The 57,314-nt window shown below is 33.9% G+C and overlaps 1 protein-coding gene across 1 annotated transcript; it reads right to left on the reverse strand.

Moving 5' to 3' along the window:
* Window positions 1–14,568: 14,568 nt before the first annotated feature.
* Window positions 14,569–23,771, reverse strand: CSN3 (casein kappa). Its single transcript, XM_082391617.1, has 2 exons — window positions 23,548–23,771; window positions 14,569–19,426 (listed from the first exon to the last, which is right to left on the reverse strand). Exons 1-2 carry the CDS (start codon window positions 23,602–23,604, stop codon window positions 18,896–18,898), a joined length of 588 nt encoding a protein of 195 aa, XP_082247743.1. The 5' UTR covers window positions 23,605–23,771; the 3' UTR covers window positions 14,569–18,895.
* Between the last annotated feature and the right edge of the window lie 33,543 nt (window positions 23,772–57,314).

A 57,314-nucleotide genomic window follows, 5' to 3' on the forward strand; every position in this document is an offset into this window, starting at 1 on the left:
ATAATAATTACCTTCAGATCAAAAGCACGTGTCATGGGTTGAATGATTATAATCATCACTTCAGTAGCTTGGCAATACCATTCCCATGATATTAAATATTGCTCTTTGAGTTAAAGTAATTGTTGGAAAGCTAGTACAATAATACATACTTAAGGATGAAATGTTCATTCAGTTAGAGATTATATTTACAGGTCTTTTCATTTCAGGCCTAGATTTAACTCCTAGCTCTGTCATTTTATTACTACTTGACCTTGGTAAACTTATTTGTAAATGCCATTTTCTCATCTATAAGATGAGAATCATCCCTGTTTTATTTATCTTAATCAGTGGATGTTAGAATTAAATTAGAATATTCATTTACTTTGTGAACTCTATAGCACTATGTGACAATATTTTTTACAATTTAACTTATTTGTGAATTGAAATTTTTTCATAACATTAACTATAGATATATTTAATATAACTTTAAATCTCATCATTACTGAGTATGAAATGACAATTTTGATTTAATTATTCATTCAACATATATTTATTGGACAGTCACTCTTACTGGATGCAACAAGAGAAGGACGGACCCAGTTCCTGTCTTAAAGAGCTAAGGATTTATTGGAAAGAGTTATAACACAAATAGAAAAAAGTGGCTTTGTTCCACTGATATCCAGTTAACAGAGCAAGTGTGACTCCACTTAGCCATTTCTTTTGGACAAACTTTCTCCATTCACCTTTTTGTCCAAAAACCTCATGAAGATCAGAAGTCAGGGTTTGGCTGTACTTGAATGACTGGGAGCCTGAGTGATAATCAATATCTTAATAAAGGTTGTGCAATAACAATACACAATATTGTCTTTTCCAAGACTTGAAATAATCACTTTAAATTTAATAAAAATATATATACACTGATTTGACTCATAATAGGGTTTGCCTCCTTTCTCTTTTACGTTTGTCGTTACTTTGGAACACTAATCAAAACACTCTTCTTTATAAGATCAGTATTATTTTAGGTGTTCCATTTATGGTTTTCATTTTTACTGAATATTGGAATATAGTAGAAAGGACTTTGGAGGCTAATGACTTTGGTCTGCCTATTCCCTATATTTGAGTTTATATCTAATTTTGTAAGGGAAGTCCTTATATAGAAATTTTTATTATATAACATTATAAACTCTATGTTTATGTACAAATTATTCATGCTGTCTCCAGTGAGAACTGAAGGATATTCAGGAAGTTTTAGAAAAGTAGACCAAGCTCTTTGTGATTATCAGTAAGATGCATTACACAATTATTAACACGTTATTGATATAGAGGAAAGAGATTACTAATCATTTAACATTTAAACACTAGTCAAGATTAAATAAAATAATAAATACCTGGACATATTCCTATCAAATTATTGGGTATTAACATGACCTTAGACATATTTCTATCAGATTGTTTTGAAAAAAGTGGGAGAATAATTGCTGATGTGTGTCTTTCTTATCCAATAATTAGAGAAGGGAGTTTCATACCTACTTGGGCTTCTGTCCTAAAATGTAATATTTAGAAAGGCAAGGCAATGTAAAATGATTGCTTGGTAGAAGATCTGAAAGGAAAATAAATACATCATATATTTTTGAAGGAAGGATAAGAGTGGTTGTATAAGTAGAAATTGGTAGTCTTAGGTTAACTCCAAGCAGTGGGTTAGCAATTCAGAAATAGGTGAGAATTTGTAGTTATAGTGTCATTTGAGGAATAATGAAATGTGTTAAGTAGACATATCTTCATTCTGATATATATGTGCATATACAAATTATAGAAAAATATAATTTTATTTCAATTAATTTCCACGTAAAATTTTTTTTTAATCGTTTGCATTTGTAATTCTCTTCTGTTTTCTTTGCTCAGACATCATCATTCAACTCAACATTATCACCATGATCAAACTCAAAATTATGGTCTGTTCAAGAATTGATCAAACTTAATTTCCCCCAATAGTTTGTAAGTTATGCTAGTAAATGTTTGTTGAATAAATAAATAAATCAAAATTCAAAAATGTATAATTTAACTCTCAATAATTTTCTGCAGTACTGAAACACTGTATTTCTAGTCATATATTTTTGGAAACATTTGTGCTTTTAATTCAACAGTATTGAAGTAAATTTACTTAAGGTAAAATTTACTTGTAGTAAAATTTAAAAATTCATTATTTTGCTAAAATCTCTATGATGTTATAATGTGGCCAGTGATGAGAATAGTATATATGGATCTCTTTAAGACCTCCTGAGCTGTCTGTCAAGAGAAATATAACTTCCATTGGTTCTATATTAATATGTTTTTTCAACTAGTAGACTTTTCTTACCCTGCCCTTTATACCTAGGTATTCAACGAATCATCCAATCTTATTTCATCCTGAAAGTGGTGAGATAATCAGGGAGTGAGTTTCTCCTTTCATTCCATACTAGTGCTCACTAGTTAGCTGAATCAACATGAAATATGAAGGCAAGGAACACAGTGAGACGCTTCACACAGGTGAGCCTCCTGGGGCAGAGAACAGATGGGAAAAGCTGGACAGTGGATCTGGAGGACAAGAAGAGATTAGGCACAGTGATTAAGCCAGATATGGGCTTTGCAATTTCCAGGTCATTTTGATGTACATTCAATTCCATGACACAGAATAATTATTTTCCTACTTTTATTTGAATAAAGATAAGTTTACCAAGAACTAAAATGCCTGTGGGCCCTTTGTGGTTGAGGGGAACCAGTGCCCTTGCTCCCAACACTAGTCTGGAGAACCCAGACAAGAAATTGCTACTCAGAACATCCAGCAATCAGCCAATCTATAGCTTGGACAGACAGGAGAACACTGCAGATTTTAAAGTAAGAGGAGCCCAACAACAAACTAGGCTTTGGAGATCACTGGAAAAATGTAGTCTTGTTGTTCCCTAAAATAGACCCAGGCAAATTTTGTAAAGAGTAATAATCTTTATAAGGAGTGCCATTTTCTAGAGATGCTACTTTTTACAGTACTTAAGAGGAGGGATAGTTAACTAAAATTTCACAATTATCTAGGAAGATCTCTCTATCCTCTCCTAGGCCTTATAAACTGGGTTTCTTATCCACCCATCTCACTGGGACTAATAAGTTAAAATTTAACTGCTAACAGTAATTGCTGTTTAAGGCAGTTGCTCCAATCCATTCTCCATTTACACCTGAACAATTGTTTTGAAGACAGAACGGGAGTTCAGTTCAAGCTGGTGGTGTTTGCTGACATAATTCTCTCAAAAGTTTTATGAGTCTCTTGTGAATCTCATTGAGATTCACTCTTCACTCATAGCTTTAAGATTACCCCCAACCTTCTTGGATTTCTTGCTGAGATGACCAAGGGACAGCACCCTTAATCTTTCTAGAGACCTTACTATTTGATTGAGAAGATCTGTGAGGCATACACTTAATCTTTTACAGGGCTCTCTGTATGACTGAATAGTACGTTGCAGTACTTTTGTGCTTTCTGAGGTCTTAACAAAAAGTTATACCCTTGGCTTTTAATCTAGACCATATTTTTTGACAGTGCCTTGGATTTGAACTGTTTGGAAGCCGTTTCATCAGTTTAGCTTATCTTGCTGTCTGGAGAGGCTGAGAGGTTGCAAAACAATTAAATCCTTTTAACAATCTATCCATCACTTTATAATTTAGTTCTGTTCTCTTGCATATTATTCTAAGCAGTGAGAGAAAAACAGGCATACCTTCAGCAATTTTTGGGGAAATCTTAGCCAGAGCATCCAGTTCACTAGGCACATTTTCTGATTTCCCAATAACTTCAGGAGCCAAAGATAGCTCTCTCTATTTTCCAGTAATTTGCTCCTCACTTCCTTCTGTCTCGTCACCAGCAGTGTCCTTTAAGTGTTTATTTCTACTAAGAGTCTGTTCAAGTAATTTAGGATTTTTTCTAACATGTTCCTTAATATCCTTCCAGCCTCTGTTCATGGCCCAGTTCCAAAGCTACTACCACATTTTTAGGTATTTGCTGTAGCAACACCTCACTCTCAGTTACCAAAATCTATATTATTTATCTATTGTTGCATAGCAATAGATGTCCCATCACTATTTCTACACAGTATGATACAGGAGGTCCTTGCCAGAGCAGTAAAGAATCAAAAAACAATAAAAAAGACTGGAGAGAAAGTAACATAACCCACACCACTTGCAGACAACTTGTTTGTGCAGGTGAAAAATTCAGACAAATGTACAGGAAAATGATCAGAATTAACTAAGTAAATATAGCAATGTCACTATATAAAAAGTTAATGTACAAAATCAATTGTATTTCTATATATCTGCAACAAAGAGGATATAAAATTTAAAAATAGTTGTCACTCTCAATATAAAAAAACAAAATACTTATTAAATATAATGAAATATGTTCAAGCTTGACTCTGAAAACTATAAAACTTTATTGTATTAGCTTTTCATTCTGCCATAACAAATTATCATAAATTTAGTGGCTTAAAAATACAAATTTATTATGTTACACTTAAAAAAATCTGGTGGGTCTCACCAGACTAATACAAAGGTGTCAGTTGGCTGCCTTCTTTTTTGAAGGCTCTCGGGAAAAATCTGTTTCCAGCTCACTTGGGTTGTTGACAGAATTCAGTTCCTTGTGGTTGTAGGGCTGAGGGACCCATTTTCATTTGACTGTAAACTGAGAGTTGTTGGCTAGCTTTTAGAGATTACTACATTACTTGGCTCACGGCCCCGTCCCTCCATCTTCAAAGCCATACAGTCCTTTTGGTGTCATCTCTCTCTGACTCAGTCTTCTGCCTTTCTCTTCTACTTTTAAGAATTTATGTGGTTAAATCAGGCTCACCTGGATAATCTATGATAATCTCAACATTTTAAGGTCCTGAATTTTAATCACATATGCAAAGTCCCTTTTGCCATAGAGAATAACATATTCACAGCTTCCAGGGATTAGGGCACAGACATCTTTGGGGGGACATTATTCTGCCTATCACAATTATTAAGCAGAATTAAAAATGACCTAATAAAACAGAGGGCTCTACCATGTTCATTAATAGAAAACAATAGTATAAAAATGTGAATTTATTTTAATTGTAAGTTAAAGCCTTGTGTGAGGCCCAAATGTTGTAAAAATAATTCTCTAAGGAATGAAGGAAAAAGAAGAGAAGAAAACTTAGAAAAGTGGAATTGTTTAAGTGAACTTGCACACATGGTCAAAGGGGAATTGAATCTATAGAAACTGTGAAAACCGTGTCATCTTACACAAAATTTTATGAACTAGTGAATAATGTATAAATAAGCTGGAAAAACATAAGAAAATTATTTCATGAGCCTTTGAATAGATATTAAAGGAAAAACCGTGTGTTTAAAATTAAAAGGCCCAGTCTCAGAAAAACAAATATATATCAATATGGTCATATAATCTAAGTTTCTGAATAGTCCAGTTTGTGAAACAACTGTGCACTTGATGTTTGAGTGGGAAAAGTGTTTATTGCTCATGTTTTTTTAAAGGCAGAATCATTGGCTCAGTTAGCTGAGAGCCAATAAGTTTGAGATGTAAACCCTCATGTAGATCTCATTACACACCACCACCCAAACAGCATTCAAGATGGGAGGATACGGAAATAGGAGGGAAGCACAGGCTTGTTAATTTCTCTCACAAATTTAATTCCTTCTAACTTGCTTAGAGAACTTCTCAAATGTTCTCAATGTTTTCTGTCGGGCTTTCCTTTGAATCCTTTGTTACTTACCCTTGATTCTTATTTTCAACCTCCTCTTTGTTTTATTTTTCTTTTCTAATCCAACGAGATAGTAAGTAGCGATATTCTTATGGCTGTTGAAAGAAGAAAATAATTATTACTTTTTCTTCATTTCTACCTGTTTTTTTTTTCTACCAGGTCATTGCTGAAGGATATAACATTTTAATGAACTGTCCATTTTTAAAATCATAGCTGCTCAAACCCACTATGCCCTCAATTAACATCTTAACTTTTCCATGCCTCTTTTCCTCCCTTGAGGAATTGATAGAGAAATTAACGAAGAGATCCGAAGCAGGAATGTCCTAGGGCTAGGTTATTCAACTGGATTCCTTGGTAGGGGTGATTTCCCTGGGTCCTGGTGAAGTCTTGTTCCTTTCTGAACCTGAAAAGTTTCTTCTACTTTTCTGGGGTAGGGGGATGGTAGTGTTGAGGGTAGAGGAAAACATTTCATGTAGATGACATTGCTCCAGGTTAAGTTGAAACAACATCAACCAAACAAATAGATATTTCTGGCAAAGGAGGATCTTCTCTTTAAGACCATAAGAATCTTTACATTTGTTCAGTACAAAATGTGATAATTAATGGTTATTCTGTGATTTAGAATAAATAGATCACAATAAATAAATAAATAAATCCCAATAGCCTGTGATTTCTAGGCTATCGTTCTCTTATGAAAAATTTTATCAAATAAAACTATTATCCAGTAATTTAGTATTAATTATAGAGTAATTGTCTTATATTCCTACAATTTTACAATTTTAATCAACTCTATTTTTTGCATAATCTAATCCCATGGCTTTATGGTAGAAATGAAATAATCAATGCATGAAAGTATTCAAGGAGAAAATGTAAATCAAAATTCTTCCAAATGCTTAAAATGTGTGGAAATATTTTCTTAAATAATTTTATCAGAAAAATATAAGGAATATCTTTCTCATTAACTTGTTTGAAAGTGAATATCAGAGCCATTTTATTTGAAATTACTTTAGAACTTTCTGAGTATATTCTTAATTATATAAAGTTTGTTTTGCCTGGATATTTGTTATTTTATTCTTAACTATTTACCATTTTTCACATGTAAATACCCATTAAATCACAAGCCAGGGCAGGTAGTAAAAACATCTGTTGCTGAGGAAATGCAGGTGTGAGAATTAGTGTATTTGAAAATTCATTGAAATAATTATGATAGCTCTTGTATGGTAAATGGAGTTGTCCTTGGAATTAGATCTATGTTTAAATCCTAGCTGTCACTTAACAATTTGTCTGTAGGGAGATCATTTAACCTCACCTGTAGAAAAAAGACAATATTTTCCTAATACACATTGTAAGATCTTCTTAGATTTAAATGAGAGAGTTTATCAATGCATAAAATACAGTGTGGAGTTGTTTGTAGATCTGGTTATAACAAATTAAAACCTAACCATTAGTATATTGAATTGACTTAACAGCTTCTTACCTTACTTGATTTGTATGTAAAAATATTGATTATAATTTTTAATCTCATATTTACAGCATTTGTTATAATAAATCCCACTTATTCATTCATTCAAAAATATTGAACAACTATATTTTTTAGGCTCTGTAGTTGGTACTGAGAATACATCAATTAATAATAATAATAATAATAATAATAATAATAATAATAATGAAAGAGCAAATGGAAAAGAATGGCTTTCTTTTTCAAAGAACCACTTCAAGTAGATCCAACATATTTCAATTGGGCAATTCCTCTACTATGAGAGGAATATGTCTTCTAATTCACCTTTCCTTCAAAGAGTCTCTTGAGTTGAATGCCTGCTGGATAATCAACAATATAATAAAAGTGCCAATAGCAGAACAATACATAATGCTGTCTTTTCATGAGATGTGGGGTCATCAATTTCAAACCAGAAAGACCACATACACTTAAGAGTGTTACACTGATTTGACTCATAACACGATTTACTTTCTTTCACATATAAGTTTTCCATTTGCTTCAGAACACTAATCACTATATATGCCTCCATGAAGTTTAAAATTACAGTTTTGTTAATCAGATATTGGTACATCACCAAGAGGGTTTTGGGTGGAGATTCTTCTCCTCAGATAACAGAAACTATAAGTTGTTTTATTTAACAACTTTCTAAGAAAACTATCTTGATCTTTGCTTTAGCAGTTCCCTCTGTGCTAATGCATTCCTTAACCTGCAGTCTGCTTGGCTAATAATGTTTGTGGGAGTGGGTGGGATATTTCATATTAACATTATATGTTTATTTTGTTTAAAATTTTAAAATATCTTTCCTAATGTTAACATAAGGAGATTCAGAAATTTAATCAAAGAGAACATATTCAATTTTGTTATTAATAAAAATAAGTAAAATGATAACTTATGACTTTATTTAGAAGCCACTCAATGTTGAGGTGCCACAGGTCTTGGTGTTTGACCCTATTCTCTTTTCTATTTACAATCACTTCTTTGGTGATCTCATCTGGCCTCCATTTTAAGTGCCACCTCTATGGCATTTACTCTTAAAATCTTGCTGATCCTGACCTCTCTCCTATATTTCAACTTCAATATCCAACTGTTTACTTGCTATTGCTAATTAGATCACTAATAAACATTTCAAATTTGATGTTTTCAGATTGAAACTCCTAATATTCCTTACAGTACAACCAGCTGCTATACTTTTATAGCCTTCATTATTGTTTCAGTTTTTCAGACCAAAAACTCTGGAATCATTGCTACTCTCTCTTTCACCCCTTACATCTCATCCATCAGAAAGTCTTTAAAGAATATCTAGGATCCTACCTCTTTTCACCTCCCTCATCCATGCCACTATCATATCATATCTGGCTCTCATCTATTTTAACAGTCATCTACCTGATCTCTGCCACACGAAGGCATTATAGCAAGGATGTGATGGTTTTAGGTCACACCATTTTACTGCTTATACCTTTTTATGACTTTCCAAAAATAAGCAATTGGAATAGAAAATGTTTTGTAAAATATCTCTGGACAAGTGTCCATGTGTGTAATGTTCTGCCTCCAGTTGTTCTATGTCTAGGGATTTATTTCATAGAAATAATTGTAGATCCCAGCATGTGTATCACAGAGTTTTCTGTAAAAGAAAAAAAAATGAAGAAAATATATCTGCCCCCAAAACAAGAAATGGTTACATAAACTATGATTTAATAATAACATAAAAACTGGACAGCTACATGTAAAAGAATGAAATTAGAACACTTCCTAACACCATACACAAAAATAAACTCAAAATGGATTAAAGACCTAAATGTAAGCCCAAACACTATAAAACTCTTAGAGGAAAATATAGGAAGAACACTCTTTGACATAAATCACAGCAAGATCCTTTTTGACCCACCTCCTAGAGAAATGGAAATAAAAGCAAAAATAAACAAATGGGACCTAATGAAACTTAAAAGCTTTTGCACAGCAAAGAAAACCATAAACAAGATGAAAAGACAATCCTCAGAATGGGAGAAAATATTTGCAAATGAAGCAACTGACAAAGATTAATCTCCAAAATATACAAGCAGCTCATACAGCTCAATATCAAAAAAACAAACAACCCAATCCAAAAATGGGCAGAAGATCTAAATAGGCATTTCTCCAAAGAATATATACAGATTGCCAACAAACACATGAAAGGATGTTCAATATCACTAATCATTAGAGAAATTCAAATCAAAACTACAATGAGGTATCACCTCACATGGGTCAGAATGGCCATCATCAAAATATCTACAAACTATAAATGCTGGATAGGGTGTGGAGAAAAGGGAACCCTCTTGCAGTGTCGGTGGGAATGTAAATTGATACAGCCACTATGGAGAACAGGTGGAGGTTCCTTAAAAAACTAAACATAGAACTACCATATGACCCAGCAATCCCACTACTGGGCATATACCCTGAGAAAACCATAATTCAAAAAGAAGCATGTACCACAATGTTCATTGCAGCACTATTTACAATAGCCAGGATATGGAAGCAAGTTAAGTGTCCATTGACAGATGAATGTATAAAGAAGATGTGGCACATATATACAATGGAATATTACTCAGCACACTTTCTTCTCAAGTGCACACTGAACATTCTCCAGGATAGATCACATCTTGGGTCACAAATCAAGCCTCAGTAAACTTAAGAAAATTGAAATCATATCAAGCATCTTTTCTGACCACAGTGCTATGAGATTAGAAATCAATTACAAGTAAAAAAATGTAAAATACAAACACATGGAGGCTAAACAATATGTTACTAAATAACCAAGAGATCACTGAAGAAATCAAAGAGGAAATCAAAAAATACCTAAAGACAAATGACAATGAAAACACGATGATCCAAAACCTATGGGATGCAGCAAAAGCAGTTCTAAGAGGGAAGTTTATAGCAATATAATCATACCTCAAGAAACAACAAACATCTCAAATAAACAATCTAACCTTACACCTAAAGGAATTAGAGAAAGAAGAACAAACAAAAGCCAAAGTTAGCAGAAGGAAAGAAATCATAAAGATCAGAGCAGAAATAAATGAAATAGAAACAAAGAAAACAATTGCAAAGATCAATAAAATTAAAAGCTAGTTCTTTGAGAAGGTAAACAAAATTGATAAACCATTAGCCAGACTCATGAAGAAAAAGAGGGAGAGGACTCAAATCAATATAATTAGAAATGAAAAAGGAGAAGTTACAACAGACACCACAGAAATACAAAGCATCCTGAGACTACTACAAGCAACTCTATGCCATATAAAATGGACAACCTGGAAGAAATGGACAAATTCTTAGAAAGGTTTAACCTTCCAAGACTGAACCAGGAAGAAATAGAAAAATGAACAGACCAATCACAAGTAATGAAATTGAAACTGTGATTAAAAATCTTCCAACAAACAAAATTCCAGGACCAGATGGTTTCACAGGTGAATTCTATCAAACATTTAGAGAAGAGCTAACACCCATCCTTCTCAAACTCTTCCAAAAAATTGCAGAGGAAGAAACACTCCCAAACTCATTCTATGAGGCCACCATCACCCTAATACCAAAACCAGACAAAGATACTACAAAAAAAGAAAATTAGAGACCAATATCACTGATGAATATAGATGCAAAAATCCTCAACAAAATACTAGCAAACAGAATCCAACAACACATTAAAAGGATCATACACTGTGATCAAGTGGGATTTATCCCAGAGATGCAAGGATTCTTCAATATATGCAAATCAATCAATGTGATACACCATATCACATTGAAGAAGAAAAATTGAAGAAGAAAAACCATACGATCATCTCAACAGGTGCTGAAAAAGATTTTGACAAAATTCAACACCCATTTATGATAAAAACTATCCAGAAAGTGGGCATAGAGGGAACGTACTTCAACATAGTAAAGGCCATATATGACAAACCCACAGCAAACATCATTCTCAATGGTGAAAACCTGAAAGCATTTCCTCTAAGATCAGGAGCAAGACAAGGATGTCCACTCTCACCTCTATTATTCAACATAGTTTTGGAAGTCCTAGCCACGGCAATCAGGGAAGAAAAAGAAATAAAAGGAATACAAATTGGAAAAGAAGAAGTAAAACTGTCACTGTTTGCAAATGACATGATACTATACATAGGGAATCCTAAAGATGCCACCAGAAAACTACAAGAGCTAATCAATGGATTTGGTAAAGTTGCAGGATACAAAATTAATGCACAGAAATCTCTTGCATTTCTTTACACTAATGATGAAAAATCTGAAAGAGAAATTAAGGAAACACTCCCATTTACCATTGCAACAAAAAGAATAACATACCTAGGAATAAACCTACCTAAGGAGACAAAAGACCTGTATGCAGAAAACTATAAGACACCGATGAACGAAATTAAAGATGATACAAACAGATGGAGAGATATACCATGTTCTTGGATTGGAAGAATCAATATTCTGAAAATGACTATACTACCCAAAGCAATCTACAGGTTCAATGCAATCCCTATCAAGTCACCAATGGCATTTTTTACAGAACTAGAACAAAAAATCTTAAAATTTGTATGGAGACACAAAAGACCCCGAATAGCCAAAGCAGTCTTGAGGGAAAAAAAACCGAGCTGGAGGAATCAGACTCCTTGACTTCAGACTATACTACAAACCTACAGTAATCAAGACAATATGGTACTGCCACAAAAACAGAAATATAGATCAATGGAACAGGACAGAAAGCCCGGAGATAAACCCAGGCACCTAAGGTCAACTAATCTATGACAAAGGAGGTAAGGATATACGATGGAGAAAAGACAGTCTCTTCAATAAGTGGTGCTGGGAAAACTGGACAGCTACATGTAAAAGAATGAAATTAGAACACTCCCTAACACCATACACAAAAATAAACTCAATATGGATTAAAGACCTAAATGTAAGACTGAACACTATAAAACTCTTAGAGGAAAACATAGGAAGAACACTCTTTGACACAAATCACGGCAAGATCTTTTTGATCCATCTCCTAGAATAATGGAAATAAAAAATAAAAATAAACAAACGGGACCTAATGAAACTTAAAAACGTTTGCACAGCAAAGGAAACTACAAACAAGATGAAAAGACAACCCTCAGAATGTGAGAAAATATTTGCAAATGAAGCAACTGACAGAGGATTAATCTCCAAAATGTACAAGCAGCACATGGAGCTCAATATTAAAAAAACAAACAACCCAATCCAAAAATGGGCAGAAGACCTAAATAGACATTTCTCCAAAGAAGATATACAGATTGCCAACAAACACATGAAAGAATGCTCAACATCATTAATTATTAGAGAAATGCAAATCAAAACTACAGTGAGATATCATCTCACACTGGTCAGAATGGCCATCCTCCAAAAATCCACAAAGAATAAATGCTGGAGAGAGTGTGGAGAAAAGGGAACCCTCTTGCACTGTTGGTGGGAATGTAAATTGGTACAGGCACTATGGAGAACAGTATGAAGGTTCCTTAAAAAACTAAAAATAGAACTACCATATGATCTAGCAGTTCCACTACTGGGCATATACCCTGAGGAAACCATAATTCGAAAAGAGTCATGTACCACAATGTTCATTGTAGCTCTATTTACAATAGCCAAGACATGGAAGCAACGTAAGTGTCCATAGATAGATGAATGTATAAAGAAGATGTGGCACATATATACAATGGAATATTACTCAGCCATAAAAAGAAACAAAACTGAGTTATTTGTAGTGAGGTGGATGGACCTAGAGTGTGTCATTCAGAGTGTAGTAAGTCAAAAATAGAAAAACAAATACCGTATGCTAACACATATATATAGAATCTAAAAAAGAAAAGAAAAAAATGGTTCTGAAGAACATAGGGGCAGGACAGGAAAAAAGACCCAGACGTAGAGAATGGACTTGAGGACACGGGGAGGGGGAAATGTAAACTGGGACGAAGTGAGAGAGTGGCATGTACTTATATGTACTACCAAATGTAAAATAGATAGCTAGTGGGAAGCAGCCACGGAGCACAGGGAGATCAACTCGGTGCTTTGTGACCACCTAGGTGGGATAGGGAGGATGGGAGGGAGACGCAAGAGGGAGGAGATATGGGGATATATGTATATGCATAGCTGATTCACTTTGTTGTAAAGCAGAAACTAACACAGCATTGTAACGCAATTATACTCCAATAAACATGTTTAAAAAAAGAAAAAAAGAATACACTCGATCTTTCAGGCCCGTTTTTGTTCATCTGTCTCGATTATTACGTTTATAGCCTTTATTCTAATAGTATAGGCATCTGGCCATTACTCCATTTATCACATTAGGAAGATTAGGAAGAGGAAAGGCTATCATTTCCTTTTTCTAAATAGTGTGGTAGAGTTAAGATAACACAATATTGATACAGCAATTTGGTTATCACTCTGTTGGCATTCAGCTTTCCTTCCTTGAAAACTGAGATTAAGTTATAAAAAGCATTCTATCTTTATATTGCTGTGATTGGTATTATGATTTGCAGTAATTTTCTTGAGTTTTAAATTGGCCTTTGGTAATTTGGTTTATGATCAGTAATAAACTGCTAAGGTAAACATTTTTTTCCCCTGGATTTTGGTAAGGAAAATCTAGATTATTTAATCCTATTAAATGGGTATTTCAGTTTCAATCATTAACAACCCTTTTATTCCTTTACTTACTCATTTGTTTAGCAAACATTTATTTAGCTCTTGTATTGGGCCTTACCTTGGAGAGACAGTGGTGAGAGATCATAGTTCCTGGGCTCATAGGGCTTACATCCCAGCAGGAGAGGTGGACAGGGAGGTATAACAAATGGGAAAGGAACAGGTAGGGGGAAGGAAGCTGTGGTAGCACATGAGTTGAGCACTTGATCTTGGAAGTTAAGGAAAGTTTTTCTTAAAGATGTGATATCTAAGCCAAGGAGTCAAATTTTGATTACGTGATAGGAATTACCCAAAGGGTTTGAGCAGCTTCAGAAAAGTGCTGGTGTTAATATTAATACAGCTAGGGTCATCTGGGGAGTTTCTGAGTCACTGGGGTGAATGGTATGAGGATCTAATGGGGAGAGATGAAGTAGGAAGGTAGTATTAGTAAGATCATGAAAATTGGCCTTGTCTTGCGGACAGTGAATGTTCTTTATGGATAAGGAAATAAAAATTTATTGACTGTCCAGTGAAAGTAGGGTACTATAATGAATGTCTTAGGCTAAAAGTTGTTTGTCCAAGTAGTAAGATAACAAAGGCTGGTGTACTGAATTGCTAGAGTTCAAAACAAAACTCTACCATTTAGTGGCTTTTTAAAATTTAATTTTATTTAAAAATTTTTTTTTCATTTTATTTTATTTATTTATTTTTAACATCTTTATTGGAGTATAATTGCTTTACAATGGTGTGTTAGTTTCTGCTTTATAACAAAGTGAATCAGCTATACATATACATACATCCCCATATCTCCTCCCTCTCCCTCTTGTGTCTCCCTCCCACCCTCTCTATCCCACCCCTCTAGGTGGTCACAAAGCACCAAGCTGATCTCCCTGTGCTATGTGGCTGCTTCCCACTAGCTATCTATTTTACATCTGGTAGTATATATATGTAGTGGCTTTTTGTTCTTGGGCAAATTAATCTCTCTGAGCCTCTGTTTCCTTGTTAATATATGAACATAATAATAGTGCCTCTCTAAGGGAGTACTATGTGAAATAAAGTAAAACCTGTAAAATACTTGATACAGAGCCTAACACGTATATCAATAAATCAAAAAATGTTGTTTTCCACTTTATTTGTTACCCAGGGTCACACAGTTAAGCAATTTTGAGCTAAAACTTTAATTCAGTTCTATCTAAATCTAAGGCCTATACATTTTCACTGTCTTATGTTTAACTACTTTAAAGTTGTGTTCACATATACAAAATGAAGATTAATAAGAAATTATTTTAAGAGGTTACTGGTGAAGATTAAGAGGTTTATATGTGTGAAATCTCTTTATACATTTTAAAGTGCTAAATAAATGTTTATTATATAACTTATCACTGCATTTGTGGAAGACCTGAGAACTTTCAGATAAGGTTGTGCTACGAGACTGAATAATAAGATGTTTTTCTAATCTCATTAGTCTGTGAGGTCCTAGAGGTGGAGAGGAAACATGCTGTATTCACATAGTGGGCATTTGGCAAATAATTGAAAAATGAATGACTATGTGTAAATCTCCAGATCCCATTTCTTTTCTGTGCTAAAGATATAATTTCTCATATAAACTACCTTCATGTGAATGGACCCTTGTATCTGAAAGTAATTTATCCAAATCCAAAATAACCAACTCACCAATGTATTTTCTTAACATGTAAATAGTAGTTGAGGGATTTACTATGCCATATTACTTACATAGTATACTCTAACTGGTTAATCCAATTGTTACAAAAGATCAGATAATGTCATATCAGGGAGGTAAGTGTTTTATTTAAAATCCTACTTTTAACAACTCTTTTTATTAATGTTATTTTAGTTAGACATATTATTGTATTAATATGAGCCAATATTAATACTTAAGAATATTTTTCCTGTTTCAAGGTATTTTGTTTCATATTTTATTTCACCACCCAGTGTGGAAATGCTTTTATAGTAGTGTTCACAAGATTAAAATATGGATTTTAAAGCAAAATTATCTGGGTTCAATTCCAGTTCCACTTGGGGAAAATTACTTCAATTTTCTTTCATAATAATAATAGTAACAACAATAGTAATATGTAGCCCATGAGTACATATTAAAAGATTAAATATATATGAGCAAAGAGAAAATTGGCCTATGGTCTATAATATATAACTGTTGATTGCTTATTATTATTATTGTTGTTTTGTATCCCATAATAATTCTTATAGTACTTTGAGATAAATGTTTTATTAATTAATGAAATAAATTCTATTTCTTCCATCCTTTAACTTCATTTTTCTAGAAATTAGTAATATTATTAATGGTCATAGCAAATGAAGCCCAGCCATGCCATGTTCCTGACCAGGTCTCTCTTCCAGACTCTAGCATTTGAGTGAGAGAGAAGGTAAAGTTTTGTAAACCACTCCTAACAATAGAACATCTATTGAGGGTTTCGGCAAAAGAGTGGCAGTAAGCCCTTTGTACGGGTTGAGTGATTTGTATTTTTCCTGGCATGATATGTTAAATATGGAGCAAGCACATACATGACCCACTCATTTTCCTTGCAATATTTCATTAAGGGAAAAACTCATATTTTTGGACTTTGAGTATTCACCAATTTTTGTAGACTGGAAGACCTCAATTCCTTAAGCTTCCTGGTGTGTGTGTGTGTGTGTGTGTGTGTGTGTGTGTGTGTGTGTGTGTGTGTGTGTTTGTATGAATGTGAGTTTGACAGGTGTGAGACTATAGCTTCAAGTCTGGAGGAAACTGGTTCATGCAGGTCAAGAGTCAACTCCTGTTTATTTTGCCATATATCTATCCGTGTTTGTAGTTGTGGTCATCTGTAACCTGTCTGTATCTGGAATTTGCTCTTGGGAATGATCTAGACTAAAATTAGCATTATTTGGACACCTAAATTTAATGCTAACTCTAGAGTTCTCATGGCTCCCAAGAGTCACTTTGTGGTCTTCTGGAGTTGAACGCTATAGCTTAGTTCTTCTCTGGTCCCAATGACTTAGCCATAAATTTAGATGTTCCAGTGTCATCCTGCAGAAGATGTTCTTAATCAGTGTTAAACCATGGACCACTTTGAAAATCAGACGAAATTATGAACTTTGCCTCCAATTAAATGTGTGTACTCAAACTCACACTAAATTTATCTTGGAATTTCAAAGTTTCAAATATCCCTGAGGTGTATTCACAGACTATTTCAAATTAAGAGATCCATTGCATTCAATTGGCTTTATTATGCAGGAATCAAAAAATTAATTGTGGCATGGATGTAAAATGTAAGGGGAGAAGAGAAAGGAGCCGAATCTGTGAAAATCATATTTTCTCTTCATTGAAGGCAGACAGCTGGCTAAAGGAGAGTGTGAAGTAGTCATTTGGTTTCAGAAAGACCTATAAAAATGACAGTTTAGGAATTTAGTTCATAATGTGCTAACAGTTCTCACGATATGTAGACTTTTATTTAGCTTCCATAATTTGCCTAATGTCTGTATCAAGGAGTCTATCAAATTAAATATCTAAATTTAAACATTTAAATTCAACATATAGCGAACTGAAATAATTGTCTTCACCTGTTATTTATAGAAAGACACAGTCCTATACATTCTTTTTTATAAGTGATATTATACAGTGGTTTTAACTTAGAAATCTAGGTTCATGAGTTTTGAACAAATGTAACTACTGAGATAATGATTATCCTATTAAAAACAATCATGTAATAATGTATTTTAGATCAATAGAATGGACAATTGCATACTCAATTACTTGTTTTCATGTTGTCTCCATTAATTTTCTCCTTTTGTTTTCAAAATTTTAATGAGTCAAAGATTTATTAACTTAAGTTTTTTTTTTTTTTTTACCAGAGGTCCTATTAAACATAACTCAATAATAAAATTTACATATGCTGCTCTTGGGAAATTATAGTTTGTTTTCTGTTTTGTTTTTTGTTTTTTGTTTTTTTTGCAAATTAGCCCATATGGAGATAGGTGACATACTAATTAAGCCTTACTATCTGAAATCAAGCAGGTTTGATTTGGTTCCCAGTTTTGAACTTTCTAGCTGTAGTAACTTGCATCTATAGGCTTATTTTTTTTTCTTCATTTGTGAATTCAGGATGGTAATATAATCCATTCCACATGGCTGCTACAGGAATAAACTGAGATAGTTATGTAGTTTTGATAATTTAGTAAGGACTTGAGATGTTAGTTGAAAATAAATTTTAGTATTTACTAATTTTACTTTATCTTTTCTAAAGCATTACATTTCATGGATTGATCACTTTTTACAACTCATTCACAATATGCTTTCTCACTTGAATCTCATAGCAACCAAAATTATGAGAAAATGAAAGTTCATTGAGAGTAATGACTTGCCTAAGATCACACAATGGAAGAAGCAGCCTTCTCTGATTTAATGCTGTTACCACTATGTCACACTGAGTTGTATTTTAAATCAAAAAGCTACATGGGAAGCCTATCATTTCCTTTCACTCTATTCATACCAAAATTAGAGTGCAAGAACACTGTTGAATGCAAGAACACTGTTATACAATTAAAATGTATTTAAACTCATAGCCTATGTAAATTGTTCTAAGAAGTTGTATTTTTGAGATAAGAAAAATCATGAGTTTAACATTGTCTTTTACTCCACTGTCTTTGTCTGTGAATAGGAATAAAATAAAACAAATAGGTTCTAGGAGTGTTACAGTTGTTGAAAAAAGTTTGATAAAAAAGTTCCCAATTTTTCTTCATTTTGTAAAATACGATTATTTTTCATTTCTTGTTGGAAAAAAATCTAGTGTATCAATGCTAAGGCAACACCAAATTAAAGTTATAATTAGCCCATTTTGCCTGCTTCCGTAACAGATTTAATTTATCCATCTATACTATTTTAGATTTTGTGATTGTTGTGATAAATCCATGAATCTTGTCTATTATTCATTTTGTCTTTTTCTCATTTACCTGTGTTGTCTTCTTTGATGTTTCCTTAGAGTTTTTAGACCACAGGTGAAGTAACTTGGACTGTGGTGGTCTCAGGTGTACTCGTGATGAATTCTGAGGAAGCTTCTGGAGTAACTACAGTGTTCACTATTGGTTCAGTGGTAGGTATAAGTGTAGGCTCAGCAGTAGCAATGGTATTGATGATAGGGATGACTGTTTTATCCTGAGTTTTCTTTGGTGGAATGGCAATAAATGATGGACGTGGGTGTGGGTGATGTGCTGCAGTAGGTGGGTGGATATTTGGCAGGAATTGCCATTGAGGAATTTGGACATGTGGCCTAACTGCAACTGGCTTTGCATAATATGGGTAAGGCATAAATTGGTTATTGATTAGTGCAGCTAGTCTGTGCTGGTAGTAATTGAGTCCATAACTAGGATACCTACTCAGCACATAACGAATTGGAATATATTTTATTGTTTTTTCATTGAACAATCTTTCACCATTCTCACAGCGCTGCAAAAAGAATAAATTATGCAGAATAGTATTATTGTAGGCTAGAATGAAAAGATGTCTTAAATCAGAATTTTTTGAAATACAATGTTACAGTATTTGATGTTAAGTAAGTACAACACTGGACATAGTGAACCCAGCAACCATATTATTTTACGAGATATGGATTTGTACGCTTCCCTTCCCCTTCTTGATTTTCGACAAACGTTAAAAATAATATTAGTTTCAAAAAAATTAGATGAGCTAATCCATAATGTGAATCACATTGACCAGAGCTTGGCATACACAAAAAGTGCTCAGTAAATGCTGTGCATTATAAGTACCACAGCTAGACCAGTCTCATAGAGTGCTTTGGCATATAGTATACAAACATACTACACACAGAAAAAACTATGTATATATTTTTCCTTATATGTGTATATATACATTCTCACCACATGTTTGTAATTGTTTTTTATTTTATTTACCTAGGGATTAGGCTGAGGGCACATTTTTTTCTAAACTAATATATCAGAATAGTAAAATAATGTGATGTGGATTTCTGGATTTATACTTTGGATCTTTTTCAGCCTAGTTTTATCCATTAAAGATCAGTTAGGAAATTTTCTATTTTTATTTGCTTCAGTTCTACTAATTATGTGCAGTTATAAAAATACATCGTTAGATCTTTCCATATAAATAGAAACAAATCAACAAAATTACACTGCAAAGCAAGACCTTCTCGTGAAAGGAGACCTATTCATTCAAACAGATTGGGGAAACAAAAGGTAGAAGTAAATACAAGTGTATGAGAGGTATTCAAAGAAGGGTCAGAGAGGGATCTTTCCCCAAGTCTTTAAAAGTAGGCAGGAGAAATATTAAACTTTGCTTTTGTTTTCATTTTTACCCACTACTAAATTCTGAGAGGGTTTTCTCATGTTGCTAAATACACATGAAAATCAAAAGACATGACTTGGCCTACAAAATGATACTGAGATTTTCAGATAAACATTGAGGTTGATTCATATGATTGGTTGTTGAAGTGATTTTTTTACAAGGATTATTAGATTATTTCATGGAGTTTAAATATTTACTTAGCGTTTAGACAGATGCATTTTAATATCATTAAACTTTGCATAATATTATACTTTGGAGTTCATATCTCTACTGGAAACATTTAAACTTACTGTTGATTGTTCCTGGTTTTGCGCCTCTGCACTCTGGTGAGATTCAGAGAAAGAATAAGAAATAAGAAGTTAAAAAAAAGCAAGACACAATCTAGATTATTTTGTGGTTTTAAAAATATCTTTTATATCAAAGACAAAACATTTTTTTTGTTTTTATTTTAGTATTGTAAAATATTATAAAGCACTTTCCATGGTTATCTAACCATAGTCTGTGAACCACTCAAGAAGTGACAGAAATATACTAACTAAAATAGTAATAGTGAGTTCCATGGTTAAGCTGTCTTTAAAAATCACTGTTTAGGGAGAAAAATTCAATGTTGAAAAGAATATGATCATTTGACCCCAACAAATATAATGCATGATATTTGCTTAAATGAAGAACATGAACAACCTATATTCAGTTTGTATTGAATATACATTGTTAAAAATAAGAGGAGCATTGAGCATATTTTTCTGGTTTTGTTCTCCTACTAAGATGATTTATGAGATTTTCTTGATTAAAAAAATCTAGCAAAACGTCAGTATATAAGTGTTGTATAAATAACACCATTTAAAAAAATCAATTTTTGTGTATTTATAGTGTTTTTCTTAATTCTGGATTACAACATTCATAGGAAACAGGAGTTAGCAATTTTATGAAGCTTTAAAACTCACAAAAGTTTTATAAACTTTTGAGTGAGTTCATAATGGTAAATATTTTAAAAATGACAGTTCTAGTTTAAGACTTTTCACACATATCACTTGGATATAAAAGACTCTACAAACCTTTTGGAAGTTGTAGGTATAGAAAATCAGAGATTAGAAAAAAAAATACTGGTGTGTAATAAGAGACAGAGACTTATTTTTCTCTAAATTTATTAAATCACTAGTTTAAAATTTAGAAAGTTATATAAATATTGAAAGTTTACCTACACTCAAAAATCCTGATAATCTAGATATTTAAATATAATACCAATCTATATGTATTATGTATTCCTGGTATATGTTCATTTTAGTGTCTTGTATCTTACTTCTTTTAAAAGGAGTATGATCTCTCATATCATTTTTCCATTATATCATAGTTTTCATGCTTACATATTCATAGTTGAAATATAAATAATCAAAATATTATGTCATGAAATGTTTGTTCTTTATTGTTAACCATTAAAGCTTTTTCCAAAAAATATTTTATTATAAATAGAGAGATGAATAACATCTGGATATCAGTGGCCTTTTAAATAGTTTTAATTGATTTCTTAAGACAGTTTTTCAAAAATGTGATTTTGGGGGGGAAATTCTTCGATAGAAATTATTAAACTGCTGTACAGAAAATTTATGCCAACTTATAATGCCACCAGTAGGCTATAAGATTGTGCAGTTCATCTCATAATTGCTAGTAATAAATTGTATCTTAACTATTTTTATTTTGGAGAGAAGGAATAAATTTAGCACATAAAAGATGCTATCACATTGCTGTTTTAATTTCTATAATTTTGATTGCTCATAAGATTGGATGGTAAAATCTATAAACTTTCATTCTTCTTTTGAATTATTTGTTCATGTCTGTGGGGCTTGTAGCTTTGTGAAAACCAGAAGGAGTATTTGGGGGCTAGAGCAGGCTCAAGTAGCTCAAGAAGAGGTTGCTATAGGTCAGGCAGTTGTGGATCACTTTCTGATTTAAACTTTAATCCTTTTCACTCAAAGAGAAAACTCAAGTTCTAAATATGCAGGTGGCGACAATAAAATCAAATTTCAGAGAATAAATGAAAGAAAATAAATGTGAAAGTCATAGTAATTCAAATATTTAAAAAGTTTGACTCCAAGAATTTACCTAATAGAGTTATTTAAGAGATATTAACTTAAAAGCAAATCTAAATTTAATAATAAATGAATTATGAAACAAGGACTAGCGCCCTCCCATATTTTACAATCTAAGAGAAGGTCATAAAACATGAGACATTTGCCTTCCTGTACTAGCTATTGGCAAATAAGTGCCTGGGATCCCCAAATGAACATGAAAATAAAACAGAGCAATAGCCAAAACAATAAGGAAAACAAGTCGAAAAAATTAAAAGAAAAAAAAATTCCAAACATTTTTCTTGTTCCAATAGCCTTAATACACAGCATGTAATTCAAGAAAATGCCTGAAAATCATAGAGTTGTTTATGGATATAAGCCCTGAGTAGGAGTCTCAATTGACATAATGGGAAGATTATAACAAAAGTTACAATATGTTTGAATGTTAAAAGTACATGTCAACTTATTTGAAATTGGTAAAAAAGCTTAAACGAGCTCCTAATTTTTTTTTTTTTTTTAATAAATTTACTTATTTATTTTTGGCTGTGTTGGGTCTTCGTTTCTGTGCAAGGGCTTTCTCCAGTTGCGGAGAGCGGGGGCCACTCTTCATCGCGGTGCACGTGCCTCTCACTGTCGTGGCCCCTCCCGCTGCGGAGCACAGGCTCCAGACGCGCAGACTCAGTAGTTGTGGCTCACGGGCCTAGCCGCTCCGCGGCATGTGGGATCTTCCCAGACCAGGGCTCGAACCCGTGTCCCCTGCATTGGCAGGCGGACTCCCAACCACTGCACCACCAGGGAAGCCCAGCTCCTAATCTTTAAAGAATTTAGTCCCTTAAGAGATTGGAGTCTGCAGGAGATAGGAATTTAATTAAAACCATTTCTGATCCTGGTCTATGATTTCTGTATTTATTTTTTGTGAATTTTTAGAGCACATTATAATTTAAAAATATTTTCAGTACTGTTTTTTCCCCCAAAATGTATTTTCTCTATCATATGAAAATTTTAAAGGTTTTCTATACATGATAAATTATGACTTCTTGATTCCTGGAAACCAGAAGTATATTCAGAAGAACATGACTTTAATTTTATAAGAGAAATAAATGTAAAAATAAATTACTGTTAGGAAAATATAGTTAGTATGCAGCTGTTTTGTTCCATAAAATATAACTGTATTTAGAAATTTACATAATTAGAGACCTTAAATAAATTTTTTAAAAAGTTTTGATACAAATTGATCAGATGAAATTAACTCACCAAAAAAGGCAGGGTTAATGCCATGATAGTCACAAGTAGGAAAAAACTCTTCATCATTGCACCTAAAAATAAAAATTAAAAACATTACATTAAAAGGATCTGTTGCTAATAATTTAAGAGTGATTTGGAACAATGTCCTCTTTGGTTTAAGGGGGAAAAAAAAGTCAGATTTAGGGGTAGATTTAACCAATGTGGAAAATCTATATCTATTTTATTAAAAGCTTTAGAAAGAAAGTAGAAAATGTCACAAAAGTGGTTTTCTACAGATAGAAGTTTTCAGTTAAGAAATCAACAAATTATTTCTGTAGGAGATAGCATTATAGGTGGGACTTGCCCATGCAGAGATTAATAGAGAGAAACTTCAAGTAGAGGAGAAAGCCTTGGGACTATCCATGGGCATTTGAATGGAGAGAAGGGAAATACAAAATTGGAAAGAAAGTTGAGGGAAGAAAAAGCAGAGGTCTTAAATGCCAGGATGAAGAATTAGACATGCCTTTCTAAACAACAGAAAGCAGTTGAGTGGTTTCAGATTAGAGACTGAGGTGACTACACATTCCTTTGGAGAACTGAGTTCTATCTCAGGCTCTATCTCTACTTGTGTAATTTTGGCCAAGTAATTTCCTTTATCTGGGCCTTACTACTGTTACCTATAAACAAAAGTTAGAACTGAAATTTCTGAAATTCTATAATTCCACAATTAATCTAACAGGAACATGTAAAATGGAGGAGATGGGGGGTATACTGAAACTGCATTTTTCATAATCTGCTTCTCCAGTAATCATAAATGATGTGATTAACTTGATCATTTTAATGAAAAAATATAAGATATGACAATTACAGGTCTCTGGCTGAAATATTTGAAGAAATAAATTAGCCTTACCTTTGTAAAGGAGTATAGGGTAGTTACGCATATTTATTTGATTTTTTAAAAAAATAAATTGCCTTTTTAAAAAGATACATATAACACTTCAAACTTTTAATATTTAAATACATATTGTATTTATGAAGTAAATACTAACTACGTCTTGTTGCAGCTATTGTTATTGCTATACTTGTATAGACTTGAAACCTACAAACTGAGTTTTACAAAAGAGGGTCACAGAGTTAAAGTTCAGGCTTGGTAAAGAGAGCACACACCAGACTCCATTCACCTTTGATTTTCAGCCAAGAATGATTAGAAAAGCTGTCTACTAAACTGACTTCAGAACCTCTGATGGGATATCATTGGATGGAAAAGAACTCATGTGTGATCAAATTTGAACAACCTACAGCATAGGTTGTTTCCTCTCAAGTTTCACTGAGAAGAATGGAGTTCCTTATTAATTCTTCACTTGCTAGTTAACTTTTTCTTAATTGAAATAGATTTGACATAAACATTGTGTAAATTTAAGGTGTACAACATGTAGATTTGATGTATTTGTATAATTGTAATATGATTGCCATTATAGTGATAATTAACACCTCTGTCATGTCACATAATTATCATTTCTTTTTTGTGGTTGGAATAATTACGATCTAGTCCCTTAGCAAGCTTGATGATTATAATACAGTATAGTGAATATAGAAAACAATATTGTACAATAATCACTGTTTAACTTTTAAGACTGTAGACTGAACAATAATATTTCCATGGTGAATCACAGACTTCTTTACAATTCATGCAAAATTATAACACAAACATACACAAAAACAATCTGTAAAATGATAGTAGTTCCTCCCTTTTTATTGTAAACAGAAATCACAGAGATAAAAACCATACTTTACTTGTTGGTTACTTAAACCAATGAGTACTTGAATTTGCCTTCATCACTTGGTAAGAAAGAAAAATTTGTGAAACAGAAGAACTATTCAGCTTTCATTAGGATATGTAAGTCATGTTTTTTTTATTAAAACTATATTATAACAAATAAAATTATAACCTTTAGATATAAATAAAATTTTGAAATTAATTAAGGGATCAATCTGGATTATTATGCACTTTCATCTTCCTAAGTTAGCCCTCCACATTTGTCTGTAGGAGTAGGTTCATTGTCTTGAACAATGAACCTTTTTTTTAGAATTTACATTGTCTTCAGTAGTTTATCCAGTATCAAACCTTGACTTTAACCCAAAGTGAAGTTAAAAATAAATTTGATGATAACATTATACAGAATCTAAGGTTTAGGTTAGAAACTAATATCAAAATGATGCCAAGGCATATTCAAGCTTAACAATAAAGTTAAAAGGAAGAAAATGTGCCTCTAAAATAACATTGGTGGCGTTACTATTAACTACTGTGAAAAAGAATCATTCTCTCTGGACGTTTTAATATGATTACCTTTCCTTGTGCCCGTCAGGTCTTGCTTGGCAGTAGGTTGAGTTGGCCTCTCAACTGTAGGGAAGACCCAAGGTAAATAACTGGAGACTAATTAAAGGGTGTTAGTGCCTTGCGTCATGCGATTTATCTTCCTTCTACATTGCACCCAATAGGAAGATGACAGAAAGGAAAGATTTGACAATAGCAGGACCATCTTTGCGTCTATTTCGGTTAATGAAATGCAGAGGGGGAAATAGAGTTGTCATTCATAAGGTTTGAAAAGAGATTATTCACACTTTTTAAAGAATGAATTTTTATGTTTTATGAAAAGATATGGAGAAGTTCTAAAAATATTAACTGCATTCTTAATCAACTAACTATACCTATTTGAATTTAAAGCTATTATTAAAATGAAAAATAGCTAACCACAGCACTTTTACATTTCAAATGTTTCTTTTTAATTTAAGATCTTGGATATCAAGTGACCCTATATATATTATGGGCTGTGGTTGGTCGTATTCTTCCAGAATTACAACCATCAATACTTAAAAACTAGAAAACTGACCATCTCTTTTATACTCAAGAACAACTTCTTACAAGTTATTTCCAAATATAAAATAGTTTAATCAATATAAAGTAGGGATCCGTTTGCATTTTATTCTTCAGTAAGTTCATGGTATAAGCATGCAATAAGCACCTGTTGATTGATTAACCTCTTATGAATCAAAGTTGCACTTAGATTCTTAAATTTCAATAATATAGGTGAACCATTCTGGATGTATAAAATTAAATTATTGAATTCAGAATAGTTGTTCTGTTTCAAAGACAGCTCATTCTGACTTACAAAATATATATCATAAAACCACCAATATGGGGAATATTTTGGTAAAATACAGCTAACCAAATAATTTGCCTAGATAATTCAGGGAAGAATATTTTCTTTTGCTTACATTTCTCTGGAAAAAACATTAACTGTGACTTCACTTTAGCTGTGAAGTCCTGGCCAGATTGAGGTATTTACAGGAATCAATGTAGGACTGCCAGAATACAAACAAGAAATAATAACAGCATTGTGTTGTATTCCTCTTTTTCTTAGAAGTATTTCATGTCTGAGAAAGTTAGGAATGATGTTCACAGCCCTGAAATGCTTATTCAGTTTGTATAGAGTCAGTTGAGATTTTCTATTTTTCAAAATAGTTGATTTCTGCAGTTCAGAGAAAGATGGCAGAGTTTCAAAACTGCTAAAACATGCTGCTAAAGTAGTAAGACCAGCCAATCTATTTGGACTGTTCAGTTACATCATTTTCCTTTGGTCATCTGGGTCAAGTGATGGTTGGAAGATTATGTTCTGGTCAGTCCTCAAATTATGAAAGTATTCTGTTCCACATGGTAATTTCTTTGCCATTGACGTAGAGCCATAAAATGATACTGATTTTCAGTTGAGAGTTTATTTATTTAATTCACAAGTACCAGAGACTCAGAGTACCTTCAATGACATTGTTTTGTCAGGATAATTTATTTCACCTGGGAATGCTAGGAATCCTTCTCCCTACTAAAAGAAAAACATTTCTACATTTCTTCTGGGCCCCTTGGGAACTTTGCAAAACTAAATATTATTCTTTTAGCACTTAAATTATTTCAGGTACTGTTCCAGGCATTAAGGATAAATTAGTAGCCAAAGCAGGCAAAGATTGTTGCCCTTGTGGAGCTGATAGTCTAACATTTACTTGAATACTAGTGACACTGAACATTCCCCATATCATATATATCCACCTCAGGCAATCTAAGAGAGCTAAAGAGTTTTGAGTGATTGTTGTAGACAAACTAGGTGAATTCTATTCTGGAGCTATTCAGATACCCTAGTGTTTTCCAAAGAAAAGCTCTTAAAAGAAGAATCAGATCTCCTACAAAATGAAATCTCCCAGGGTGTCAGGATGATGCTGAACAGTCTTCAAACTTACTGTGTTTGTGATCTAGAACTGATTCACCAGCCTTGATCTAGTCACGTATTCATCTGAGGCACCATGACGGACTCCTGAAACATCCCTGGAATATGGGAGGAGCACCAGCAGGGCTTCTCAGTCAAGCTACAGCTTCCTTGTGTTTAGATCCTGGTAAGCAGTGTCCATTTATATAACTCTGACACACTGGAGCTATTGCATTTTTAAGAATTTCATATTTCCAGCACTATGAAATAAACATTTTGTGATAAGTGGAAAGATGATTATCGACTCGTATGCATTCTTTTACCCATAGCAGCTTCCTCTTATTCTGTTAGTGTTTCTTACATCTGTTATGTACTTTATTTCTATTTTCTCTTCTTTTGGTGGTATTAACTTGCATGTGGTTTCGTTATTATTTTTTCTGTCTTATTTTATTTTTTAGCAACTTCATTAGTACCAGGCTGATCTCAATACCATGTGCTTGAAGTACAACAATGTTTGTGATAGTAGTCACAATGTAAATAACTAACATAACTTTCTATATTATTAATTCTTAAGACATCAGAAAAGTAACATTTTAGTGTAGAAATTTGTATGCTTCAGAAACCATTGCCGTTGTGTAAAAATCATGGGAACATAGCATAAAATGCTCTTAAAATTGTTTTAACACTAACAAAGTGGAATATCACAATTTTGCTCTCCTGTAGATCATTCAGTTAAATAAAAAATGCACAGACATATACAGTTCTTATTAAAAAATAAGGCACTTTGGGAATAGAGTAGATAGTCATGATCTCTACTTGCAGGGAACATCTAAAGAGAACATGTTTTCAGCTGGACATTGGTAGGAAGATGGTGAGGAGACATTGGATGTCATCTGGAGCCCAGAATGGGGTGTCATTCTGACATTAGCATTAGTGCACACATAAATTCATGCTTTAGTGACTTTCCAGGGTTTCTGGGTCCCATTTAAAGACACAGATTACAAAATACAAGGGGTAATCAAGAAAACTTTTCATTTCTGTAAAGTGTTAATTAGCCAATGTGGTCTTAGGACTCTCAGTAATTCTGTCCTACATTTACTCCCATAGGTCTTTTATTCCTTTTTGGCCATTCAAAACAGATAGGTCAACTCTGACCGCCATGTGGCCAAATCCATTGCTAACATTTAGATCCTCTGCTTAGTCAATCTCAGCAGCCTTTGGAATGGTGATTGGTCTTTCTGACTTGCAAGATTTCTTTTTCTGTTTTTTTCCTCTCTAATCACTGCCTGCTCTTACTTTCTCTCTTGGTTCCTTTTATTTTCTTCAAACTATAAAGTTGGGAAAACTTTCAAAGTTTCTTCCTGAGTTCACCACTCCTCTACCTTTCCCCCTAGTCTCTATCTTTAATATCATTCTAGTTGACCTACTCCATTCCTATAGCCTTAAATATCATCTACATGCAGTTGACTTCATTGAACTACAGATTTAAGTATCTAAGAGTTTTGTAACACCTCTGTTTGTATTTGAATTAGACACCCCAAATTTACCATGAACAAAACCTAATATTGGATCTGCAAACATATCCCTGTCTCAAATAAGTCCTCCACTAGTCTTTTCCTTTTTAATAAATGGTGCTATGATACCCAGTGGCTCAAGAGAAAATCCTATGTGTCATCTTTTGTCCCACCTCCCTTACGATCCATAGAAGAATGATAAGCCCTGTCTTAATAATATATGCTGAATCTGTCACCACTTTCTAGTCTTACCTAGTGAGGCCCAGCTACTGACATTGCACACCTGACTATCCCAACAGTTCCCTGTCTGATCTCACTACTTTCACTCTTGTCATCTTACAATCATTCTTTACATAGCCATAAAAATGTTATTTTTGGACATATATCTAATATGATTATTCTCCTGCTTAAAATCTTTCAATGGCTTCCTATAGCACTTAGAATAAGTTCCAAACCTTTTATCAGAGGCTACTAGTCTCTCTTTATTCCTCTTATCTTATCTTCTACCAATCTTTCTCTCAGTACATGCCAGCTTCAACAACCTTTCTGTTCCTAGAAAATACCAAACTCTGGGATTTCTGGGAAAATCAGGAACTTTTCACTTGTGTTCATAGTCTCAGAAATGTTCTTACCCCAGTTTTTCTCACTACTGTCTCCCATATATTATTCAGGTTTCAGCTTGAATATCTTCTTCTCAGAGATGCTTTCCTTGGCACTTTTTCTGAGTAGTCATTTCCTTTTCTTCGTCACTCTATTATTTTACTTTATAATTTTCTTCATAACTTATCACAAAAAGAAATGATTTTAAAAATTTGTATATGTTTGTTTACTATTCTCTGTCTTCTTCCACTAGGAGATAGCTTTCCCAGTGCATAGACCTTTGTCGGGCACATATGAGACACTCAAATATTTGTTGCAGAAATGATTAATTATATACACTATTTGTTTAAGTTGCAAATTCTGGCCTCACTTCACACTACTGAGTCAGAATTTTTAAGTGGAGAAGTGTCCCTGGAAATCTGCACAGTTAGTAAGAGTCTAAATAATTTTTTGTTCAGATGGAAGTTTGGAAATCACTACTTTCTTCTTGATGAAGTCAGAACCTGGTCATGAAGAACTTCTAAAGTGGACAAGCATATTATCTGTTTCCCCTGGAATTCTAATTTATTTCACTGAAGAGCTAGTATATGCGGTTAAGTGATGGATTTTTCTGGGATTAATTTTTCTGTGAGAGCATTAGAACTGACTTCCCCCGACTGCTGGGGAAGCTGGGCTCAAGCTGGACTCTCATTTGGAGTGACTGCAGCTGGATTTCAGTGTGGCCCTCTGGATTTTTTCATTCCAGTACCAAAGTCTTGGAATGTTGAGGGAAACTGGAGGCTTTCTTAAGCTATGGGTGGGAAGGGCACTTCAGTTGTCAATGCCTCACTTTCCACCTTGTTTTGTTGCTGTTAACTGCCTTCAGCTACCGTGATTTGACGCAACTTTGGCAGGAAGTTTCAACTCTGCCTGGGTATTAATAAACTGACATAGAAATCTGGGAAAATACTACCTTTCAGATATCTTAGCTAATTGTATACAAAAATAACGCATCAGGTGATATTTGTTTTCTATATTTGTATAACAGAAATGTTATATACTAAACAAGAATATTAGTAAGATATTTATTACCTTTCCTTTTCTTTCTCAGGTCAGAGTTTCTTTCTTTTTTTTTTTAATAACATGTTTATTGGAGTATAATTGCTTTACAATGGTGTGTTAGTTTCTGCTTTATAACAAAGTGAATCAGCTATACACATACATATATCCCCATATCTCCTCCCTCTTGCGTCTCCCTCCCATCCTCCCTATCCCACTTAGGTGGTCACAAAGCACCGAGTTGATCTCCCTGTGCTCCGTGGCTGCTTCCCACTAGCTATCCATTTTACATTTGGGAGTACATATAAGTCCATGCCACTCTCTCACTTCGTCCCAGTTGACCTTTCCCCCTCCCCGTGTCCTCAAGTCCATTCTCTACGTCTGGGTCTTTTTTCCTGTCCCGCCCCTACGTTCTTCAGAACCATTGTTTTCTTTTTCTTTTTAGATTCCATATATACGTGTTAGCATACGGTATTTGTTTTTCTCTTTCTGACTTACTTCACTCTGTATGACAAACTCTAGGTCCATCCACCTCACTACAAGTAACTCAATTTCGTTTCTTTTTATGGCTGAGTAATATTCCATTGTATATATTTGCCACATCTTCTTTATCCATTCATCTGTCGATGGACACTTAGGTGGCTTCCATGTCCTGGCTTTTGGAAATAGAGCTGCAATGAACATTGTGGTACATGACTCTTTTTGAATTATGCTTCTCTCAGGGTATATGCCCAGTAGTGGGATTACTGGGTCATATGGTAGTTCTATTTTTAGTTTTTTAAGGAACCTACATACAGTTCTCCGTAGTGGCTGTATCAATTTACATTGCCACCAACAGTGCAAGAGGGTTCCCTTTTCTCCACACCCTCTCCAGCATTTATTCTTTGTAGTTTTTTTGATGATGGCCATTCTGAATGGTTTGAGATATCTCATTGTAGTTTTGATTTGCATTTCTCTAATGATTAATGATGTTGAGCATTCTTTCATGTGTTTGTTGGCAATCTGTATATCTTCTTTGGAGAAATGTCTATTTAGTTCTTCCGCCCATTTTTGCATTGGGTTGTTTGTTTTTTTGATAATGAGCTGCATGAGCTGCTTGTAAGCTTTGGAGATAAATCCTTTGTCAGTTGCTTCATTTGCAAATATTTTCTCCCATTCTGAGTGTTGTCTTTTTGTCCTGTTTATGCTTTCCTTTGCTGTGCAAAAGCTTTTAAGTTTCATTAGGTCCCATTTGTTTATTTTTGTTTTTATTTCCATTTCTCTAGGAGGTGGGTCAAAAGGGATCTTGCTGTGATTTATGTCATAGAGTGTTCTGCCTATGTTTTCCTGTAAGAGTTTGATGGTGTCTGGCCTTACATTTAGGTCTTAAATCCATTTTGAGTTTATTTTTGTGTATGGTGTTAGGGAGTGTTCTAATTTCATTCTTTTACATGTAGCTGTCCAGTATTCCCAGCACCACTTATTGAAGAGGCTGTCTTTTCTCCATTGTATATTCTTGCCTCCTTTATCAAACATAAGGTGACCATATGTGCATGGGTTTATCGCTGGGCTTTCTATCCTGTTCCATTGATCTGTATTTCTGTTTTGTGCCAGTGCCATACCGTCTTGTTTACTGTAGCTTTGTAGTATAGTCAGAAGACCAGGAGCCTTATTCCTCTAGCTCCGTTTTTCTTTCTCAAGATTACTTTGGCTATTTGGGGTCTTTTGTGTTTCCATACAAATTGTGAAATTTTTTGTTCTAGTTCTGTGAAAAATGCCAGTCGTAGTTTGACAGGGATTGCACTGAATCTGTAGATTGCTTTGGGTAGTATAGTCATTTTCACAATGTTGATTATTCCAATCCAAGAACATGGTATATCTCTCCATCTGTTTGTATCATCTTTAATTTCTTTCATCAGTGTACTGTAGTTTTCTGCATACAGGTGTTTTGTTTCCTTAGGTAGGTTTATTCCTAGGTATTTTATTCTTTTTGTTGCAATGGTAAATGGGAGTGTTTCCTTAATTTCTCTTTCAGATATTTCATCATTAGTGTATAGGAATGCAAGAGATTTCTGTGCATTAATTTTGTATCCTGCTACTTTACCAAATTCATTGATTAGCTCTAGTAGTTTTCTGGTAGCATCTTTAGGATTCTCTATGTATAGTATCATGTTATCTGCAAACAGTGACAGCTTTACTTCTTTTCCAATTTGGATTCCTTTTATTTCTTTTTCTTCTCTGATTGCTGTGGTTAAAACTTCCAAAACTTTGTTGAATAATAGTGGTGAGAGTGGGCAACCTTGTCTTGTTCCTGATCTTAGTGGAAATGGTTTCAGTTTTTCACCACTGGGGATGATGTTAGCTGTGGGCTTGTCACATATGGCCTTTATTATGTTGAGGTAAGTTCCCTCTATGCCTACTTTCTGGAAAGTTTTTATCATAAATGGGTGTTGAATTTTGTCAAAAGCTTTTTCTGCAACTATTGAGATGATCATATGGTTTTTATTCTTCAATTTATTAATGTTTTGTATCATACTGATTGATTTGCATATATTTAAGAATCCTTGCATTCCTGGGATAAATCCCACTTGATCATGGTGTATGATCATTTTAATGTGCTGTTGTATTCTGTTTGCTAGTATTTTGTTGAGGATTTTTGCACCTATGTTCATCAGTGATATTGGCCTGTAGTTTTCTTTCTTTGTGACATCTTTGTATGATTTTGGTATCAGAGTGATGGTGGCCTCGTAGAATGAGTGTGGGAGTGTTCCTCCCTCTGCTATATTTTGGAAGAGTTTGAGAAGGATAGGTGTGAGCTCTTCTCTAAATGTTTGATAGAATTTGCCTGTGAAGCCATCTGGTTCTGGGCTTTTGTTTGTTGGAAGATTTTAAATCACAGTTTCAATTTCAGTGCTTGTGTTTGGTCTGTTTATATTTTCTATGTCTTCCTGGTTCAGTCTTGGAAGGTTGTGCATTTGTAAGATTTTGTCCACTTCTTCCAGGTTGTCCATTTTACTGGCATATAGTTGCTTGTAGTAATCTCTCATGATCCTGTGTATTTCTGCAGTGTCAGTTGTTATTACTCCATTTTCGTTTCTAATTCTATTGATTTGAGTCTTCTCCCTTCTTTTCTTGATGAGTTTGGCTAATGATTTATCAATTTTGTTTATCTTCTCAAGGAACCAGTTTTTAGTTTTATTGATCTTTGCCATTGTTTCCTTCATGTCTTTTTCATTTATTTCTGATCTGATCTTTATGATTTCTTTCCTTCTGCTAACTTTGGGGTTTTTTTCCTTCTTTCTCTAATTGCTGTAGGTGTAAATTTAGGTTGTTTATTTGAGATGTTTCTTGTTTCTTAAGTTAGGATTGTATTGCTATAAACTTCCCTCTTAGAACTGCTTTTGCTGCATCCCATAGGTTTTCGGTCATCGTGTTTCCTTTGTCATTTTTTTGTAGGTATTTTTTGATTTCCTCTTTGATTTCTTCAGTGATCTCTTGGTTATTAAGTAGTATATTGTTTAGCCTCCATGTGTTTGTAGTTTTTACAGATTTTTTCCTGTAATTGATATCTAGTCTCATAGCGTTGAGGTCAGAAAAGATACTTGATACGATTTCAATTTTCTTAAATTTACCAAGGCTTGATTTATGACCCAGGATATGATTTATCCTGGAGAATGTTCCATGAGCACTTGAGAAGAAAGTGTATTCTGTTGTTTTTGGATAGAATATTCTATAAATACCAATTAAGTCCAGCTTGTTTAGTGTATCTATTAAAGCTTGTCTTTCCTTACTTATTTTCACTTTGGATGATATGTCCATTGGTGAAAGCGGGGTGTTAAAGTCCCCTACTATGATTGTGTTACTGTCGATTTCCCCTTTTATGGCTGTTAGAATTTGCCTTATGTATTGAGGTACTCCAATTTTGGGTGCATAAATATTTACAATTGTTATGTCTTCTCCTCAGATTGATCCCTTGATCATTATATAGTGTCCTTCTTTGTCTCTTGTAATAGTCTTTGTTTTAAAGTCTATTTTGTCTGATATGAGAATTGCTACTCCAGCTTTCTGTTGATTTCCATTTGCCTGAAATTTGTTTTTTCATCCCCTCACTTTCAGTCTGTATGTGTCCCTAGGTCTGAAGTGGGTCTCTTGTAGACAGCACATATACGGGTCTTGTTTTTGTATCCATTCAGCCAGTCTATGTCTTTTGTTTGGAGCATTTAATCCATTTACATTTAAGGTAATTATCAATATGTATGTTCCTATTACCATTTTCTTAATTGTTTTGGTTTTGTTATTGTAGGTCTTTTCCTTCTCTTGTGTTTCCTGCCTAGAGAAGTTCCTTTAGCATTTGTTGTAAAGTTGGTTTGGTGGTGCTCAATTTTCTTAGCTTTTGCTTGTCTGTAAAGGTTTTAATTTCTTCGTCGAATCTGAATGAGATCCTTGCTGGGTAAAGTAATCTTGGTTGTAGGTTTTTTCCTTTCATCACTTTAAATATGTCCTGCCACTCCTTTCTGGCTTGCAGAGTTTCTGCTGAAAGATCAGCTGTTAACCTTATGGGGATTCCCTTGTATATTATTTGTTGTATTTCCCTTGTTGCTTTTAAAATTTTTTCTTCGTATTAAATTCTGATAGTTTGATTAATGTGTGTCTTGGTATGTTTCTCCTTGGATTTATCCTTTATGGGACTCTCTGTGCTTCCTGGACTTGATTAACTATTTCCTTTCCCATTTTAGGGAAATTTTCAACTATAATCTCTTCACATATTTTCTCAGTCCCTTTCTTTTTCTCTTCTTCTTCTGGGACTCCTATAATTCAAATGTTGGTGCATTTAATATTGTCCCAGAGGTCTCTGAGACTGTCCTCAATTCTTTTCATTCTTTTTTCTTTTTTCTGCTCTGCAGTAGTTATTTCCACTCTTTTATCTTCCAGGTCACTTATCCGTTCTTCTGCCTCAGTTATACTGCTATTGATTCCTTCTAGAGAATTTTTAATTTCATTTATTGTGTTGTTCATCATTTTCTGTTTGCTCTTTAGTTCTTCTAGGTCCTTGTTAAACGTTTTATATATTTTCTGCATTCCATTTCCAAGATTTTGAATCATCTTTACTATCATTACTCTGAATTCTTTTTCAGGTAGACTGCCTATTTCCTCTTTGTTATTTTGGTCTGGTGGGTTTTTGCCTTGCTCCTTCATCTGCTGTGTGTTTCTTTGTCTTCTCATTTTGCTTAACTTACTGTGTTTTGGGGTCTGCTTTTCACAGGCTGTAGGTTTGTAGTTCCTGTTGTTTTGGTGTCTGCCCCTAGTGGCTAAGATTGGTTTAGAGGGTTGTGTAGGCTTCCTGGTTGAGGGGACTAGTGCCTGTGTTCTGTTGGATGAGGCTGGATCTTGTCTTTCTGGTGGGCAGGTCCGCATCTGGTGGTGTGTTTTGGGGTGTCTGTGACCTTATTATGATTTTAGGCAGCCTCTCTGCTAATGGATAGGGTTGTGTTCCTGTCTTGCTAGTTGTTTGGCAAAGGGTGTTCACCACTGTAACTTGCTGGTCGTTGAATGGAGCTGGGTCTTGGCGTTGAGATGGAGATCTCTGGGAGGTTTTCGCCGTTTGATATTACGTGGAGTTGTGAGGTCTCTTGTGGACCAATGTCCTGAACTCAGCTCTCCCTCCTCATAGGCAGAGGCCTGACCCCCAGCCGGAGCACCAAGACCCTGTCATCCACACGGGTCAGAATAAAAGGGAGAAAAAAAGAAAGAAAGAAAAAAATAAAATAAATTTATTAAAATAAAAAATAATTATTAACAATAAAAAAAGTTTGTTTAAAGTAATAAAAAAAAAGAAAGAAAGAAAGAAAGAAGAGAACAACCAAACCAAAAAACAAATCCACCAATGATAACAAGTGCTAAGTACTATACTATACTAAAAAACAAACAAAAAAAATGGATAGAGAGAACCCAGGACAAATGGTAAAAGCCAAGCTATACAGACAAAATCACACACAGAAGCATACACATACACTCTCACAAGAAGAGAAAAAGGGAAAAAAATATATGTATCGTTGCTCCCAAAGTCCACCACCTCAATTTGGGATGATTTGTTGTCTATTCAGTTATTCCACAGATGCAGCATACATCAAGTTGATTGTGGAGATTTAATCCACTGCTCCTGAGGTTGCTGGGAGAGATTTCCCTTTCTCTTCTTTGTTCGCACAGCTCCTGGGGTTCAGCTTTGGATTTGGCCCCGCCTCTGCATGTAGGTCATCTGAGGGCATCTGTTCCTTTTGGGAGGTCTGAGTTCTTCTTCCAGCGTTCAGTAGGTGTTCTGTAGGAGTTGTTCCACATGTAGATGTATTTCTGATGTATTTGTGGGGGGGAAGGTGATCTCCATGTCTTACTCTTCCACCATCTTGAAGCCCCTCCAGAGTTTATTTCTAAGATTAAGAGAACTTTATATACTCATTTGTATATTTGTTAGAAATAGCTTCTAAATAATTTTATTCCTAATTTTTCCCTGTTTCACTTTGCTTGTTGAAGCTAAATGTTGTTAAAAATACCAATTTGAGTATTGAATTTGTCCATCTGTTAAGCGTCTGTTGAGAATCTGATTTGTGCTTATCTAATTGTCAATAACCTATTTATCCATTAAGGTTCAGCTCAAAGTCACCAGTGGGACCTTTCCTAATTTTTGTAGGCAGAACTAATTTTCCCTTTGCTTAAAACAAGTGAACAAACAAACAAAACTCTATGAATACCTTATTGGAGCACTTATTACATTTATTGAAATTGTGTACATGTTTATTTTCCCCTCATTAGCCTGTAAGATCGTTAAAGGTGAAAAAAAAATCCTTTGTACAAATCCCTAGCATTTAGCACAACAATTGATGTAAAAAAAATATTTAGTTTTTTAGTGAATGAATGAAATTTGAAAGATTAGATGGGGGACATGTGAGTCCTCTCCCCAAGGAAGTAACAGCATAGTGGAGTTGAATTTAGCTCTTTGTTTACTTTTGCAGGGAAGCCTCTTTCAATAATTAGTATGTTAACTCCACATGAATGTGGTACCAAGTGTCTCTATAGCTGATTACATTTTAAAATGGCATAGTGTATTCAGGGACACACTGAATTTGCCAACTGTTTTAGATGAGATGAGGATCATTCTATGGTCAATATAGTTTGGAAAATGTAGTTAAGCAAAATGATTTTTTAAACTGGCATTTTCAAGAATGTTACCGTGTGTATGTATACCATAAATTTGCAAGAGATATTTTGAGGATACATATTTATTTGTGGGGCCATCTAGTGAGATTAATGCTTCAAGAAACACACTTCGGTAAACAGTGCTTTAGTGGATCCTATCTCAGTTAACCAACATTGGATTACAAAAGAAAATGGGGGTTTGATTGACAGGTTTACTGGGAAATTATCCCACCAAGTACAATAATCAAATATGTCAGGACCAGGAATGATGTTGCCCAAATCCACTGGGATAATAACTGATTCATTTTAATAGAATATATTTGCATCACAAACCTAGTAGATAAAAGTAGATGACAATGTTTTTTTCCCAGAAGGTTATAGTAATGTAATTTGAGCTGAATAAAGTAAAAATTCTATCCCAAGAGTTAAGGAATATATCAAAGACTTAAAAAAAGGAGGGAAGGTAGTGAATTATTTGTAGAGCTGGCCCTCCTAACCTTCAGAGCAGCCAAGGTTTTCCTTTGGCCCCTCTTCAGGGCTCTGAATTCCTACCTTCTTTATGTCCCTCCATCTTTCTTTCCCATGACTGCCTTTCATCAGTCATTCAATGGCATACAATCTGTCAGCTGTAAGGTTTGGAAACAATTCCTATAAAATTAATTTACCCAATTATACTGAGGACTGTTTGGTCCTCTGTCACTCACATAGTTTTAACTGGGATCACTGACTTTAATCCCTGCTCAAGCCATGCCAAGAGGCTCATTAGGCTGACCTTGATCTGTAGCCAGCTTATGGGTCATAGCAGAATTTCTCGCACTGATGCTAAGGGTCTCAGTGATGATTTAAACTTGGGGTAGAGAGTTGTAATCTTTGCTCAATGAGAATTCTTCTGATTTCCTGATAATTTACCTGTGGGACAAAGGCTGCCATTGTGACACAATGAAAGGCTTATTGTGCAAGTAGAATCTTGTTGGATGACTTCTGTCTTATACTGAAGGAAAGTTTCTTTTCCTTGCCACCTGCTACCTTTTTTTCCTTCAGGGGTTTGTTTCTAGAGTGTTCATCATGGGATTTATGGGAACTGATAATTAGGACAAATTGTTCCTCAATAAAGGTCACAAACCTTTGCTATGTGCACTTACTTTGTATGGAAGAGAAAATGTATTTGAAAAACTGAAAGCCTCTGAGCTTGGTTTTCCCATAGTTGATGAAATGTTAAATGCTTTAAGACATAGTTTGTGTGTGTGTGTGTGTGTGTGTGTGTGTGATGCTTGCATTTTCTTGCGACAGATATTTGTATTCATGATTTGACATTTTATGGGCCCTAAAAATCTCTATAGCAAAGTATGTGTAGGCACAATGTTACCCAATTCGTTGTGCTAATGTTGTAATTAAGAGAGAACTATTACCATTTAAATATTGATTTTAAGAAGTTTATTTTCCTCTCACAAGAAGGAATCTTTTGCTAACTTAGATGGTGATATAAGTCAAAGATATGAAAAATCTCTTTTTTTGAAAATTAGGAATTTTGAAACTTTTATTAATATATTCCATTTATCAAACATTCACTGAGTACTCTCTACTATGCTAAGTACTGGGGAATAGTTATATTATTGTGATACTCCAGGAATTTACAATCTCTTCAAGAAGGAAAAGAAGTGGAAATGATTTATTTTATTAGAGGGTAAAGTATAAGATTCATAAAAAAGTGAAAAAATGCAGTGGGAGAGGGGTCAAAATGGTAAGTGATTCATTCTGTTTGGAGAGACAGGAGAAAGTTTTCAGGCAGGTCATAATATTGGATTTGGACCTTGAGAGATAAATTGGGTTTCAACAGTGACACAGAGGAATGGACATTCCATGAAGACAGAGCATAATAAAGTCACAGGTGAGTGTGACATCCACTGGTGGGGAATGGCAGTGGCCTGGTGTGACAGTAGAGGATGCAACGGAGGCTGGGGTGGTGGCCTGGGGGATTTGTAAAGAAGCTGGAGGTTAGTATGTAGAGGCCTTGAATGCCATGTGGGGGAAGATAGACTTCTTATTGTAGGCAATAAGAAGCCTTACAGGCATTTGAGCAAAACAGAAATATAAGTCATTGTATGTTTTTTAAAGCTAACTCTAGTGGCAGTTTGGCAGCTAGATTAGCACAGGAGGGGCTGGGGTCACTTACCCTTATTAGCATGAATTTAATTTTTCTTCCTGAAACAAAGTGAAAAGAGATGGACTTAACTAGTCTTTGGTACTGTCATTGTGGAGTCCTGGACACAGAATTTATTTTACTAGATATACTGCTGAAACAAAAGCATAAGACTTGGATACTGGGTTTTACTTCTTTTCTGCCACATACTAGGTCTATGACCATGTAGGACATAGGACTTTCATGATCTTCAATTTCCCCACATATAAAATGTGATTACTGAACTGAGATTATGTGGAGATTTGGTGATAGAATGATTTGAAAAAGAACTCTAACCTATAAGCATGATATAAATGCTTTTTTTAGGATCCCATCCATTATCCTTTTTTTTTTTTGAAGTTAGAGACTGTACTTGGTTGTTTTTGATATCCTTTACCAACACATCAAGCATAATATGCTACAGCATATAAATTTCAGACTCAAATGAGTAATTGAGTAATTCAGACTCAATTACTCAAACATGTTTTTGAATTAAATTAAGTCATCTTCTAGTCTCATTGATACAAGCAGTGGAACTACACAGCATAAGTTACTGAATAGACTTTCAGTCAAGGTAATTCCAGGGCTGGTGGATTTTGGTTACTTCCATTCCAGTACTTACCCTAGAATAGTTAGTCATCAGGAAGTATATATTAAAATCTGTTAAAATTTATATTGTATTCCTACTGGCAATGCAAATTTAGAAAATGGGAAACCCAGATCTTCTCTTTCATGTTTACTAAAGAGGACGGCGAAAGATATTAACCAGAAAACACTGAATGCTACTTCAATCACATTTATTTTTCTTTGCTTAACAGGAATATTGATTCTTCAAAGAAGTGGCTCACATTCAATTTTACAGTGACCTGAAATAAATCACAGGCATAAAGTTATTAATCTCAATGGGTCATTTGCTTGTGAACATGTAAGCTTTTTGTTTTTAATTATAAATATTGCCTGAAAAGTATATCTAGTTCAAGGACTGGGAAACTCTCTGCTCTAGAAGACTGAGTAGATGCAGGAAAGAAAGCATAGGCTTTTCGTGGCTGGTATTAGATGAAAGTTTTTGTCCTCTGGGTCCTAATATAGTCTTTAGTATAGTCTACATTTCCTCAATTCATTGGTAATTGACAGACTATCCATTTGTTTTTGAGATGATGAGATAATAGGGACCTCTATTTTAGACGGAGCATTCAGCCTTTAGGATTTTATTTCAATGTGATAATTAGAAGTTAAGTTTGGGGTTTTAATACTAATTAGAAAAATGGATGATTTTCTAAGGAATAGGTTGAAGTCTACCTTAGACCCTAGATCCACAAGTTCATCGATTATGTTCTTTACTTTGGTTAAAGTTTTGTCTTCTTTAGTGCTCTGATTCAGTCCTTAAATGCACCATTGTTTTTATTTTATTTTATTTTATTTTTTTAACATCTTTATTGGAGTATAACTGCTTTACAATGGTGTGTTAGTTTCTGCTTTATAACAAAGTGAATCAGCTATACATATACATAAGCACCATTGTTGATGATAGTAGAAATGTTAAAAATATTTTGCAAAAATGTTTTAATAAGAAAGAGTTTATTTCTATTACATCAAGGCAAGTGAGGGATTTAAACTGCTGTGTTGGTTGGATCATGGAAATACACACATTTGTACCTCTGAGTAGAGACCCTAACAGTTTCTACCAGAGAAAAAGATTGAAATAAACTGTAACTTAATGGGGCTAAGTGAAAACCCTGCAACATTTTTTTCATGGAATGATGTATTCCGATCCACAGACAACAAAGTTAAAAAGCACATGCTGGGGACTTCCCTAGCAGTCCAGTGGTTAAGACTCTGTGCTCCCAGCGCAGGGTGGTAACTAGGATCCTGCAGGCCAAAAACCCAAAAAACAAAAACAAAAACAAACAAAAAAAACACATGCTTTGTCCTCTGTATACTTACCACATATTTCATCTTAAATTGCACTGGGACTTCTCTTTCTTGTTTAATGCTCATTAAGAGGAGTAGTTGTAGAGACAGATGCAGGTACTGGAATAGGAGGATAAAAATAGGCCCACCATGGATATAGGAATGGTGGATATGGTTGAAATGGATACTGGTAAGGGGGCAAAAAAAACTGTGAAGGTAGTTCATCACTCCCACTGACCTGTTGAGAGAAAGAAATTAAATGAACATGTAGGTCTTAACTTTTAAGTAGATGTTATAGAATCTGTGAAATCATTTACCATTTCTGTGTAAACTATGAAGAGGGATTTGATTAATTTGCATAATTTTAGAAAATTTTAGGAAATTACTTAGAGATAACAATGTTCTTTTACCTTTCTACTCATAGCCAAATTTTCCTGATAATTGCTTCTGTAAATATAAAGTCAAGGGGAGGGTTTTGATGAGGAGACATCAGATTTCTCTCTTTGCATTTATACAAGGTCTTTACCCAAAGACTTTAGACATAATCTCTCCTATTTCTTTTCTTCCTTCCCTTTTTCCCTCTCTATCTTCCATCCATATTCCTATCAATTTCTGTATCCTTAATACTCTATAGTTTTAGCCTCAAAATCATGCTTCTTTTCAGATAATAAGATTTATCTGAGTATAAACAAGTTCCTAAACAAGACATTCTCGTTTCAAATTTTATTTTCTTAAACATTTTTAAATTAACTGTTTAGACCAAAATAAGCCTTTAGTGAATTGCCACTGGTGGGGTCACCAAGCAGGCCCATATTTCCTAATTCTCAAGTTTTTATTATTATTATTGTTATTATTACCTTCTCTGGACTGGGTTTTGTAGAGTTAAAGCAGAGTGGAGGCATGAGTGATTATGCACCTTTATTAGGCTAGATAATTTTAGTAAAAAATATTATAATCCAATTCATCATAAAGTGATTCAAGTTTCAATTTGGTCCCACTTTTTAAGATGCTAAGATAATTCTCTTTCTAACAAGCATGGGTCAAATCCCCGAAGGCTTAACCTCTGTTGAGTCTAATACACAAACTCTTTAAGGATTTCTTTAGAGTTTGAGAAGCTTGGATAAAGGAATATCTTTAACCACAGTTATGGATATTTCACATGGAAATCTTACATGTTAAAAAGAGAAAGTGTAACTTACACTTCGTTCTTCTCTTTCCTTGTCTTGAGAGACCTAAAGATCAAATAGTAAAGTTAATTCATCTCATGCTAATAAAACACACAAACTGAAAAACATATACGTATGCACGAAAGAAAGAATTTGACTATCCACTACCTAATATTGTTTCATAGTATCCTTTTTTTTTTAAATCTAGGATTTGAGCTTCCAGAAAATATTGTAGAAATTATTTTTCTGCAAAGTGTTAATATTTATTCTAAATGACTCAAATTCACCACTGCACCAAGGCTATGTGGAATTAATCTGCACACTGAACAGTATATGATTTATAAATTGTATAGAATACAATGTTAAAAAGCCAAATATTAGACATGCTTAAAATAGAAAAACTTTCTAGGATTCATGAATCAACATGAACCAAAAAAGACACCCCCCCCAAAAAAAACCCCAGTAAATACTCTGGAATGTAGAACTACTCACCGGGAAACCAATGGTTACTGCCAAGATGGCTGTGAGTAGAAGGAGAACTTTCATTGTATTCAGAAGTATTCTAGGAGTAATAGAAAGACCAAATGCTAACACAAATTCAGAAGATCTAGTTGTAGTACAAATTATGTTCCTAATAGCTCTTTGACCTTGGACCAGTTACTTAACAATCTTAGGGCATCAACTTATTTGGAGAACATGATTTTTTAGGTAGAATCAAATGTATTTTGCAATTTTGATGTTGCATCAATTCTTTTAAAAACAAATATTCACAGATTATTTAAGAATAATACTTCTCTGTACATGGTAATAAGAGTAGCTTCTGGAAAGAAATATGGCCTTGGTTTATACAGAGACTATTAGTGTGGGGATAAGCAGTTACTTAGTGATCTCAATAAGTTCAAAACAACATTCCATATAAAAATGACCATGAAATTAATTTAGGTGACAGATTATTTGCATTGGTTTCCAGGCAGCCCCCCAAAATTCCATGCTGTTTGAAGGGATCTATTTTTGACATTTGGTAAAGGACATTTCCAAAGCATTTTGTTCTACTTTAATTTCTATTGTAGACTCCTTATCTTTTGATACACATTGTTATAGTATGTCAGTTATAATTGCTAATAAATGTTTGAGAAATCTGAGCTAAATTAAATATTTAACTAATGATCATATTATATAACAGAGAAGTAGACAATAAAACATAGAAACTTGCATTTAAAAATATTTTGTCATGAATACAATACACATGTGTATAATATTTGACTTCAAACACGAATGGGCAATTTTCCCTATGGGATGGTATCATTAGTTGTTAGTTCTCTTCTTTGTCATGGTGTAGATGCAGGCAACACTAGAGAACATAGGAGGGGTCTGGGAAAGGCAATCAGATTGGAAAGTGGGGTTGGCTAGGGGACTTTTCTTCATGTTGCCCTCATATTTATTCAGTTATTTATTCATAAAGTATTTCTTGATGACTGATTGTCAAACACTATTCTAGGTATTGGGTATAGATGGCAGTTGAGAAAGTCCCTGCTTTCATGGACCTTACTAAGCACACTGTTATAGGTCAATACATTACAAAGATTATTAATTTTACATTGAGGAAAATGCCAATTGCCCATATCATTATTATTATTTGAGGGTGGCTTTGAGGTGATTAATGGAGATTCTAGGAGGATTTCACCACCTCTTGATGTTTTCTAAATATCTATGAGACAGAAAAATAAAGTGTAAAAGAAAAAATATACTTAAGTTTTGAACTTTGTCTTTACTTTTTGTCATATTAATCAAAATTCAAAATGGGTTTAAAAAAATACCAGATGATGTTACTATTGTGACAAGACAGGAATTTAAAATTCCAGTCAAGTTCAGAATTCTATAGGAAGATGGCCAGTATAGGTAAAAGTAAAAGTTTTACACACACACTCACACATACTTCTCACAAACACACATACACACACATAGTATAACTTCTAAGTGCAAAGCATTGTGCTAAGTGCTTGTCAGGGACATAATTTCTGCCCTCTGGCAGCTAGTAAGGAAAGACAGATACTTTTATAATGTAAGGCAAGTTGTGATAAATACTATACCTAGAAATTACAAAATACTGAGAACATATAGAATAAAACAGAGACAAATCAAGGAAATAGTTTTGGAGAGGATAGAATTCAAGCTGAACATATACAATAGGGAGACTACAAACTGATTTCAAGGATTATTTAAAACCACCTTAAGCAAAGAGGTAAATAAACCATATCACAGACTCTTCCAGACCATATCCTGTAGTCAGGACCTAGCATAATTGCCAACTACCGCCTTTTATTTTTCTACTTCTCAAGCTGTGGTACCCATAGCAGTATATTGCCATATGCTGGGGAATACATACTATGTCTCCGAATAAATTAGATGCATCTTCCTGGAGCATCAGTTTCATTCAAGGATTTATAGGAAAACCCAAGTAATTTTTATGTTAAAGTCAACATGATATATTGTAGAATGGAATGTAACTATAGCGAATTTTAAAGATAAAACAGGAGGCTACAAATAAATTGGCACCTGTTCATACTTTAGAGAATATCTGGTAGTGCATGTTCCCTTTATTTGCTGACTTAGACCCATAAAATTAAAACTGATGAGCCTGAGACTCTTGTTAAGTCTCAGTGTGCCACCAGCACTCCAGCCCTGCAAAGATTTATTTATGGTCCTTCTAAAATATGCACTTACTATAGCTGGGTGGTGATTTTAAGAAAAGTCAAATATATATACCCCAAATGATTGTTTAATTACTTAAAGTTTACAAATTCAATCAACCTTTACATGACAGTCTCAATAATTTTAATTTTGACAGTTTCCTGGATACATGTATATATCTCTATCTATCTAGATAATATATATTATATAAAGGTATATAATTTATCTTGATATATTAAGATGAATGATACTTAAGATCTCTCTTACCTCAAACTTCCCAGTCAGTTCCTTCTCTTGGATGCTGTTATAAGAAATGGAAAGTGACTGGCCCTGGAATATCACAGCTATTTTATATACTCAGAAGTGAATGGAATGAAGAAGTCTGTGGTTTGAGGGCCTCTCCCTGGGATCAGTTATTTGTTGAATCATCAGCTATCACAATGTGTTGAAATTGGGGAATAATTGACATTTACCATTTCATTGAAACTTTGGCTGAGTGACTACCAAATGCAACTATTTGTGGTTTCTTTTCAAATTTGTATGATTTGTGTATTCAAAGCTTGTCACTTCACGTAATGTTGCTCTGTGCTCTTATTTAAATTTTTTTCTTTAATTTCTATGATTAAAAAATTATTTTCTCAGCATCCTATTGGTATTGGTTATAATCTATTGGAAAGTTTTTTGGTAGTGTTGTAATTTTTTTTTTTAAACTTGCGTAGATACTAAGCGTATTTTAAATTTATTTATTTATCTATTTTATGGCTGTGTTAGGTCTTCGTTTCTGTGCGAGGGCTTTCCCTAGTTGTGGCAAGCGGGGGCCACTCTTCATCGCGGTGCGCGGGCCTCTCACTATCGTGGCCTCTCCTGTTGTGGAGCACAGGCTCCAGACGCGCAGGCTCAGTAATTGTGGCTCACGGGCCCAGTTGCTCCGCGGCATGTGGGATCTTCCCAGACCAGGGCTCGAACCCGTGTCCCCTGCATTGGCAGGCAGACTCTCAACCACTGTGCCACCAGGGAAGCCCGGTAGTGTTGTAATTTTAAGAAAAGAAATAATCTTAAAAATGTTAAGTATGGGTTTGAAACCTTTTGCATGATTCTACTTTCAGCTCTTTGATTTTATTGAGCAGGGTTAGAGTTTCATGGACCATATTTGGAAGCATCAAAGCATCTTGGTTACCTTATGAAACACGATACTCTGTTTTTCAATTAAAGATGCACTTAACACAACAGAAGGTGTACAACCATCAAAAGTAGGACTAAAAACTAGAGCCCTCAAAAAATTCAAGAATCACTTTAAATGTGTATGCATAAAACTTAGGCTTTTTATCACATTTATTTAAGAGCCCTCAAAAATATTGCATACTTGCATTCAATTTCTATTTCAGCAGAGTTTTATATGAACCAAATTGTAGCAATGCATCAATGTCCCTTCTTTTCCTTTTATTCTTTCTAGAATTAGTTCTCAAGAGAATTCAGAAAAATAGTAACAGCTAACATTTCTTGAGGAGTTTAAGTGCTCAAGCACAGATCTAAGCACTTTGTATGTATTATAACATTTAATCCTCAAAACAACCAACTCCAAAAGCAAAGTACTATTATCAACATCATCCCCATTTTACAGATAAAGAGACTGAGTAGTAATAACAGGTCTAAGGTATCATAACTAGTACTCTGGCAGAGGTGGTATTGAATACCAGCAATTTGGTTCTAAAACCCACACTCTTAACTAATGCTTTGTACTGTCACTGTAGCAGAAGGTTAGAAAAATCAGTGCAAAACCAGAGAAACATTAAACTTCCTTTGCCTATAATTGAACGTTCAATCTCATCTCACTGATTTAAAGAAAACTGCTGCGGTTAGAAACCTAATTTATTAAAACTAGTATGTTGTTGGATATCATTTTTCATTTTAACCAAGCTGGGGTTAAAGTCAGTTTCCCCAGGACTAGGATAACAAGTTGTGTGTGTGTCTGCGTGTGTGTGTGCACATGCAAGTGTACGTATGTATTTGTATGCACGTGTGTATAACATACTATTCACTTCCTTATCTTATGACTGTGTTTCAATTTTTTATACTTATCTGAAATTGTTCTGACCAAAGCTGCCAGCTGCCTCTTAATTGTGAAAATAATAAATGCTTTTCTGGCCTCACGTTATGGACATTTTTTTGGTATTTAATAGTGATGTGATGAATATTCCCTCTCAGAAAACTAGTTTCCTCTCCCTGGGTTTCTTAAAACCACTTCTCTTGTTCCTTTTCAGCTTTTTTGATAGCACCCTTAGGACTTTGCTTACTCTTTTTCCTCAGTTCATTGTACATGAGCACTTATTTATTTAGTCTACATGTGCTCTGCATAATGTAATCTACTTCTGACTCCCTAACCTATGTCTTTAGCTTGAAGTCTTTATCTAACTGCATATTCCATTTACATGTCTGAAGGGTATAATTCAAACTGAACCTATTATTTTTCCCTCCAAATCTCTCCTCACGTTTATTTAATTCCTCAGCTGATGGTCATTAGTCAATCATTCATCCATGCCAGAAATCTAAGACTCACTCTATCCTTTCCTTTCCTTGTCCCTTCCCTTTGGCATAAAGGTAATTAAAATTTTCCTTTTTGTGTATTCCAAGACTCAGTCTCTTCCATTCTATTGCCATTTCCTTATTTTAGTCCTTCATTCTCTTTTGGATTGTTACTATAGCCTCTTAATTAGATTCTCTGCCTCCAATATTCTCCTCTCTCCAACGCATCTTCATCATATTCTTCCAAAGTGGCTTTTAAACCTTTTAAAATGCAACTCGTAGGAAAAAAATGCATGATATGTCATAACTGAGTATACACACTCACACACACAACTGAAAAAGTGTTTTAAAAAATAATAATTTCATTCATAAATATTTTTAAATACATAAGATTTTTTCCAGCTTTGTTGAGACATATTTGATATGTGACATTGGGTAAGTTTAAGGTGTACAATGTAATGGTTTCATATATGTATATGTTATGGAATGATTACCATAATATGGTTAGTTAACACATGCATCACCTCACATGGTTAGCTTTGTGTGTTTGTGTTGTGAGAACATTTAAGATATAACTCTCTCACCAATTTTCAAGTATACAAGAGAGTATTGTTAACTGTAGTCACCATGGTGTACGTTAGATCCCCAGAACTTATTCATCTTACGACTGAAAGTTAGTACCCTTTGACCACCATTGCCCATTTCCTCTACTCCCCAACCCCTGATAGTCCTGTTTCTGTGAGTTTTGTTGTTGTTGTTGTTTAGCTTTCACATATAAGCAAGATAATGAAGTATTTGCCTTTCTAATGAGCAATTTTTGCTTTCCTAATCTTTGATTTCCATTTGTGTAGGCCCACAAGTAGTCCTGATTAAGCTAGCAAGTTGCATAAAGCCATGGTTATCCTGTTCTTGAAATTCTAGCTACTACTATGCGGCAGGAATAATGAAGATGTCAGCCATGGATACCCCCAAGCTGCATGAGGTAGGAAGAGCTCTAGATTTGAGACTGGTGTCTATATTTTTAGATCTTCCTTATTGTCTATGAGTGGGAAAGTCATACTCTCTGAGTCTCAGTTTTCTTATCTTTAAAGTGAAGATAAAGATAATTATCTCTGGAATTGGGAATTAAGTGAAATGAAATGTATAAAAGCACTCACCATGCAGTCTGACTTCATAAATGATGACTCATCAGCATCAGAGCTGAAGCTTTGAGTAAATCAGACTCCTGCCACACATCCTAGGGTTCCTCAGATGATTAGGTTTTTTGGCTAATATCAAAGTATAGGGAAGCACCTTACGTAGTAATCAGAACCAGATAGGGGCTTGATACGTTAGTTAAATCTGAAAATAAGTAGGGAATTTTGAAGTCAAGAAGTATCAGGAGGGAATTTTATTCTTTCTGGTTGGTGCTCTAACTACTCTCCACACAGCAACCCACCACGTATCAACAAGCTGTAACGCTGGCTGAATTCAGGCAGTCGAAGCTGCTGTTCCTTTCTTGTGTTAATCTGAACTCAAATGCCTAGAATCTAATAAACAGAAATCACCCTTGCCTAACAGAACAAAAATTATAGATACAAGAATCTCCTCTGCAAAGTCTTCAGCACCTGGCTGTCCTTCAAAGGGCAAGGATAACCCAAGGAAGAGCAACCTGAATGTTTGTCCATTGAGTGGTCTTCAGAAGCCGAACAGTCTATCGTAGGAAAGAGACTTTAGGTTAATTTTGGGGAATTCAGAGGGCAGAAGTAAAACATTAATATATCAAGATATTAAAAATAACCTATAAGAAAAAATTTTAAAGTTAAAACCACCTGTCTCTGCAGATATTCAAGGAAACACTGAGTGACCACAAGCTGAGGTGTAGCAGAGGGGATTTTTGCGTAGCCAATGGAATTGGTTAGATGACCTCTCTGTACCCTTTCAGTTATAATACTCTCAGACTGGGTGTTAAACAGAGATGAAAATTCCTGCTAGGAAAAGTTTAGCAATTAATAAAATAAAAAATCCCATAGGTGTATTCTCATCAAAGGATTAGAATTAGTGGTAAGGAAATGCACATTGTAAGCCAAACTATGGGAAGGCTTAGCAGTGGATTAACTCACTATTACTTCAATAAGAGAGCAAAAATATCTTGTTCCACATCTTATTTTCCACATCTTGTAATATATACAAATTTGATATATATTAGAAATAGTTTGTAGAAATTTAGTACATATATTTTCTTTAGGCATTATCTCTCTTTTTTTGTGACTTGAAAACCATGAGAAATGAACTAACTATTAATAGGCTTGCATACATATCAATGCTCAGGAGGAATTTTATTTTAAAAAGATTGGGATGTCTTCCCTCTAAGAGAATGGATGCAGACAAATCTGAATTCTCTTCAAAGCCTCTGTAAATGTTATACATCTAACTAAAAGTGACTTTAGTGACTGTGGATTCCTGCAATAGAATCAGAATCTATGTGTCAATGTTGTAGAATTGAGTGGTTGTCAATTCCCCAGTCTTTATGACACACCTGATCCCCAGCTGTTAAAAAGGAAAGTGGTCCTAGAGTTCTCATGCCTGGAGTCAGCACCGGCAAGTGGCACAGTCATGGCCGGACAGCCCCATGTCCACCGTGCTGTTCCCTGGAATGGGCCTGGCTTACACTAGCACCCAGTATGTGCTTAATAAATACTTACTGAGAGAACAAGTTAGGTTTTTCAGAAATTGCTTTGGCTATTTCCTGGTGTTCTTTATCAATTACACCATAGCTTGAAGCCCAAAGGCTGACTGCTGGAAATCTCTGTTTATTTACTTTGCTCTATATTCATGAGACATAATTTTATCAGGATAATTTGAATTTTATACCAAGTTCTATTAGTAATTTGTTATTTTTATGTGGATCAAATGATGGAAATCCTCATATTTGATATATGTAATAAACGGCTTACAAAGCCCACATTGCTGTATTTGACCTATATTACAAACAGCTTATGTAGCCCATTCCAAAAATTCCCTTTCCCTCTGTAAAATAAATAATTTCTTTTCTCAAATTCAACCTAGTAATGGTTAAATAAGAAACCTTAAAAAATCAATGACTTCCTTCTATGAACTATTACATTTTTTTCTAAACCGTTTAAACAGATCCTAAATATTTTGATATAAAACATGGTTTACAGTACTGCTACCCTGTCTGTGTTACACAGAGCTCTGTAGACACTTCCTGTGGTTCCTCTTGAGTAGACATTTTCTGCCGATGGTGCTTCTCATGTAGAGGTTAAGAAAGTGGCCTACAAAGTCTTGCATCCAGGATCTGAATCATGCTCCTCCACTTAACTTGGACAAGTCTCTTAATCTTTTATAACCACACATTTATTCAGCATTAAAATAACAATGGCAACATTTGTTTCCCATTTGCCTCATAGCTTTAACAATTTAAATAAAAATGATGTTTTCTATATGGCAGTGTGTTACAATCAAAAGTCTTGAACTGTGGGTCTCCTTCAGATACATATCTGATCTTTTCCATGTTCATGGTCCAGAATTTCAAGTTTCCCCCCCTTATTTTTATTCTTGAATTATCAAAATATAAAAAGTTTTCTGTATTTAATAAAGATTTTAATTATACTAAATCCTAAAGGATCCACATAATTAGAAAATATTCTGTTAGCTTTACATTATTCACTATTACCATTGTCAAAAAGATTATGTGCTAGAAGCTGACAAATGCTTTACATGAAATACATTGTATATATTTACCATAGCCTTATGGGATAAGCTATGCAATTATTCTTATTTTGCAGAGGAGGAAAAGGGGGCTTAGAAGTTAAATATCTAAGATCATAAATCTAATAAACTGTGTAACTGGAATACAGAATTAGTCAGTTCCTAACCACAAGTAATAGGAAATGAATTCGGGAAAAATCTACTTAGTGAATCATAAGGAAGCTGTAGAGATATAAAATAGTTATATAATCTGTTATTTTAAAATTTGTTTTTATATCAAAAGGGGTTACATTCCAACCTGTTTGGACGAAAGGCTACAATATATAAAAAAGATAGTCTTTTAGTTTTATATACTTTAAACAACTATATATTAAAAAAGATAATACATTTTTATTTGGGTAAGAGAAGATTTAGACTAGCCACAAAGTATCCTTCTTCTGCCTTTTGTTCTATTCAGGGTGTCAGCAGATTGGATGCTGCCCACCCATTTTGGACAGGGCAATCTACTCTACTGAATCCACTGAGTTGAATGCTAATATCATTCAGAAAAAGTTTCACAGATACACTCAGAAACAATATTTAATCTAGATAATCTGCTGCAAGTCAAGCTGACAGATAAAACTAGCCATCATACAAGGAAATGTTACCCATACTCAAAAGTAAAATCAGTCAATAGAAACAGACCCACAATCTATTGAAATCAACAGATAAGAACTTTAAAGTAAATAGGATTAAACATGTTGAAGGATTTATAGAAATATGATTAATATATTGAGTGAAATGTTAGAAATTTTCTGAAAAGATAAGAAAATTGTTGAAAAATCAAAAGAAAATCCCAGAACTTAAATTTTAAAATCCTGAAATGAAAAATTCATTGGAAGAGATTAATAGTAGAAGCAGATTGAATATAATAGATGAAAAGAGCAGTGAATTCGAAGAAGGTCAATAGAAATTTTCAAAACTGAACCACTCAGAAAAAAACAAAAACAAAGGCTCAATGATCTGAGGGATAATATCAAGTAATCTAACGTACACATTATTGAAGTTCTAGAATGAGAGAAGAGAGAAAATGGAACAGAAAAATAGTCAAAATGGAACTGAGAAAATTTTTTCCAGATCTGGTCAAAAACCAATGCCAAATCCAGGAAAGTCAGTGCACAGCAAGTTGGATTAATATAAAGATAACCACACTTTTGCCTATTATAGTCAACCAGCTAATACCAAAGATATAGAGAAAGTCTCAAAAGCAGCTCAAGAAAAAAGGCAATTTCATATGGGAAAACATCAGTATGACTGATGGTTGACTTTTTATCTGAACCAGTGGAGAGGCCAGAAGATAATGTAACGACATCTTCAAAGTGCAAAAAGAAATAAATCTGTAAGTTTAGAATTCTACATTCAGAAAAGATAATCTATGAAAATGTGGGCTTAATAAAAGAATTTTAAGAGAAATAAAAGTGGAGGAAATTAACAGTCATCAGACACAAACTAAGTAAACTTTAAAGAAAGTTCTTAAGGTTAAAGTGAAATTATACCAATAAAAATTCATACCTATAGAAGTAAGGAATAGCACTAAAGTTGGTAAATATGTCAGTAAATGTAAGCATATTTTTTCTTTTTTCTAAAATCTTTAAAAATTGATGGACGTGAAGTGAAATATGTGAAAACATTAGCAAAAGGACAATAGAGATGTAAATGGTATTATATTATTGTAAAATAATTTTGTTACCTGTAAAGAGGTAGGATATTAATTCCAGATGGACCATGATAAGTTAAGGATATGTAGTAAGTATAATTTTCATAGAAACACTAAATGATACATATCTATTAACTAAGTAGCCTATAAAGGAGATAGATAGATAGATAGATAGGAAAAATAATAATACATGTTTAACTCAAAAAAGAAACAGGGAAACAAAAACACAGGTAACAAATAAAGAACAAAAAGCAAATGGGTGTACTTAAACCCAACCATACCAATAATTACACCAAATTTATATAGACTAAACATTTCAATTAAAAGACAAATGTTGAGGCTGGATAAAAAAACAAGAACCAACTATATGCTGTTTATAAGACACACACTTTAAATATAAAGACAAACTGAAAGAAAAGGATAGTAAAGATATATTATGTAAACACTAATCAGAAGAAGCTTGCATGTCACCATTAATATTAGACAAAATAAGGTTCAAAACGAATTATATTATTGGAGATAAGTTAGGGTCATGTCATAATGATTAAAAGATCAGTTCCTCAAGAACATATTAGTCCCAGATGTGTACATAAAATCAGAGCTTCAAAATATATGAAGCAAAAATTGACAGAAGCAGGCACAATAAATGAATCAACAATTTCAGTTTCAGATTTTCACTTTTATTTTTAACTGACAAAATAGGGGAAATTTGAATGACACAATTAATCAAGTTGATCTAATCAATATTTCTAGAACATGGGGACCAGCAACTTCAGAATATACATTGTTTTTAAAGTGCACAGGAAATAGTCACCAAGACAGACCAAAGTCTGAGCCATTGACTAGGATCAATAACTTTCAAAGGAATAAAATGGTATAAAATATGTTCTCATATGATACAGAATATGATTTAAATGGGTTTAATTACAAATCATTAACAATAACATATGTTGAAAATCCCCAGACATTTAGAGGTTTATCAACATATTTCTTTCTAACTCATGAGTTAAAAAGGAGGGCAGTAATAAGAAAGAATTTTTTGGCTTTACAATGCTTATATAAAAAGAGAAGAAATGTTTAGAATCAATGATCTAAGCCAGGGGTTGGCAAATTACAGGCTGAGGGTCAAATCTGGCCCATGTCTGTTTTTTTGTAAATAAAGTTTTATTGGAAGACAGCCATATCCATTCTTTGACACATTATCTATGGCTGCTTTCACCCTACAATGTATGAGTTGGGTAGTTGCAACAGACTGTTTGGACCACAAAGCCAAAAATATTTACTATCTGGCCCTTTCAAAAAAAAGTTCACTGACACCTGTTACAAGCGTTTGTCTTAAGAAGCAAATAGAATAAAGAAAATAAGAAGAAACAAAAATCAATTAAAATAAAAACTGAGCAAACAAAAAATTCAATGAAGTCAAAACTTTTTTTTTTTTAATTTAATACAGACTGATGAACTCCTAACTAGATCGATAATTAAAAAAGGAGAGGAAGTAGAGATTACGGAAAGAGACCATAACTACAGATTTGACAGACATTCAAAGGAAAATAAAGTTGCCTTATTAACATCTATATGCCTATTAATTTGACAACTTAGAGAAATAGACAAGTTGTTTGAAAGACATACTTGCTAAAACCCCATAAGAAATTAAGCATTGAGGCAATCCTATATTATTTAATAAAATAATTGAATTATATTGAAAAGTATTCCCCCAAAGAACGCTCTAGTTTCAAATGGTTTCACCAGTGAGGTCTGTCAAACATTTAAAGAAGAAATAATACCAGTAATACACAAACTCTCTTAAAATATAGATAAATAGAACATTTCCCAACTCATTTTATGAAACCAAACCCCCATATAAAACTGTCAGGGACATTATAAGAAAAGAAAATTGTCGACTAATAGTGTTCACAAACACAGATGCAAAAATCATTCATGGATATTAGTGAATAAAATACAGCAATATTTTTAAAAGATACCACATTATAACAAATTAGCATTTTTTCCCCAGGAGTGAAAGGTTCATTGAACATTGAAAAGTGAAACAATGTAATTTACTACATTAACCAAACCAAAGGGAAAATTCATATTTTTATTTCAGTAAATGCAGAGAAATCATTTAACAAATGTCAACACTCATTCATAATAAAAATTCTCACCAAACTAGGAATTCTCACCAAAAGGGAATTTCCACAATCCTTAAAGGTAATTTATGGGAAATGTACAGCTGACATCATACTTAATTGTGAAATAATGAATGCTTCCCTCCTAATAACAGGAACAATGCAAGTATATCCACTTTTATTCTTTCTAATCACCATTACACTGGATACCCTAGTCAGTCTAACAAAGTGAGAAGAAGAATTAAAAACGTACAGAGTAATAGAAACAAGTGAAATTATTTTTATTTCCAGAAAACCTGTTTTTTTAAATTTTTGGTGGAAAATAATATGGAACCTACAAAGCAACTGTGGAAACTGATAAATGTATTTAGCAAGATCACTGCATACAAGCTCAATGTACAAAAATCAACTGCAACTCTTAGAGGAAAACATAGGAAGAACACTCTTTGACATAAATCACAGCAAGATCTTTTTTGATCCACCTCCTAGAGGAATGGAAATAAAAACAAAAATAAACAAATAGGACCTAAAAAACTTAAAAGCTTTTGCAAAGCGAAGGAAACTACAAACAAGATGAAAAGACAACCCTCAGAATGGGAAAAAATATTTGCAAACAAATCAACAGACAAAGGATTAATCTCCAAACTATATAAGCAGCTCATGCTGCTCAATATTAAAAAAACAAACAACCCATTCAAAAAATGGGCAGAAGACCTAAATAGACATTTCTCCAAAGAAGACATACAGATGGCCAAGAAGCACATGAAAAGCTGCTCAACATCACTAATTATTAGAGAAATGCAAACCAAAACTACAATGAGGTATCACCTCACACCAGTTAGAATGGGCATCATCAGAAAATGTACAAACAACAAATGCCGGAGAGGGTGTGGAGAAAAGGGAACCCTCTTGCACTGTTGGTGGGAATGTAAATTGATACAGCCACTATGGAGAACAGTATGGAGGTTCCTTAAAAAACTAAAAATAGAATTACCAAATGACCCAGAAATCCCACGACTGGGCATATACCCAGAGAAAACCATAATTCAAAAAGACACATGCACCCCAATGTTCATTGCAGCACTATTTACAATAGCCAGGTCATGGAAGCAACCTAAATGCCCATCGACAGACGAATGGATAAAGAAGAAGTGGTACATATATACAATGGAATATTACTCTGCCATAAAAAGGAACGAAATTAGGTCATTTGTTGAGA

The sequence above is a fragment of the Balaenoptera borealis genome, assembly GCF_965194805.1.
Source record: "Balaenoptera borealis genome assembly, chromosome: 4".
Classification (NCBI taxonomy): domain Eukaryota; kingdom Metazoa; phylum Chordata; class Mammalia; order Artiodactyla; family Balaenopteridae; genus Balaenoptera; species Balaenoptera borealis.

Excerpts from the sequence above, each read along its gene's own strand:
- CSN3 (XM_082391617.1), bottom strand. The coding sequence starts at position 23,604 with ATGATGAAGAGTTTTTTCCTACTTGTGACTATCATGGCATTAACCCTG. Across the intron at positions 19,427-23,547 it reads CATTAACCCTGCCTTTTTTG|AATTCTGATTTAAGACATCT; the intron begins GTGAGTTAATTT and ends TGTATTTCAAAA.